The sequence below is a fragment of the Carassius auratus genome, chromosome 4, assembly GCF_003368295.1.
Source record: "Carassius auratus strain Wakin chromosome 4, ASM336829v1, whole genome shotgun sequence".
Lineage (NCBI taxonomy): Eukaryota > Metazoa > Chordata > Actinopteri > Cypriniformes > Cyprinidae > Carassius > Carassius auratus.
This window is the reverse complement of record NC_039246.1, coordinates 4840719-4912807: the sequence shown is the minus strand read 5'-3', so window position 1 is coordinate 4912807 and position 72089 is coordinate 4840719. Positions and strand designations below refer to the sequence as shown.

General features: G+C 37.2%; 3 protein-coding genes and 2 long non-coding RNA genes across 7 annotated transcripts in view; 2 read left to right on the top strand and 3 right to left on the bottom strand.

Annotated features, from left to right (window-relative positions):
* The first annotated feature begins 6508 nt into the window (after positions 1 to 6508).
* LOC113067283 (putative nuclease HARBI1) lies at positions 6509 to 8034 on the top strand. The gene is made up of 3 exons (XM_026239648.1): positions 6509 to 7365; positions 7431 to 7542; positions 7616 to 8034. The coding sequence occupies exons 1-3, from the start codon at positions 7204 to 7206 to the stop codon at positions 7990 to 7992; spliced, it is 651 nt and encodes a 216-aa protein (XP_026095433.1). The 5' UTR covers positions 6509 to 7203; the 3' UTR covers positions 7993 to 8034.
* LOC113067247 (uncharacterized) lies at positions 8007 to 9865 on the bottom strand. 2 transcript variants are annotated; one of them, XM_026239581.1, is made up of 7 exons: positions 9478 to 9865; positions 9232 to 9302; positions 8982 to 9161; positions 8749 to 8807; positions 8587 to 8661; positions 8451 to 8513; positions 8007 to 8035 (listed from the first exon to the last, which is right to left on the bottom strand). In XM_026239581.1, the coding sequence occupies exons 1-7, from the start codon at positions 9693 to 9695 to the stop codon at positions 8021 to 8023; spliced, it is 681 nt and encodes a 226-aa protein (XP_026095366.1). In that variant the 5' UTR covers positions 9696 to 9865; the 3' UTR covers positions 8007 to 8020. The 2 variants fall into 2 exon arrangements, with proteins under 2 accessions (XP_026095366.1, XP_026095376.1); XM_026239591.1 differs by lacking the exon at positions 8007 to 8035 and having other exon boundaries at positions 8454 to 8661; positions 8989 to 9161.
* Positions 9866 to 27951: 18086 nt separating this feature from the next.
* Positions 27952 to 43661, bottom strand: LOC113067046 (membrane-spanning 4-domains subfamily A member 5-like). 2 transcript variants are annotated; one of them, XM_026239265.1, is made up of 8 exons: positions 43579 to 43661; positions 41098 to 41308; positions 40635 to 40745; positions 40474 to 40542; positions 35285 to 35434; positions 32767 to 32883; positions 28255 to 28335; positions 27953 to 28150 (listed from the first exon to the last, which is right to left on the bottom strand). In XM_026239265.1, exons 2-8 carry the CDS (start codon positions 41281 to 41283, stop codon positions 28076 to 28078), a joined length of 789 nt encoding a protein of 262 aa, XP_026095050.1. In that variant the 5' UTR covers positions 41284 to 41308; positions 43579 to 43661; the 3' UTR covers positions 27953 to 28075. The 2 variants fall into 2 exon arrangements, with proteins under 2 accessions (XP_026095059.1, XP_026095050.1); XM_026239274.1 differs by lacking the exon at positions 35285 to 35434 and having other exon boundaries at positions 27952 to 28150.
* Positions 43662 to 61488: 17827 nt separating this feature from the next.
* LOC113067579 (uncharacterized) lies at positions 61489 to 63622 on the top strand. Its single transcript, XR_003279409.1, has 3 exons — positions 61489 to 61649; positions 62649 to 62769; positions 62994 to 63622. It is a non-coding gene; the product is annotated as an uncharacterized LOC113067579 (long non-coding RNA).
* Positions 63623 to 71004: 7382 nt separating this feature from the next.
* LOC113067474 (uncharacterized) overlaps positions 71005 to 72089 on the bottom strand; it is a 7141-nt gene continuing 6056 nt past the window's right edge. Inside the window, exon 3 of the long non-coding RNA XR_003279355.1 lies at positions 71005 to 72089. This exon is cut by the window's right edge and continues 144 nt beyond it. This is a non-coding gene — a long non-coding RNA (uncharacterized LOC113067474).

Sequence of the window (72089 nt, the reverse complement as noted above, 5' to 3'; positions counted from 1 at the left end):
GAATACAGCCCTCAGAAGGTTTCTAAAGCTGCTTACATCACAAAGACAATTTTGAGATAACATCTCGAAGATAAACAATCATCTAACGGTGACCCCATTGGATTCATCTGAATGTGACCCATTGGGGGTCAAACGGAGGAACTGTAAGGACGAAAGAACCTGAGATACTTTGATCTCCTGAGAAACAGACAATACAAACATACACAGGCATCTTCAAGACACCCCACAGAGTGGAGGAGCAGGAGACCTCCTTCCCTTCTGGCCATTTGTTTCATTTTAAATCCCTTCACCCATTCTTCCTTCTACTCAGTCTGCTCAAAATGATTACATGAAAATATCAATGCAAGTGATCTAACACTCATGTCTAGTATCATTGGAAATGTCTCAGTGCAACTGGTACAATGGTCTCACTCTCACAAAAGTAGATTAGAATATAATACAGATCTGAAGAGTCAAGAGAGATCTTGATTACTGTGCTGGGAGTGTCCTTTCCTTGGGACCTGAGTTAATGCAAATTCCAATCGTTAGTTTCTGTCTTCATCTCGGGGGATGTTTGTCTTGGTCTGAGGTATTTAAAGGATTGCAGCAAAAGGATCAGGGCGATTTCTGTAGCCAGAAAGCCCGTAGTGTGTTGTGTGTCTCTTCACTTCATACTATGTATTTTCTAAGGTCAGGTATACATATTTTACTTTTAGATTCATCTTTGAGAATTTGATGTTTTGTATTGATATGATTTGATGTGTTTCAATTGGATATGTAATTACATATAAAATACATATCTACCTGACTGTTAATAAATTGTTACATTTTGATTCTATTCTGTCTTACTCGGTAATTATTGACTAGTAGATTACGTTGTATCCTTGTTAGCAACCGAATGAATGAGTTGATATAAAAATAGAGTTAACTAGAATAATCAAATGTCAGAAGAATATTAATTAAAAAGGCATACAACCAATTTGCATTTCAACCTAAATTCGAGGTCATACTAAAATGGAGTCAGATTAAATAATAAAATGGAGTCAGATTTGAGTTTAACCTAAAATGAATAACTCTACGCGCTGAAAGACAGAACACGCAGGAAACACCGGATACCTTCCTTGGGCCGAGTGTCTGGACCTTACACAGCATTTCGCCTAATCATTCCTTTCTTTTTATGGCCCTAATTTGTTGGTAGTTTCAGTAGTTAAATATACAAAAATAGCAAAAATGTAGTTTAAGTATTTGAATTAATATACAAATAAGAATGCATTTGAACTACTAGGAAGCTACAGCAAACTCAGTCAAATTAATAATTTAATGGTTTGTAGTTCACGACTCCCCAACACTGGTTATTATTATTACCATCCATCCACTTTTCTTTATGATTCCTACATGTGTGTTGTACTGATTAATTTATTCTTACTATTACCAGCTGTGTCAACTTCAATAAAATGGTCAAATTTCTTGTTGCTCTTAAGGGTCATGTCAGTAATTTCTTCACATATCAGCCTATGAAACATACGTTATACAGGACATAAACGCACAATTATTTGTCAAATTTGAGACCTCTACCTGGTGTGTGTTGCCAGGAGGCGGAACCAAAGCGTGGGAAAATTACATTCCTAGGGGTGCTACAGAGTCTGAGAGTGTGTGAGCTGTAACTTCACATCTCTCCCTTACTTTACATCATAATGGGACATTATATAACAAATTTCATCACTCTATAAGGTCTTCATGTTAAATGTCATTCCTAGGTCTAAGCTTAATATCGAGCCTATGAACTGCATGGATCAAACAGGCCTCATATCAGCAATGGAAACGTGATATAAAGCATATAGACACACTTATTTGTTGAATTTAAAAGTTCCTTGTTATCTTAAATGACATATTTTAAAGATGGCAAAGGCAGTCCATATTATCTGGTGTGACCAATACAAAGGCCTGTTTGAACCATATGCATTTTATGGGTATTAAACTTATAGGTTTACCATTTCTAACAGAACAATGGAATGTTGCATTAAACAGTTACATATGATACAAAACAAGGATGTTTGAAGCATGAAGCATGTTGAAATCACACCTCACTCATTCATAGATCATTTTACACCTCATGTAAAAATTTTCAGATTTGTGGCTCTGCCTTCTGTGAACACAGAACCAGCTAGGGGTCTTAAATTTCACAAATCAAATTTGTCACCAACCCCTGTATCAATAAATGTCCCATGCCAACATTTCCTAATGTAACTTGCACCCCCCTCCCCCCACTATGCTGTCTCAAACCTCAATAATACAGTTTTTCATACAGATGAATTATTAAACAGTGACTTTATCCAAAATCTAACAGTCTGAATAATAAATGTGAAGGAACAATTCAAACTCAATGCAAAACTGTGTGTGTCTGTAGCAGATAATTAATTGCACACAGATTTTTTATTTTATTTTTGTAGCATGCGTGACTTATATGTTGCATTAATAAGAGGCACAAAATACTAGAAAATACTTTCACCTAATACTTCTGCAGGTGGATGAGCTTCAACAAAAACAGCATTATCATTATATATTAGACTAATGTACAAACCTGAGTCCAACAAAGTTCAGACACTGTAGAAATCGTGATTAAAAAAGGAATGGAATACTTTACAAATCTCATAAACTTATATTTTATTCAAAATATAACATAGATAACATGTCAAAGGTTGAAAGTGAGACATTTTTAAATGTCATGCCAAATATCGGCTCATTCTGGATTTCATGAGAGCTACACATTCCAAAAAGTTGAGACAAGGCCATGTTTACCACTGTGTGGCATCCCCTCTCCTTTTTATAACAGTCTGCAAACGTCTGGGGACTGAGGAGACAAGTTGCTCAAGTTTAGAAATTGAAGTGTTGTCCCATTTTTGTCTAATACAGGCTTCTAGTTGCTCTTCCTCTTTATGATGCACCAAATGTTTTCTATGGGTGAAAGATATGGACTGCAGGCTGGCCATTTCAGTACCTGGATCCTTGTTCTACACAGCCATGATGTTGTAATTGTTGCAGTATGTGGTCTGGCATTGTAATGTAGGTGACTGTGTTCACCAACAATATCTTCTGAGACACACTGCCACTCTGAGAGGCTCTTTTAATACCCAATCATGTTGCCAGTTGACCTAATAAATTGTAAATTAGTCCTCCAGCTGTTCCTTATATGTATATTTAACTTTTCCAGCCTCTTATTGTTACTGGTACCAACTTGAAATCCAATGAAATCCAAAATGGGTGGGGACACTTCATCTGACACTGAAATAATTTTGCTAGTTTACTCATCACAATAAAGGCAATGGTATTCATGTAAATTAAATGAGGGAGACTATCTATTGAAAAAGGGCATGTCCAAAACCACCCCTTCCAAAACAAAACAAAAAACAGGCAAGCGAATGCAAAAACATATGTCAATTCACAAATTAGACATCTTCCAAATCACTGTCCTCTGAGCTCTCATATTTAAGTCCTTTAGTCTCATCCGATATCTCCTCGGACCAGTCTTCAGGCATTAGAGGTCCTAAAGCCAAGCTGTATCTTGAGGAAACAACTTGAATCTTCTCCTCCACATCATTAAGCCTGTAGAAGACACTATAGCCCACAATGCCCCTCGTCAGTTAAACTGCCTAGGAGGAAATATAAAATGAAAAACGCACACATTAATGGAACACATTAATTCTTACCCATTTAGACCCTTAACTTGACCCAGTTAAGAGAGCAGCCATACATTTCCATCTCTGACCAGCATTGTAACATTCAATTCAATTAACTTTATTTATCCCTGTAGGGCAATTCAATTTTAGCCTACCAGTCATATCAACAAGAGAACACTTAGCATTCAGAAACACTGTCAATGACATCATATTGCATTTGGGCACCAAAATAACAAATACACAGGCCAAAATACATAGACTAAGCAGCAACTAAAGTTCAAGTAGATAAATAAATAAATAGATAATAAGACTAAGTAATAAATAAATAATAAAAACGGTACTTCAGTGTTAACCCCATGTTCTTACCACGGTTTCCTCATTTCTGCAATCAGCTTCCTAATGCCATCAGCCAGCCCTTCGAGGTAGGTGCAGTGCTGTCTCATCTCCCTAAGAATTAGGATCTTCTCTTCTTGCAGCTGTATCTTTGACATGTATGCATCGAAGATCTTCTTCTTAGTGAGAATGTTTGTGGATTCTAAAGTCATACAAATGAGCCGGTCAATAGTCAACACTGTCTGATGTCATGTACCCACTGCTGCACCATTTTCTCCCAAGTTCAAGGCTCAAGTTCTCCAGCCTCTGGGACTCAGCCTAGGCCTTTCGGACGGTCTTCAATAAAAATGCAAACAAACAATTGCCTTTGCCATCTTGGACCAGATTAATTCTGTGTAATATGGTCAATACCTTGACATATCTGTTGGACAATACAAGATGAAGGCCATCATGCTTGCGAGCTTTTTGAAAACATATTCAAATGTTACTGGATGGCCTATTCCAATTTAATTAAAATAAAGGTTTCTCTTCTATATTTTTATATAAAGAATGAAAGAATAACTGAAAGAACAAAACATTTTTATTAATGTAATAATGGAGGATCACATACCAGATTTGGTCATGTACTTCGTTTTGAGAGCACAACGAGAGAGGAAACTGTTCACCATTTCCACCTCTTCCTCTGCAGTTGTGCCAGCACCCTCCTGATTCCTACCATTCCAGACAATCTAACAAATGTGTGAAAAGGTTATTGGTTATGGATGCAGCAATCTCAGTTTTGCAAAGACATAAATATTGCATTCTCATTATCAATAATTAAATTAAATAGCAATAGTAAATGGCATAATAAAGACAATACCTCACACTTAGTTGAATGGGCCTTGGTGTTGATGACTGACAAAAACGGCCTCATTTGATGAAGAGGGATACAGACTGACATCTTCTGAAGATAGGGCCAGTACTTGCATAAAATGTCAACGCAGTAGAAATTAATGTTTGTGGCTGCCTGAAGCTCCTTCTGCAGGAATAGGGGATACGCAAAGATCTCCCCCCTTTACATGTTGAGACCCTTTAATATCACCCCATACCTGCAAACAGCTACCTCAAGACCCTCTTCATCAAGTTTGCTAGCTCTTCTGGCAGTCTCCTTGGCAGCAGACCACTGACTCGACAAGAGCCTTTTCCTGGAGTCTGCATGAAAAATATATATATATATTAGATGGCAAAAATACTGCAGTTACACAGCAGGGCTACAAACTCTGAATCATTACTAACACTTTTCGCTTTACTCCTGATTTATATTTTAAAATAGGCTACATTAAAATAGAAAACAATATTAGTAATTGTAATAGCCTAATAGTTCACAATATTACAGTTTTTTTTAATCCGATAAATACAACCTTGAAGTGACTTTTTCAATTATTTATTAGCTTTATAATAATAATATAGGCCTAACACATATAATATCAAAACAAACTTTAAACTGTATATATTGTTGTCAACACCACTTACCTGCTTGATGAAGTCCTAGAGGAGGAAGTCTTCTTCTTCTTTTTTTGGCGATTCGCATCAATTTTGTGCATTACTGCCACCTACTGTAAGGAGAATGTTGTGGTTGCAAGCGGATCATTAACGGACATTAACGGATATTTCCCCCATTTTCACAGCTGAAAAAAACATGCACATTTCACATTTGAGGGTATTACTCCTGTGAAGTAGTTATTCAGTGTTTTTTTTTCTCTTTAAATTAAACTTTAGCAAATTATGGTGACCTCACGTGATGCACTATTAATGTATTGTACCATACACAGCAAAAAAAAACAGGTTATGGTTAACATGGTTTAACGTCGATATAACACATTGTTTACCTTTCACCTAAACGAGGAGCTGGGGGAAGCAAGGAAAACAGACGTTTTACTCATTACTTCAATAAAAATGTGACGTTTAGATGTTTTTTTCAGCGTGGAACAAGGCAAATTAATGCTTTTCACCTTGAAAATATTAATTTTTTTACATTTTAAATAATTAAATAGAAAATTGCTCAGTGATCATCAATACAACAGAATGCCATTTTTCTTGGTTTAATGAAAACTAAAATAGATCGTTATGGCAGAGCTTACAGCGATAGCGCGTAGAATTGGTCAACATCCGGGTATTTCTCCACGGGAACATGTTAACGCAAATGTGTAAGATTCACGTTTGAGGGCGTTAAACTGTGACATCTAGGCAAGGCAAGGCAAGTTTATTTATATAGCACATTTCGTACACAATGGTAATTCAAAGTGCTTTACATAAAAGAAAGTAACGTAATCATGAAAAAAAATAACAAAAATAAAACAAGTAATTTTAAAACTTTTAAAACGATTAAAACATTTAAAAACAGTTAGAAAATGATTTTACATAAAAATAATAAAACAATAATAAAACATAAAACAGTAAAAATATAGTGCAATCAGTTCTACACGTTTTCCAGAGTGGACCAACGTGATTATTTCACGTCTTGTCGTGATACCCGGGGGGTATTCCAAAAAGCAGGTTATGTGACATACCTGGGTATGTATAAGGGTAAGTTCGTGGATAACCTCAACGTTCGGTTCCAAAAACAGAGGTCACTTTCTGGGTATGTATGTAACCATAGCAACTGACTCTATGAAGATAACCTGCTCGAGAGCAGGTTATGTTTCAGTGTAACTTCGTTTCAGAAGGTTGGTGAGCATGGCGTGCCCTTTTGACGAGGATCCTGTGGACGTTGAAGCACAAATTATACGAGGTTTTTTTCATCGGGAGAGGGTTATAAGACCGCGTATTGATGTGTTTGCTTACCCTAATGAATATTTAAAAGAGCGTTATCGTTTTTCAAAAGATTCATTAGTTTATTTAACACGTCTTTTAAAACCGCATATCGCAAATGTGACAAACCGCGGCTCTGCGCTTAGCACAGAAAACATTCTGTGCATAGCACTTAGGTTTTTTGCGTCTGGCCATTTTTTGTACAGTGTGGGCGATTCAGAGCATGTGGGAAAGGCAACTGTGTGTAGAGCCGTTCGTACAGTGTGTCTGGCACTTAAACAGTTGTTACCCACGTTTGTACAGTTCCCTGGCCATAAACCTCTGCTTGTTATTAAAGACGAATTCCACAGAGTGGCAGGTTTGTCCTTTGTAGTAAAATATATGACGCATATTTAATATTTAGTCATATTATTAATATCTATACATGTATTCCTTATGCACACACTTCATACTTCCAAAACTTTCTGTTTCAGGGTTTCCAAATGTAATTGGGTGCATTGATGGCACTCACATTCCTATTAAAGCTCCATCAATAAATGAGGGAGACTATGTTAATAGGAAATCTATTCATAGTATCAATGTGCAGGTAACAACTTAATTTTTTCCCCTTCTTAAAATCATCAAAGTCATTACTTTTTCCACTAACTATAGGTAATATGTGAGGCAACCCAAATCATCACCAATGTCGAGGCAAAATGGCCAGGATCTGTGCATGATGCCAGAATTTTCCGCGAGTCATCATTATGCCAGACATTTCAGCAGGGTATGATTTGCTTTATACAATTTTTGTATTTTCGTTTTTACTATATTTGTGTTGTACACTTCAATCATTACAGGACAGTACAATGGTTACTTGCTGGGGGACAGAGGATACCCTTGTCTGCCCTATTTAATGACACCCTACCCTGAACCTGAGCCTGGACCACAGACACGGTTTAACCTGGCTCACAGCCGAACACGGGCCAAGGTGGAGATGACTATAGGGATCCTCAAATCTCGGTTTCAGTGTCTGCGTGGGCTCCGGGTTAGTCCAGAGAGGGCATGCGACATTATTGTGGCTTGTGTTGTGCTTCACAATATTGCCACTATAAGAGGAGAGAGCCACCCTCCTTGTATTGAGGAAGATGGCCCAGAGGAACACCGACAGATTTTAGAGGCCAACAGAGACGGAAGACTTTTGAGAGACAGGATTTGTCAAAATTACTTTTATTAGTTTTTTTTGCACTGGTCTGCCAGGCAGTTTATTTCTTCATTTCCTGAAAAACAATAAAAGTAAAATTCATTAAAATGTTTTTTTTTTTATATTGCTTTACACATACATACATACATACATACATACAGATAGATAGATAGCTAGATAGATAGATAGATAGATAGATAGAGACAGACAGACCACTTTTAACATGCAACAGATTAATATTCAGACAAGTTCTCACCTTAAGGCGATTCTCAAGTAATTCTATTTCAAGTGCTGCTTTTTTAATGAGGAGCCTTTTCTCTTCCATTTGAAGCTGTATAAGGTCCATCTCCATGTCACTTTTTCTTATTTGTTTTTGAAGATGGACCTTATACAGCTCCTTTGCTGGCAAGTAAGGTGGAAAAATGTAATAAATGAGATTGTTTGGTCAGACAATAAAATTAAAATATGGACACATGGACACAAATTCTTACCCTGCTTAGATTGTGTGCTGAGGCTGAAGGACCCTCATCTGTGGGCAAATCCCTAGGTATGTACTATGAAAGGACAATGACAGTTTGTTACTCTAATGCAAAAAGGGGCCATACATCATAATGGTATGCATCATACCTCAGTGGATCTACCAGCATTGTCCACTTCTGTCACAGCAGATGTGGTCTCTTCATCGTCATCATCATCTTCATCCTACAAGACAAATATTCAAGTATACATTATTTGGCAAAAAAAAAAAAAAAAAAAAACCCTAAAAGTACCTGACAACAAATCACTTACAACTGTGACAGACTGTGTTCTTTCTGGAGAGTCCAATAATACAATCCGTCCATCAGTATCTATAAGAACACACAACCCGTTAAATTCTCAATATTATCAAAGAAAATAATACATCATATGCAGTTAAATAAAATAAGCCTACATAAATTAATCTTGTTCAAAAAGCCTTTAAGTGACAGAGATAGTAATTTATCAGGATAAAAAATGAAAACAAATCATAGAGGTAAACTTACATTTCACCCTTTTTTCACCATCACTTGTGGTGCATAGTATGTGTGATGAACTGCCCCCTGGAATGCCAGCAACCACTGGTCGCCCTTTATTAAGGGACAGAGCCAGCTCCTCAGATGGGGTGAGGGGAGGTGGTGGTGGCCCCCCGCCAGTTAGACGGGCTTCAGTCTTTTTTCTGTTAGCTGCATGACACAATGAATATACTAAATCCTGTTATAATAATAGTTCAGTAATTGTGTAATCAAATATTACCTTTTTGCAGAATGTTTTTGTGTTTCATTTTGACTTGGCTTAAAGTTCTTGTGGCTCCAGAAGGATTACACCTTATTAAATAAGAAATATACATTATTATTTCAAGCTAAAGAAATAAAATGGCAGGAAAAGTAAATGCTTTCATAGTGATTTAACATATTCAAAAGTATGTATAAGTCATACTTCATTATTTTGCATTTCAATAAAACGGGAGCCAATACCAAATTTGTAATTTAATACACTCACGCATTTACTCTGTCCGTTATTTTTTGCCAAGCCAACTCTCTTGCTTTAGCCGATGCAGCTGTATTGCTTCTTTTTAATATTATTGGCTTAAACTCCTCATAAGCATGCATTAAAACTTCCAACTCCGCCTCTGTGAAATACGCGGCTCTCTTTTTTTCGCTTTGAGTTTCCATGGTGACTCGTGAAATCGGCGATCCATTGAAAATGTCTTTATACATGCACCGTGCACGCGCATTAACTCTGGGTAACCAGTCAGAGGTTGATTAAGCTAACTCTTCTCAGGTGTTTTGGAACCGACATACTCATGGTATGCCTGTTTGGGGTAAATCAACCCAGAGGTTATAGTTTATCAAATGGTAAGTTAACCAAGCTTTCTGGAATACCCCCCAGGTTGGCTCAGGTGTTATGAAAGCCCAGGTTGCTCTGATAGTGGCCTTCAGATCTTCTGCATTCTTGGGTCTGGCGTATCGGATCTTCCTCTTCACAATACCCCATAAATTTTCTATGGGGTGAAGGTCAGACGAGTTTGCTGGCCAATTAAGAACAAGTATACCATGATCCTTAAACCAGGTGCTGGTGGCTTTGGCACTCAGGTCAAGTTAAGTCACCTTTATTTATGTATCGCTTTAAACAAAATACATTGCGTCAAATCAACTGAACAACATTCATTAGGAAAACAGTGTATCAATAATGCAAAATGACAGTTAAAGGCAGTTCATCATTGAATTCAGTTATGTCATCTCTGTTCAGTTAAATAGTGTCTGTGCATTTATTTGCAATCAAGTCAATGATATCGCTGTAGATGAAGTGACCCCAACTAAGCAAGCCAGAGGCGACAGCGGCAAGGAACCGAAACTCCATCGGTGACAGAATGGAGAAAAAAACCTTGGGAGAAACCAGGCTCAGTTGGGGGCCAGTTCTCCTCTGACCAGACGAAACCAGTAGTTCAATTCCAGGCTGCAGCAAAGTCAGATTGTGCAGAAGAATCATCTGTTTCCTGAGGTCTTGGTCATTGGCACAGTTGTTTGATGAACTTGTGAAAACTGGAACGAGAGAGAGGAGAGGAGAAAAGAAAACAGCGATAGGTTTGAATAAAAAATGCTAATGACAAGCTAACGAGTGCTAACGCAATGAAGGTGTACTTCACTCACGGATATAAAATAAAAGTGAACGATCAAAATTAATCTGATTAGATTGATCAATAATATCAGAAATATGGTGTGAATTAAGTCATATTTTATCACATTAAAAAACAGAGAGTGATAGTAAGATTAAGATTCAAAAAAAAAAAAATTTGAAATCTGAATCTCCATGAAGTTGGTCAGCAGCAGGAAGCATGAAGTGCTCTAAAACTTCCTGGTATACGACTGCGTTGACCTTGGACCTCAGAAAACACAGTGGACCAACACCAGCAGATGACATGGCACCAAACCATCACTGACTGTGGAAACTTTACACTGGACCTCAAGCAAATTGGATTGTGTGCCTCTCCTCTCTTCCTCCAGACTCTGGGACCCTGATTTCCAAAGGAAATGCTAAATTTACTTTCATCAGAGAACATAACTTTGGACCGCTCTGCAGCAGTCCAGTCCTTTTATCTTTACCCCAGGCGAGACGCTTCTGCCGCTGTCTGTTGGTCAAGAGTGGATTGACACAAGGAGTGCGACAGCTGAAACCCATGTCTTGCATACGTCTGTGTGTAGTGGTTCTTGAAGCACTGACTCCAGCCGCAGTCCACTCTTTGTGAATCTCCCCCACATGTTTGAATGGGTTTTGTTTCACAATCCTCTCCAGGGTGTGGTTATCCCTATTGCTTGTACACTTTTTTCTACCACATCTTTTCCTCCCCTTCACCTCTCTATTAATGTGCTTGGACATAGAACTCTGTGAACAGCCAGCTTCTTTTACAATGACCTTTTGATTCTTGCCCTCCTTGTGCAAGGTGTCAATGGTCATCTTTTGGACATCTGTCAAGTCAGCAGTCTTCCCCATGATTGTGTAGCCTACAAAACCATTATAGAATACAGAACTACTGAGAGACCATTTAAAGGCTTTGCAGGTGTTTGAGTTAATTAACTGATTAGAGTGTGGCACCAGGTGTCTTCAACATAAAACCTTTTTACAATATACAAATTTTCTGAGATACTGAATTTTGGATTTTCCTTAGTTGTCAGTTATAAACATCACAATTAAAAGAAATAAACATTTAAAATACATCAGTCTGTGTGTAATGAATGAATATAATATTTAAGTTTAACTTTTTGAATGGAATTAGTGAAATAAATCAACTTTTTGATAATGTTCTAATTATATGACCAGCACCTGTAAATGGCTAGTATAGCAAAACCATGTTAAAGTGAGGTTAAAGTGAGTGCTTTTTTGAAGCTTTGTGTTTACAGTGTGCAATATAACATGTGTTCATGTTTTGCATGTAAAAAAACAGCATTTTTCACACAATTCACCTATCTGTATACCGCTGTTTTCGCTGTCATAAAAACGGGCTGATGACTTCCTTGTTTCTATGAAGTCCCTCCTTCAGAAATACGTAACGAGTTCTGATTGTGCCAGCGGTTCCTGTGTTGTGATTAAACACCAGCTGAGCGCAGGCTGCTCTCCTGGAAACGCGATTGGACTAGTTTTGGAGTAGTTTTGAGAAGCAAGTGGGCAGGAGCATGTGCTGGAGATGTACTTATAATCACAGGAGCGTTTTTTTTATTGACGAGATGCGCATGAAAATCACATTCGATTTTTTTGCACAGCCCTAACATCTAGTTTACAAAGCTAAACAGCGTTGCCCTTTGTGTAAAAAGTTACAGAAACTGTTAAACGCAACAACTTAAATAATAAAGTACACTTACCGGTTGTGATCCATAAACAACACCTTCTCCAGACAAAGAGGGAACTGCTCCATCTTTCAAGAATAATCTTTGTGCGAATCCGGCATTAAACCGATTGAGATTGAGGAAGTGCTGCACATAGTTTTACATTTGGATTCAAATTTTCGGGAACCGAGTTAAACATGAATTGTAACCATAAATCTTAAAGTATAGTGTCCCTGGGAAGGCCAAACAAAGATGATTGGACTCCGAGATGAAAATAACAGCGTTTCGACCACATGGCGACAAACACAAACGCAACTCTTCCTCCTTTTCCAAGTAAGTGCAACAGGACCACGGCCCATTTTTTTGTGTATCCATGTGGGCGAAGGTTAGTCAAACAACTGTTTTAGTGACGTCATTACTACAGGAACTAGAGGGATGTAGTCCAAACGGGTCGTTCGTTGTAGGCGAATTCTGTTAAATAAAATATCTCGCTTGGCATTAAACTTTGAGCTTTAGAATTTTACAGATATTATTTATACTCTAACAACAACATTACACGCCAACTAAAGTTTAAAACATGGGATCAAGAAGAACGGGACCTTCAATTTTTATAAAGGTTCATATGTAATTAAAACATTTATGTAAATGAGTGCAGAAAGGAACGTGAGTAATCTTGCCTGACGCTGATATTACAATAGCCAGTCTTAACATTTTATGTGATCTGGCTCTTGATTTTATTATTTAATTTTATTTCTTTGACGGGAGGCAAATATATCAAACATGCACTTGGTAAGAGTGTTTATAGTAATTGATGTTGGGCAAAACACACAAAGAGATGCATTGTGAAATAACAATCAGACATTTGGACGGGATTAGTTTTCTCAGAAGATCAATGAGTTTGCTGAAAAACAGTAGGTAATTTTCTCTGGAATTATAACAGAGGTTGTGTGATAAGAACACAGATGTGGCAGATTCGTACAGGATTAAAATCAAGTACATCTGTGCAAACTTCTACAACGACCCCCTGTAAAACTAGTCCCGTCCGCATAGGGCTTTAGCCCATGTTTTACTCAACCTCAAAGCATCCTTAGGTGTATATGACTTTCTTCTTTCAGATTAATCCAATCTGTGTTATATTAAAAAGCATTCTGGTGCTTCCAAGTGTTAAATTGGCAATAGGTGGGTGTTTATATTAAACAATCCAAAAGTAGTGGGTTTAAACTTTATTGTCCAGCACTGTGGAAATTTTTCTTTGGCTTCTCATATGACACAATTACTCAAATAATACAAAAGAGCACACACATACACAAAAAAATGTATCATAAAGAATACCTGCCTACCTTTCACTTAAAATAACTTCCACTGGTACAAAGGAATATATCTCCTTCCAGATGGGAGCATTAAAATTCAGAGTGAAGTGGGTGTGTAAAATTTCTATATGTTGCCAAGTACAGTTACTCCAGCTGCATTTGCTGGCACCCTATTATTTTCTCTGCTCTTCTTACAATCTTTTTTTTTCATATACAATTTACTTTATGATTTTTGACAGCTTACAACACATAGCACAATGAAATTTCTCTCTGCTGTGCCTTTTTTCAAACAACTACCACTAAAACCCCAACATAGAAGATAACAAAATTTGACATTTAAGGTAAGAAAATTAAGCAGTTTAAATACCATTAAACCAAACCAACAAAAGACAAACAAGACAAAAAATAATAATAATAAAAAAAAAAAACTAAAAATAACATAATAATAACTAAAATAAAATAATGAGTTTAACAAATAAGATCAGATTTAAGCCAGTTAAGCCATCACATTTAAGACGTGGCTGATTTTCCATGACATGGTATAGTGCACATTTTAAAAGTTTCCATATATTTTAAGAATGGCTGCCATGCTTTATTAAATTTAGACAATGAACCAGTTAGAGTGCATCTCATCTTCTCCATGTTTAAAAACCTCATAATGTCAGCGATCCATTGGTCATGTGTTGGAGGATGTTCCTGTTTCCACCTTAAGAGTATGAGATGTCATGCAAGCGAAGAGGCAAAAGCTATAGCATTTGAATAGTGTTTAGTTAAAGAAATGCTAGAGGGTACCACCCCAAAAAGTGCAGTCAAAACAGAGGGAGTAAAATTAACTCTATACACCTCAGAAAAAGTGTTGAATATAGATGTCCAATATTTATCGAGATTAGGACATGTCCAGAAGGTATGCAAAAGTGAACCAATATCTGCTTTACAGCGATTACACATTGGATCACTTTCTGGATAAAACGTAGCCAACTTTTCCTTAGAAATATGCAAACGAGGAAGGACCTTATATTGAAGGAGTCCATGTCTGGCGCAAATAGAGGATGAATGCACCCTCTTCAGAGTCCCAAAGATCATCTGATAAATTTATCGCCAAATCTTTTTCCCAGTGAGCTTTAATAATGGAGAGAGAAGGGGTGTGTATTTCTAACAGTAAACAGTACATTTCTTTAATCACTCCCTTCTTACGAGCATTGATGTCATTAATATTATCCAGAGGAGTTATCTCTGGAAAGTTACGTAAGGTTGTGTATATACTAGCTATAAAATGGCATATCTGCAGATAACCGTAAAAGTGAGTACCAGGTATATTAAATTGGTCAGTCAACTGTGAGAATGAAGCAAAAATTCCATCTATAAAAAGGTATTTTATAGTCTGTAAACCTTTACTGCTCCAAGTCTCATTCAAGTTCACACAGACTTTCTTTCTAAATCGTTTAATACTGTTTATGCATCAGTGAATCAAGCCAGTGACTAAACGATCAACTTCACGTTGTTTCTCTTAGTAGCATGAAACAAATCTGTTATTTAAATTGTGATTTAACTACAGAGAGCGATCAAAGAACGCTCGCTTTTTTCCGGAGCTGTTAAACATCACGAGTATATCTGCACACTTGCCCAAACTGCCGTTACAATGAATGGTGCTGTTATGCTGCAAAACGGAGCTCTTACTGTATCCATGTGTTTGCTGTTAGCTGTGGTGAAAGCATTTTGTGAGAAAACGTGTTGCAATAACGACGAGATCACTGCATCCACGTGTGGCAGTTGTTACGTCACCTGCCGTGTTAGCCAATTGAGGGCGCTCACAGGCTATAAAAAGGTAAATGATGTGCTACCTGAGATACGTCACCTGTTGAATTATTGAGTCGGTAAAGCGTTTCCGTCACTTCCGCACTTCCGTCATTCCCTGGCGCTAGCAAACATCAAGGTAAGCAGAAAGCGCTTCTAGTGTGTTGGCTGTGGCTCCGTTATTTGGTTAATACAGTTTTCATGTGTGTTTATAGGTTGCAATTAATTTGGAGCATCGGTTTCGATTCAGGGATTGCTGCCGTGCGGCTATGTAAACAAGCCGTGCTTAGACTTTAACGACGGTAGGAAGAATGCTTTGTGTATTTATTCATGACGCACATATTATAGCAACTGAAAGTTGAGAACGATAACTTGCCCCTGTCGCAGCTGTGAGACCCAGTGCAGTCGCTGTAATTTTGTTGATTTCTACCCTGGCCTTGGTTGTAAGAGTCCTGTCGTGTGTGCTATTCAAATCTCCTTGACGATTGGTAAGAGATTTTTGATCTGTTCCCGTATTGGGATGGGAGAGAACCAATCTAACAGAGTCTCGTTTTTGTGTATAGGTTTGGAGAAGCCAGTAGCTGCTTTTCATTCGAGGCACTCGTGTCCTTTTACAGCTGCATTGCTGTCCTGTTTCCAGAAACTATTTTTTATTATTATTTTCCTTTTTTCCCCAAACAATCCTTCGGGTTTCTAATATTATCTTCTTGTTTTCAAATATTATTTTTTTCTCTTTCTTGTTTTTTTCAATATTGTTGCTCTGGTTGTTTTCATTGATTTTGTCTACCTGCATCAGTTGCATTCTTTGCTATTATTTTTGATATTTGAATTGTTTTACCACAAAGTCCTAATTGCTTGACCTCCTTTCTGCCTTCATATTCTTATATCTTGTTGAATTTGTTCCTGTTTCCATTTATTTGTTTATTTCTGTGGTAGGTTTATATTGTTGTTTTGTTTCTTCATATAAATATAAATATTTTTGTCTTGGCAGGGTCTGGGCACCAGGGCAGAGGACCAGCTTATTTTAGGTGGTGGCACCTCCGTCACAGTGTGCAGTGATTTCTCACAGTGTGTTGTGGTGCGTCTTCAAGTGTGTGTGTGTGTGTGTGTGTGTGTGTGTGTGTGCACACCGTGATTCACTTATAGGTGGTGTGGTCTGGTCAGCCGCTGTCCTGTGGTAAGCTCCAGCCCCTTGCCTTTTGGCGTTGTATCAAATTTCTCTTGGTGGCCCATTGGGCTGAATAACCAAATGCTCCATTGCCTATTTTAATATTGGTTTTAACTGTCAATAAAAAGATTATTTTTATATTGTTACCTCTGTCTCTGACTCGTATATAATTGGTGATACGAACCTGTGTTTGCCCTTTTTAAAAGATGGTTTGATTAAAATCTTTGGGTGAAATTCCCATCGTGGCGTAGTCTGGTTATATTTATTATTGTAAGTCGCTCCCCCGTGACGTAACATTTTCAGTCCCCACCGACTCCCCGCGCCACACACGCGATAAACAGACTCTGTCTACTCAATGCTCATCACTGCAGCCTTTCATGTGATGGGGAAAAGATCGAAAAAATAATTATATAATCAACAAATCCACGATTCGTTAATCTCGACAGCTGTAATAGTAAAAAAAAAAAAAATATATATATATTTGAGAGGGGTTCCACATGAACGCATTTCAAATGCAACGATGTCAGCCAATCACAACAGTTGTGGTTTACTTGGAGTCTCACTGCAGACACGCCCCTTCAAACAAAGCATTCAAGCCAGAGGACTAAAATCAGGATCTAAAAATGCTTTTTATTTCTAAATTTTAAATGTAAAAATCATACTAACAATATAAGTACACCTAAGGAAACGTTAAAAAGCGTTTAAAGAAAAGGAAATAATCCATGTCATGGGACCTTTAAGGTCAGCCACACTGCAGAGAATGTAGGCGAATGCATTCAAGAGATCTTGGACATTTTTGGCATAGAAAGAGGATCTGTGATTTCCATCACAACAGACAATGCCACTAATTACGTCAATGCAGTGGAGAGACATCTTCAAAAGGTAAATATACCATGTGTAGCGCACACAATAAACTTGGCTGTGCGTAAAGGGCTCGGGGTCAGAGCCATTGAAATCCCCATTAATAGGCTGAAAATGGCGGCCTCACATTTCAGCAAATCTTCCTCCAACAGCTACCTCCTTTCAGCAGAAACAACAACTTTTGGGATTGAAAACTGAGAAGCTGATTAACGACTGTCCGACGCGATGGAACAGTACATATGAAATGATCTGCCGTGCATCGGAGCAGCAAGCAGCTGTGTCTACTGTCATCTTTGAGAAAAAACTATCAAAAATGGAGCTGACCACAAGCGAATGGTCCCTTATGGAAAAGGTGAGCATAGTGTATGAAATATGTAATCAGTAATCAGTCAGTGGTGGAGGAGGTACTGAATCTCAGTAGCCTACTTAAGTAAAAGTAGAAATTACCAGAGACATATTTACTTTAGAAGCCTAAAAGTACCACAACGAAGACCCTAATTAAGTAAAAATACCCGATTTTAAATGTAGGCTACTTTAGGTATTACAATTAAGTACTTGCATAACAATTTATTCTCTTAATGTCTATATTTTAATAATTGGGCTGTAACAATATGAAACTGAAATCGCGACACACACCCTATTTGAAGTTATTATAAATTATAATTTTATCACTATAAAAGACTTTATTTAAAGTTAATTTCGTTTTGTATTAAATATATCTAAATTGAAATGTCTACTATTAAGCAGAAGCCATTCAATGTTCACGAAAAAAAAACAAGACTGCTCTCTGCTTATGAAATGTGCATTTCTCTCAGGCGCGTTCACTACTGCGAAGCGAGTCGGTAGCCAGCTTCATCTTTGCAGCCACTGACACAGAAAACACTTGTTTATTAATAAATAATTAACATGTCTCCTTGCTATATTTTACATATCCATAATCATTACTTTTTTTTGCCAGTTATTTTTGACAGCTTTTAGGTGCTTTTTTGGCAGCGGCAATGAAAATTAGCATCGTTACATTCCACCACTGTCGGTAATAAGCTGGACAAATGCAAACCTGTCCCAATATTATATTTATTATATATGCATTATATTTACTTAATTTATTGCAGGTGCAAGAGGTCCTTAAACCCTTTAAAGTGTCAACAGAAGCACTTTCAACTGACAAATATCCAACAGCGTCGGCTGTACTGCCTTTGATACATGTTCTACTCGCTTAATTGAACAAGCGAACGCCAGACGAACCAGAACCACCTGCATTGTCAGAGATGAAGACCAAGATCGTCACAGATCTTGAGAAGCGTTATAGTTTGGAAAAGGGCGCATTTATGCTGCTTAACAAAGCGAGTTACCTGGATCCACGCTTTCATCGCCTCGTTCATTTGAAAGAGGAGCAGAGACGGCAGGTGACTACACTAGAGGAGATGAAACAAGTGAATGTGGCAGGAGGCACAGGCAGTGAGGCCGCTGCCGGACAACCCCGTGATCAGCAACCCGCTGAGAAAACCGTGTTATCTGCTATGGGCTGTCTCTTCGGAGACACGTAAGGACATCACTCTGCTGCTTCAAAAAGAGATGTTGATGTATGAACAAGAGTCTCCAATACCTGCTCAACAAAATCCTCTCATGTGGTGGAAAACTTTGGGCTCTGGGAGATACCCTCACGTCGCCCAGATGGCAAAGAAATATCTTTCTATCCCCGGCTCCTCAGTGCGCTCTGAACGCGTCTTTTCCTCCGCTGGGAATATAGTAAATAAAAAGAGATCAGCATTGGCCTCTTCAAATGTGGACTATCTTGTGTTTTTGGCAAATAACCTGTAGGCCTTCAGGCCTACAATACCTGAGGGTGACAGTGCGCTAAAAAGACAATGGAATAAATTGCAGTCAGTCCCCCCCCCCAATATATATATTTTTACAAGCACAAAGAATGTAAGTAGCCTTTTTCGAGTTCAATAGCACTTTATTTTTTAGGAACCTCGGGTAAAAGTTTTTTGTTGTCACATTTCTCCGAATTGTGTGCCTCATTTTACTTATCGTTAAACAAATATTAACAAAGTGTAAGCTACTGTACTGACTGAATAGATATTGAATAAATAATTAAATACACTGCTTTGATTATTTATCGTTTCATGTTTACCACAGCACAGCTCGCTCGGAGTGTTTAATGTCAGTTCTATATGCTGTAAAACTTCAATTAATATTAATAAAACTGGTACAGCTAAACCAGTTGGGCTTGCCAGTGTGGGGACGTGTTCACCACAGATGTCCGGTCAGAGATATAAAATGCAGTTTTAAGTTCTTGATGCTTTTATTTTCTTCACAACAATTCCATAAATGTTGAGCACGTAAGTGCAGATATTACATTGGTGTTTCCATCTGTGTATCGTCTCTAACAAAGATATAAACAACAAATTAGAATAAACAAAGAGAAGGTAGCAAAACACACTTAAATTAACAATCTACATAAGAATGTGTGATAATCAGTAATTGCATTTAAAGTACCCTTAAACAATCCATTTGCTTTCTTCTTCTTCTTTGATTTTAATGGCGGGTTGCTTTCACTTTCTCTTTGCAGGCAATTTGTACCAAACACTAATCACTGCCACCTGCTGGAAATGGGCGGAGCATAGTGTCTGTTGACAGCACAATCAAACACTGGCTGATCGCCAGAACACTTCAAAATAAAAGCTCTTTTACAGCGGGCATTTTAACAACTAGGTCCTCTGCTATTTTGAATACACGTTGCCCCTAAGTAATATTATAAAAAATACGGGATTAGCTTCCACTGTTATGCTGATGATACTCCGCTATATATCTCAACGAGACCAGATGAAACTTCTAAAGTATCTTAACTTTCTAAACTAACAAATTGTGTTAATAAATTAAAAGATTGGGTGAGCAATAATTTTCTCCTATTAAATGCAGATAAGACAGAGACATTCTTTACTTGCTGGACCAACACTACACAGAATCTAGTAGAATACAGTTTGCAACTAGACTGATGTACTGTTACTTCCTCTACAGTCAGAAATCTGGGTGTTATATTAGACAGCAAGTTGTCTTTTGAAAATCATATTTCCCATGTTACAAAAACTGCATTCTTTCATCTTAGAAACATTGCCATGCTACAAAACGTTATCTGTTTCTGTTTTTCTGCAGAAAAGCTGGTTCATGCATGCATGACCTCTAGACTGGACTATTGTAATGCACTTCTAGGTGGTTGTCCTGCTTCGTCAATAAACAAGCTACAGGTAGTCCAAAATGCAGCAGCTAGAGTCCTTACGAGGTCAAGAAAATATGATCATATTATTCCTATTCTACATATTACCCTTAAGTCTCTTCGCTGGCTACCTCTTAAGTTTTGTATCAGTTACAAAATATTATTACTTTCCTATAAGGCCCTAAATGGTTTAGCTCCTGCGTACCTAGTTAACCTTATACCACGCTACAATCCTATTTGTTTCTCTGTTTTGCCACAAACTTCAGTCTGGATCCAGAAAACCTGAGAAGAGATGATGCAAACCCCTCAGAGGACCTCATATGATGCTAACCCTGAAACAACATACAGAACTAACAAATACATTTTGCTACAAGTGTAATTGCATAATATAATAATTGCAGTTAATAGTGTTCATAATATTGTAAAGTTGCTTTGCAATGATATGTATCATAAAAAGCAAATAAACTTGAATTTAATTGAATTGAAATTTGGCCCAAAGCCCGGCCTGAAGTGGATAAAAAAAGTCAGGTTTTGGAAATGCAGGGCTTTACAAATATTGAGCTGTGAGTATAATGTGTTGCCTATTAAAAGGTTAGTTCACCCAATAATCATAATTATGTAATTAATAACTCACCCTCATGTCGTTCCAAACCCATAAGACCTCCGTTTATCTTTGGAACACAGATATTTTAGATATTTTAGATTTAGTCCGAGAGCTCTCAGTCCCTCCATTGAAGCTGTGTGTATGGGTACGGAAAGTATTCAGACCCCCTTACATTTTTCACTCTTTGATATATTGCAGCCATTTGCTAAAATCATTTAAGTTAATTTTTTCCCTCATTAATATACACACAGCACCCCAAATTGACAGAAAAACACAGAATTGTGGACATTTTTGGCAAACTGATCACCTCCATGCCACCGAAATTGAGGAAGTAATTAAAGCAAAATGAGCCCCTACCGTAAATGAACATACTTTACAGGCCAGCAATTCGCTAAAAATATTGTTTTATGTCTTATGCAAGAGTTGTTCAAATGGATTCTGCAAATCTGATACCCGGTATCCTAAAAGTTTGGCTGGGGTGGTGGAATGTTTTCCCTTCCTGAAACCTAAAACCCAAGGGGAGAAATGCCAGGCATGGATCAAGCAGTGTGGGAGGACCCATTCACAACTATATGCCGAAAGGATTAACAAAATCTTTTTATTTGTATGTCATTTTGGACAAAGGCATCTGCTAATTCTCATAACTATAAACATATCCCTAATTTTAAACTGCTTTCTGATATGTAAGAAGTAGCCTAGTTGGCTAAAAATATAAGAATGTTATCATTGCAAAGTGGTCAGACTAATGTCTTGTGTTTATTCCATGAGATTTATGGATAAGATGTTTGAAGTATATCCCTCAAATGCACACTGCAGTTCCTTTTGTCGTGCCCTCTCAGATATTTCACCTTTTTTGCCAAAAATGACTAATTATCTCCTTGGGAATGACTGATATCGGTGCACACATACTGTAATAGACATTCCAGGTGTGAAAGCTTGACATTCGTAGCAACAGTAACTAAGGAGGGCGGGGCTTAGCGAAGGGTCAATTAAAAAGCCTTTGTAAAAAGATTGGTCAGTACATCTATTTGTGGGGTTACATCCTCAGCAGCTGTGCTGAATTAATGTTTAGTCATGTGCCAAACCTTTAGCATACTACTCTGAAACATTTGTTGCTTATTGCATACTGTTTCACAAACTATTCCTTAAAAAAATAGTAGGGCAGTATACACTGTGTACTGGGCAGTAAACAAGTATGCCATTTCGAACACAGCCATTGTGATTTCTTTGTTTGGTTTTTTGGTTTGACTGTTCTCCTCTGCCTGTTGAAATACAGTAAAGATGTTTTATTGAACTTGTTCTAACTTTTCTTAAGACACAGAATACCTCAAACAAAAACCGGTAGTCAAATAAACGGCGGGCCTCTTATAGTGGCCGGGGCATTGTCAACACGGACAAATAAAGGCCGGGGAAAAATTTGTGAAGCAGAGCCAGATAACGAACGTACACACCCACCGCCGGAGCATTTCTCGTTCTCGAGTCAAGAACCGGTTGCATCGTTTTCGTATAACCAGTACACTGAACTGAGAAGCGTTAAGTAAAGGTCCCAGAATTTATTTAAGGAAATAACGGTAGCCTACATTAATTTGGCCAAACAAGAACTTTGACAATAGCCCTGGTTTTTTGTTTTTCTTTTCTCTAATTCAACGTTGTCAGTTATAGGAGGGATGATAGTACAGTTATAGCTCGATTGAGAATTGAACACTCTGCTCTCAATAAATCACTCCAGATGAAAAGACATGAATATGGTCAATGTAACCCACCCAGCAAAAACTTGAAAGTTGAAAGGTGAAAAAACATTTTTCAAGTTGTCGAAAAGACGTGTATAAAAAGATGTCCAAATTACATCTAAGTGTGGTTGTAATTACAACTGTGAATTCGTTGATTATATTTATTTTTCATATTCATTATATGACAATTCACAAGAGTATATTGACACATTTATTGAAACAATAAATACATCTTTCATATAAAAAAACACTTTCCTGATCACATCTTAAGCCTGCATTTGATCAAATAGAACATAAAAACAGTAATACTGTCAAATAAAATTGTATGTAAATTTCTAATGTAAAAAGTTAAGGATGAAAGAACCTGAGATACTTTGATCTCCTGAGAAACAGACAATACAAACATACACGGACCTCCTTCCCTTCTGGCCATTTGTTTCATTTTAAATCCCTTCACCCATTCTTCCTTCTACTCAATCTGCTCAAAATGATTTCATGAAAATGTCAATGCAAGTGAACTAACACTCATGTCTAGTATCATTTGAAATGTCTCAGTGCAACTGGTATAATTGTCTCAATCTTACAAAATTAAATTAAAAGATAATACAAATCTTAAAGAGTTAAGAGATATTTCGCCTACTGTAATAGGAGTGCCCCTTCCCAGGGTCCTCCATGTAAATTACCTCCCGTTCCCATTGAGTTGTAAAACCACCCAGGCTTGGGACCTGAGTTAATGCAAATTCCAATTTTTAGTTTCTGTCTTCATCTTCTGGGGATGCTTGTCTTGGTCTGAGGTTTTTAAACGATTGCAGCAAAGTGATCAGGGCGATTCTGTGGCCAGATTGAGCCCATAGCATGAAGTGTGTCCACACTTTATACTGTGTATTTTTCTAAAAGTCAGGAATGTCTCTTTTACACTAAGATTCATCTTTGAGAATTTGATGTCTTGTATTGATTTGATATCTATAAATTGGCTATGTAATTGGCGTAATTCTTACACAACTGATAATAAATTGTTACATTTGATTTATTCTGACTTACTCTGAAATTATTTTCTCAAGTAGATTAAGTTAAGTGCACATCAGGTGAGGTTTTAGATATCTGAATAACTGCTTGACCTTAGTTAAGTTGTACTCAGTTGCATATATATATATGTGTGTGTGTTAGTGGTTGTACATTCGCATATATTAGTTTTTTTTTTTTTTTTTGGTGTTTGGCTTGGTGTTATGTTAAAATCATTATTATACTCATACCTTTTGTTCTTTTAATATTTTTAATTTGTTTTTGCTTTATTTTTAGTTTTTCATTTAAATGTTTTTTTTTTTAATTTGTTGTATGCATTGGTCATCTTTATTTAATTTATTTAGTTTGTAAATCTGTATAGGTGGTATTTATAAAGTTTTATGTTTTGTTTCAAGAGGCTCAGGATAAAAATGTCTGCTAAATGACTAACTTGAATAAATATTGAAACTTGGTCCACTTTGGACAACACGCTTCAAAAACATTAGTATTTTAAAAGATGTGTATGCAAGACACAATATTTAAAAATGTAGGCCAAATACTTGCCAGGAACCACCAGCTACTGCAAGCATACCCACAGGGTTCTTTTTTACTCCACTCCTTTCCACGGTGAACTCTGCTGTAGGATCAACCATAGCCAAAAAAAGAAAGCAAATATTGTATAATCTCCTGAGGTTCACTGGAAAGGGACTCTCTACAAAAAGGAGTTCTTTCTTTGAGAGAGCCAAGGTGAGTCCACTGAAGGAGAAAAATGTGTTCTTTATGGTTACACCAATGATGTGTCATATTGACCACAGTTCGGACTGTATGAGTTGAAAGGAGCAAGAGAGAGTATGAAGAATAGCAAACCAGAGCCCACACTGGATTATGACCACAGTTTCAGATTTTTAAAATTTATTTAAAATTTATTAAAAAAAGAAGAAAAAAAAGAAATGGGAGAGAATCAATAAATTATTGCAGCACTCTTGACATAACTCAAGGAAGAAATTCATGAAACAGTTTCAAGTTTTAAATAGATATCTTTGGTGCATATGTGAAAACTGCAATTATTATCTGAACAAGTGATTTCTTTATTTGCTTTCATGTTCTCTTTTCTAGTCAGGGTTTTGGTAAGGGAGGAACTCAGGTGCAGACAGGAATCGGGTACACACAGGATTTATTTGACAAAAAGGGAAAACAAAAACCCACGAGGGGGAAAACAGGACTAGGGCAGATACAACAAATACTAAACAGGACTGATCAGACAAGATAAACAAAGACTCAAAACTAGAGAACACTAACTACAAATAACACTCACGGTTATACAGGGACTTCAGAGGTACAATCACAAGTGTAGGACACATAAGTAGTACAATGAACCGACGCAAGACAGAGCACACTAGGAGATTTAAATAGGGGAACTAATCAAGACACGACAGGTGTTACAGATAGGACAATCACGACACGACTAGGTTAACAAGGGGGGCGGGGCAAGGGAACGAGACAACACAAGAACATGGCCCAAAGGCAAGGCCATGTGCTTGTACACAAAACAAGGGTCTGTCATGATCCTGCCTCAAGACTAGGAAAAAATCAAGGACACGAGGGCAGGATCATGACAGAACCCCTCCCTTAAGGAGCGGCTTCCAGACGCTCCTCAAGGGAACATCAAACACGGGACATGACTGACATGACAGACTGGGACACCGACACAAACCAACAAGACATGACAAATAACAACAAAGGCAAACATGAGTACACAACGGCAGGGTTGGGGTGACAAATCAAAAAAAACAAACAGGGAAGGGGAGGGGGCGGGAGTACAAAGTTCATGGGGGACAGACCAGGGTGGGTGGGAGGTGTAGGGATCTTAGAAGGACAGGACGAAGGCTGACGATGGGGGGTACGGGCAGGTCTGGGTGGTGAGGGGCGGGGAGGGTTCTCGGGATAACTGACAGGAGCAGACACAGGACACGGGGCAACACTTACGGGACGCGGGGCAACATCAACAGGACGAGGGGCGACTACATCTACAGGGCACGGGGAGACAACATCTACAGGGCACGGGGAGACTACAGGGCACGGGGAGACGACATCTACTGGACACGGGGCCACATCAACGGGACACGGGGCCACATCAACAGGACACGGGGAGACAACGGCTGGACACTTAGGACTTCTGGGGACAGGGTCAGGGGACAAAACAGGACTGACGGGGACTTCTAAAATTTGGACAAGACGGGACAAATAATCAGAAAAAGCTTTAGCAGCTAGGATAATAGGCAGCTCCTTATGGGATGAGACCGACTGTACAAGAGTCTTTGCTGCAGAGTCGGCCGAGGCTCTCTCCTCCGCTCTCACGACTGCAGCTCTCTTTTTTGCCGGCTCGGGCACGCCCACCGCTGCTGGCTCGGGCACGCCCACCGCTGCTGGCTCGGGCACGCCCACCGCTGCTGGCTCGGGCACGCCAGCTCTCTCCGCTGCTGGCACGGGCACGCCAGCGCTCACCGCTGCTGGCACGGGCACGCCAGCTCTCTCCGCTGCTGGCACGGGCACGCCAGCTCTCTCCGCTGCTGGCACGGGCACGCCAGCTCTCTCCGCTGCTGGCACGGGCACGCTCACCGCTGCTGACTCGGGAGGAGACAGGGTCACAGGACCGGCAGGCCCCTTCTTCTTCCTCTTCCTCCTCGGGCGCGGTGCAGAGGCTACAGCTGGGTCAGAGGCGGGTTGGGGGAGTTTGGTCTCGGACAGGGCAGACTCGGACGCCGAAGACTCTGAAGCCGACTCCCATGAAAACCGTCTCCCTCGTTTCATGGGGAGACTGCTGGCTGAGGAGGGCACCTCAGGACTCTGGGAGGGGCTTGCCTGACCCCCCAGGGTTGCCACGGCCAGGACACGACCCTCCGGGATCGCCGGCAGCTGGGTAGGTGGGGACCTCTGGGGCTCCTCCTCTCGCCCGCTCACTCCGGAACGACCTCCCCTGGTCCCCCGGAACACCACAAGGCGAGAGCCCTCAAAACAATCTCGCTGGCTGGCTGATGCCATCCAGCATTGCCTCCTGTCTGCTGAGTTCCTTGGTGGTCGGTTCATTCAGTCAGGTATTGGTAAGGGAGGAACTCAGGTGCAGACAGGGATTCTCAAACAAAGGGTTTATTACAAAAAGGGGAAAACAAAAACCCACGAGGGGGAAAACAGGACTAGGGCAGATACAACAAATACTAAACAGGACTGATCAGACAAGATAAACAAAGACTCAAAACTAGAGAACACTAACTACAAATAACACTCACGGTTATACAGGGACTTCAGAGGTACAATCACAAGTGTAGGACACATAAGTAGTACAATGAACCGACGCAAGACAGAGCACACTAGGAGATCTAAATAGGGGAACTAATCAAGACACGACAGGTGTTACAGATAGGACAATCACGACACGACTAGGTTAACAAGGGGGGCGGGGCAAGGGAACGAGACAACACAAGAACATGGCCCAAAGGCAAGGCCATGTGCTTGTACACAAAACAAGGGTCTGTCATGATCCTGCCTCAAGACTAGGAAAAATCAAGGACACGAGGGCAGGATCATGACATTTCTATTGAGAGGACATTAGAGATAATGGACAGAGATAAAACCCATTGCAAAGAAAATATATGGATATGGAAAATATAAGGAATGGCTGCATTCTATGTATGTATTCAATGATATTCTTCATAATGTGTAACATTTGAAAATGTTAATGTATACTGAGATAAAGTTATAAATATAAATTTTCATTTCCACCCATCATTATTTAAATACATCCAATAATATTTGTATCCAGTTCCCACTTTTCTTCAAATATATATATATATATATATATATATATATATATATATATATATAATAAATTTAGTGTTTCAGTAAAGCTGTTACAAATAAAAATAAAAATAAATATTTTTTTAATATGCATCAGTATATAATATGCATATTATATGTGTAGCCATACATATTCCATGAATATATTGCAGTATATTGAAAAATATAAGCACTAGTTTCCCCTATTTGGAGATTTAATGTATTGCATTATATCTTCATAAGGGGAACATTTTTATTTGAATTCACTGTATTGTGGAGGAGCTTCTGCAGGCTGGTGATGAATGGAAGTGCTGCTGGCCACAGGTATCTACAAGAAAAAAAAACACACTATATGATTACTGAATTAATGTATATATAAAATTTACTCTAATTGCAAATTGCAACTAAACTGGGTTTACAAGTTTCTCATACCTCTGAGCTGTTAAGAACATGGAATTGAATGGGCCTGAAATCAGAGGGCTGTGGTGGTAGAACCTGAGGGACAAACTGCACCTTTGGGGGGAAAAAATGTGCATGTAATGTTTTATAAATTCTTACTGTGAGATGGCAGAAATGCATCAGTATAGGTTTGCATTTGTGACCATACAGTAAAATCAGAAATTTTATCAAACCAATTTAATCCTTAAACTCATTTTGTGGTTCTAATATGCTGAGTATGAGGTGCGAGGTGGAATATTTTGAAATGAGCAGGTTTGTTGGATTATTATTTTTTTGTTCAATCAGGAGGAGAAAATGTGTATCTATCAGAAAACACACAGGTTGAACTCGGGCCTTAAGTTCAAGTATAACCTAAGGACCCTGACCAAATATTTCACATGTAGAAATTTATCCACCCTGTTAACCGACATTAGAAAATTTACAGTGAGTTAATTTCAAAACATGTGATAGTCTTAGGCTACAGTCTGCTCATCAAAAATTAAAAGAAGACCTTTAACACAGAGGATCTTATGCATGCTATTTACACACACACACACACACACACACACACACACACACACACACACACATATATATATATATATATATATATATATATATATATATGGTATATATACCTACTGAAGAAATACTATTAATTATCTACTAGTTAGGGTTCAAGAAAAATAACTATGAAGTAACTATTAATGTACAGTTATACGCAATTTCATTGAATTATGACCCGTTCATATAAAAGTTATTAGCAGTAGTAGCAGTATAAAAATGCAATATTAATAAATGCAATACATTTAACAGAGGTTTTGCCTGTATAGTGAATTGTTTTGTAAGAAATCAGCTTCTAGTAGGAACCCTACCATGACTCCAGTGCCTTGCAATAATTACCTTAGTTTTTATATTTTATATACAGTACTGTATGTGTGCCTCCTCAGCATATACCACATTATCATTGATAAAATTTCTGTATGTAAGGCAAAGCCTGAGGAAAAGTGAAAATAGAGGTATCCAATTTGTAATTAATAAAGAATTATAAAATAATTATGCAGGACTTATTTTGAACCTGAAACAGGTTTATTCTAAAGTGAAAATGTTGGGAACACATTAGTAATTAATAAATAATTATCAAATAATTCTGCAGGACTTATTTTGAACCTGAAACAGGCTTATTCTAAAGTGAAAATGTTGGGAACACATTAGTAATTAATAAATAATTATCAAATAATTCTGCAGGACTTATTTTGAACCTGAAACAGCAGGCCTATTCTAAAGTGAAATTATAGTAAACCCTTTAGTAATTAATAAAGAATTATCATTATACATTTTATTCAATTTTAACATTTTTTGGATACTGCTCGAATTTAAACTAATTTACCAAACATTTTATAATCAAAACTTAAACATTTAGAAGCAAACAAAATGCATATTTCATTTCCACTATAGGCTAATAAGTGGCTGTTACAATGTTGCTACTGTATAAGTACTTTGTACTTGTCCTTTTACTCAAGTAATTTTGAAAATGAACAGGCCTACTTGTAATTTTACTGGAGTAATATCCGTACTTTTACTCAAGTACTTGATATGTGTAATGAGTATTATAGTGATTATTTGCGTATAACTGTTCATTAGTAGTTACTTCATAGTTATTTTTCTTGAACCCTAATTAGTGGATAATTAATGGTAGTTTTTCAATAGGTATGACAGATTTCATTAGTTATTATCAAAATCCACTCAAAATAAAGGACAGGGAATGAATAATAAAGTAGTGTGTGACAAAAATGCATGTTGTTTTAAAATATAAATTCAAATATAGGCCTAATATGTGAGAATATTGAAATTTTACATATAAATCCATGTAGCCTAGCTCACTAACATAGGCTACCACTTTTAATGCTCCGATGCAAAATAAACCATAATATCTTTAGGATAATCTAACACAATTTATATTATATAAATAATACTGCACACCTTTTAAATGTTTCAAATCTAAAATATGGTGTAATATAGGTTTGACATTTATCCTGCTTGAATTCGTTCTAAGAAATGCACATAATTTCATAAGTACTAAACTGTGTATATTCAATATTTTAACTAGTGTTTTTCATTCATTTTCCCTGATTGCAGCCGTCAAATGTAACACATCAGCGAGGCAAAACTGACGTCTATTTGAGAAAATGTGCTTTGATGCATTAGTTTCATAGCTTGTGGTCCACGCGCCACTCAGCGGCCAAAAGCTGCAAATGCACTTTACAGACGCTGCAGCAGAAAGCTAACCTATTGTATATCTGACACGACCACTTCAGGTCCTGCAGTCTTACTAATGGGCTGATGAGTTGAATCAGGTGTGATAGATGAGGACTCCAGGACAGGTTTGAGAACCACGGGTTTTGAGCCCGTTTGAGATTGTTCTCGCTGTGTTGAACTGCTTTCACACTCAATAGTTGTATCAAACCCAGGTGGGTTTGCAGTCACCTTACGTCATCGCAAACGCACACGGAAAACACATGGAGGACACTACGCGATATAGCATAGTTGTAATTATTTTTGTTATTTTGGTGCTATTATGCACAGCATAATAATTAATTTTAATAAATTTAATTTAGACTTTTAGGAGTGTGTGGAATCAACCTCAGCTCTCTCGTGTGTTGAGGAAACAATGATATCGACAGTGTTACGCATGCAAGGGATACTTTAATTCCTGAACAAGTGAGCAACCGAGTCCGTGTTGCTTGCACATTCACACGAACTGCGCCACAGTTCGGAAGCAACCGAACTCAGACCACTTTCTCCAGGTAGTCTCGGGTTCGGTACCCCAGTGCGCACCAGGGTCTAATGACAGCGTTCACATTAACGATTTTTCATGTGAACCATGGCCCGTTCCACACTAAACTGCCAGTGTGAAAGCCCCCTTTGGCTATGAAATAATAACAACAGGAATGATGACGGAGTCCGCCAATAGAGGTTGCAGATGTTTTACTGGGAAGTCACTTTGGAGGACCCTTGGCCTGCTTGGGATTGACAGTCAAGCAAGGAGACTGCTGGAAGCAAATAACACCAAACGGACAGAGCTGGTTTCCCAGTGGATATGGATAAAATGGAACAAGCAATGGCAGAACCAAGAGATTTGAGTTTAGGGGGAGGAGAACAGGAGTGGAATTAGGATGTTGATTCTAACGTCGATATGATTAAGATGTAAAAAGGGCAAACATCACCAGTAAGTTTGAGGAACAAAAATAACTTAAAGGTTCCATAGAATGTAAAAATCACTTTTATAAGGCATTTGAACACAGTCGTGTGGCCACAGTGTGTGAACACAACCAGCCTATAATGGTACAAATCCATCCACTCATTGTTTTATAATCTCAATAAATCATAAACAGTCCCTCCACACAAGCAGTTCCAGATTTCTCACTACTATGACTCCATACTCATATTTGGTTCAAAAGAAAGAGACAACGTTTTAATGGTTTAGGAACTTTTCAAATGACAAAATATTTGTCATTCAATCAGAAAAGTACAACAATGCAGTTGTATTTTGAAATGTTTAAATTAAACTAGTGCTTAACTCATCAAGTTTTTTCTTAAAAACTGTATTTTTTTAGTAATACATATAGAACTTAATGGAAAAACGGGCTTTAATACGACTATATTTATATATAAAGTAATGATGATGCAATAATAATTAGCCTCAAATAATGTTTCCAAACCAATTGGATGGTTTAATTGAACAACACCGTTAAACCCATAATGTAATATGACTATAATATGTATTCTCAGGATCCTTTTGAACAGGACCTTTTAAAAAAATCCCAGTAAATTTGTTCTGGCAATCATATTATTCTTATGGAGATCACATTATTACTGTTTAAAAAGCTCTGCTTCTTTTTAATAGCTTTTCTATGTAAATATGATGCTAGATGGAAAACTATTGAGCTTCAGATCTTTTTCATTGTGTCGCGCTCAAGCCCCAGGCTTCTTTTCCTTTCATCAGCTAATGCGTGTCTCAAGCAGGGTTGCCAGGTTTTCACAACAAAACCCACCCAATTGCTACTCAAAACTTTCGCAATCGTGTTTCAAGGTGGGGGGTTACCCTTTAAAAATCACATTCGGGGGGGGTAAAATACAAGTTTTTTCAGTGGGGATCCTCCAGTAAAATTTTATATATCTTAATATCATGTTATTGGGGTCACTTCATCCCCGCAGACATGAAAAACAACCTGCGGCAACAGTCCTAACATAGCAACACTGATCTTGTGTTTATAAGAACAGAAACTTCTGATTGGTTGAGATTGAAAGTTTTGTAGTTCTCATACATTGGTAGGCAAACTTATGAACTTGAACATGTTTTTAAATGTAGATGTTTTAAATGTAAATGTTTTCCCCAGACGCCACACGCCGGAGATCCGGCACAGTGCCGGAGGACTTTAAGGCCTGACACACACACACACACACACAATGTTTGAGAACTCATGATTTTGCCTCATTACTCACCGGAGAAGGACAACAGCAGGTGCTAGCTTTACAGGCAAATCCTGACAGACAGATGGAGATGATAAACTCAAGCAAGGAGAATACCAACAATACACCACTGATTCCCCTGAAGAGAGTCTGAGGGAAAAAAAATCAACACAAGCACAAATAATTGTTACAAAACAAATGAAAATTACTACTCACACTGATACACTGAATGCTCAGCAGTCAAGCATCTACTATCCTTGAGGTTCATATAGTTATATAACAGATTTTTTAAACCGCAAATTAGTGTGAGAACACAATCCCATAAAAGTGTCGGTGAGAGTGAAATGTGCTGTGTGTGATCCACTGACAAAGACCACACTAAAGAAAACAGGCACAGCATCTCATTTCCATAATGACCAGGGCCCGGTTCCCCAAAACGTTCTTATCTCCAAGTAGTTCTTAACCTATTCCTTAACCTCTCTCTTAACGTTATGGCACGATTCCCGACATGTTCGTATGCTAAGTATATTTTCTGTAAGTCACACTTTCATAAGGTTGGTCTGGACCATTCGTAAGCTCCCTCTCAGCGTTGTTTGAGCTCAAGACGCTTGTCGCCTCCACTGTACAGCAGTCTTTAGAAATCAGCGCAGCACAAGTCAAACTGTGGTATGTTGACAATGTTGTGGCTCAACAATGATTTTATGTTATGGACATTTTAAGACTCATAATAAATTATGTTCGCAATGGATACAGGCCTATTTATGAAGTTTACTTTTTGTGGTATCAGAACTAATATGGTGGTAATTAGCCTAGGCTATTTCGTAATGTAATTAAAGCGAATTGGCAATCACTTTTGATAATTAAAATCTCGCAAACAATTTGGCTGTAAATGGCTAAGATCTATAAATGGGTAAGCATGGTGGTGTCCAGTAAGCGACCAACTATGGCAGCGATCCAACGTGTCATTGTATTGAATCAAAGACGGAGCCGGACGCGGAGCCGTTTAGCCCATGTCAATTTATTTATTCGGCAAAACTTAAGCCCTTTTGAAATTTTTCCTGATGTGGCTATATAAAAAAAAATTTGCCTCCCAAGACAACTCATTATGGAGCTGCTGGACCTTCTCAGACCTGCGCTTGCCAGGCAAATGCGGCGGAATTCTGCTTTAAGCCCTGAAGTCCAGCAAACCAGAGATCTTCATCGATGTCGTGGGAGAGGGCTACAGCCTAATCAAGACCTCGGTGTGGAGGTGCGTCCACACTGTCACCAACGCCCTTCTGCGCCATGCCGGGGATTACATCCTGGTGAATGGCACACTCATCCCTATCGCCAATCTGATCAGGCGTACATATCGCAAAAGGGATACGCAGCCATGAACGTGCAGGTTATAGTGGACCATAGGGGTGTGATCTCCGACCTGGTGGCAAGGTCCAGCAAAACTTCTAGTTCCTCTGACGGGAAGTTTGGGGCCCTTTTTTACGTTGCTTCCCCACCATTTTTTTTATCTAACTCTCTCTCTCTCTGTTCATTGTAGATAGGTTGCTTTTCATTGAAAACATAAACCAATTGCAATCAATACCGCATTAAACAGAAGTAACTACAGCTGCTTGCCAATCAATTCTGATTATAAAGTACCTTACCATTAATATAAAAGTGTATTATATAATTTTTTATAAGTCGTTAAACCCATGTCAAGAAGCGGCACAAGTGGCACAACGGGATAAGGAGGGTTGATGATTAGCGAGGGATACCCGGTTCGTCTAACCATCACAACATATGGTGTGAACATATTACTGACCATTTGATAATTAAATTTATAGTCTATATTCTACTGATAACTTAAACTATGTTAAAATAAATGTTACTGGAATAATTTGAGGAATGTTCATTTGCATAGATGTGTTGTCTTTCTTAACGCTGTATAACACCTTCGCGTGAAGTGGAAAATCGATTCATGAGCAATGGATGCCAACTAATTCAGCACCTTCACTCGGGACAGCGCTCTTGTAACGTCGGACGTAAGAGGCAGCATGTTAAGAACTTCCTAAGGGACAAATTTCAGGGAACACACTTAGGAACATAAACAACTTTGGTAAGATATATATTTCGAGGTCTTCTTAGCGCGCTAAGAGTGAGTGTTATCGGGGAACCGGGCCCTGTGCAATTTAATGCAAATAAAAAGTAAAACTGTACAATTGCAAATATAACAGAGGTCAGCCGAAAATATAACTGTGTCCCATTCGCTGATGTTTCGCTGCATGTCTTGACAGTAGTTTTTAACGGCTAAAGAGGGTTTGCACTGCCACAAGCTGCTAATAAATCTGGCTCTTATAGGTCAAACTGGACTGAGTTTACTATAAACATATACTGCGAATGTCTTCTTGCATTGTAAATGATCTATAAACTACTGAAATGCCAGATAAAAAGAGTGAACAGATGAGTGCAGATGAAGGCTTGTGTACTGAACTGATCTTACTGTACTAAATAAAAGTTTAATTTCCATTTAGACACAATATGAAATTAAATGTGTATATAAAATTTGATGACATACCTTATACCTTGTCTCTGAATTATTACAGTCATAACCGCTGCAGTAACTGTAACTGGCCATTGGTCCTAAAGCCAAATCCAGTGAAGTGAAAATAATGGCGATGACTGCGGATAAAGTACTGAAAATGTTCATTACAAGTGAAGCATTGACCTGTAGTCAGAAGAAAAGATTTAGGAATTAGCAAGAACTTTAAAACGTTGTTGACATGAATGAGTAAATAAAAATACAAGGTCCAGGCACGAATGACTGTCCAGTCTGTCTTCACTAAATTATTATTATTTTTTGTTAACAGCAAATATACTGTTAAATACACTGTTAAAGAGGACCACTTCAAATCCTTCCTCTTACTGTTATATATAGTTTAAGTTGAGCTTTGTTGTCATTCTGCTACATGTGTGGACATACTGTGGAACTAAATGCCGTGTCTCGCAGGACCACGGTGCTACATAAACATAATAGAAACATACAACACTAGACATCAGAACACGATTTAGACCTACATAGCTAACTATCTGAAGCGGTACATATCCTATAAATAATTGACTATACATTTGTCCTGCCCACTTAACTGTGTGTAGCACACTCAGAATTGCACAATGTTTTCCTAGAAACATGGAGTGTTTATAAGAAGTTGTCTGGTGCGTGTATATATAGAGGACACTTTCTTATAAACACTCCATGTTTCAAGGTAAACATTGTGTAATCCTAAGTGTGCTACACACTAGTGAGTGGACTGGACAAACCACCTGTAGAAAAAAAAACACTATTTCCTCTCTTTGTAATATATATATATATATATATATATATATACACACACACACACACACACACAAATACTGCATAATACTTCTGCTAAATGTTACTCTGTCAGACATGCAAAAGAAATCTAATGTATCTCTTGCTCTGGCTACTGTGTATAGACCACCAGGGCCTTATACAGAATTCCTAAAAGAATTTGCAGATTTCCTCTCAGACCTTCTAGTTACAGTTGATAAGGCGCTAATCATGGGAGATTTTAATATTCACGTTGATAATGCAAATGATACATTAGGACTTGCGTTTACTGACCTAATAAACTCCTTTGGAGTCAAGCAAAATGTCACCGGGCCCACTCATCGTTTTAATCATACACTAGATTTAATTATATCTCATGGAATCGATCTTACTGCTATAGATATTGTACCTCAAAGTGATGATATTACAGACCATTTCTTTGTATCGTGCATGCTGCGTATAACTGATATTAACTATATGTCGCAGCGTTACCGTCTGGGCAGAACTATTGTTCCAGCCACCAAAGAAAGATTCGCAAATAACCTGCCTGATCTATCTCAACTGCTATTTGTACCCAAAAATACACATGAATTAGACGAAATTACTGACAACATGGGCACTATTTTCTCTAATACATTAGAAACTGTTGCCCCGATCAAATTGAAAAAAGTTAGAGAAAAACGTACTGTACCATGGTATAACAGTAATACTCACTCTCTCAAGAAAGTAACTCGAAGTCTTGAACGCAAATGGAGAAAAACTAACTTAGAAGTTTTTAGGATTGCATGGAAAAACAGTATGTCCAGCTATAGACAGGCTCTAAAAACTGCTAGGGCAGAGCATATACACAAACTCATTGAAAATAACCAAAACAATCCAAGGTTTTTATTTAGCACAGTGGCTAAGTTAACAAATTACCAGACGCCATCTGATTCAAATATTCCACCAACGTTAAATAGTAATGACTTTATGAATTTCTTCACTGATAAAATAGATAACATTAGAAATACAATAGCGAATGTAGATTCTACAGCATCTAACACTTCAGTTTCATCCATCGCACCCAAAGATAAACTGCAGTGCTTTACAACCATAGGACAGGAAGAGCTAAATAAACTTATCACTGTATCTAAACCAACAACATGTTTATTAGATCCTGTACCCACTAAATTACTGAAAGAGCTGTAGCCGAAAAACCGCTTCTCAATATCATTAACTCGTCGTTATCTCTAGGACACGTCCCAAAACCATTCAAGCTGGCAGTTATCAAGCCTCTTATTAAGAAACCAAAACTAGATCCTAGTGTACTGGCAAATTATAGGCCTATCTCAAATCTTCCATTTATGTCTAAAATTTTAGAAAAAGTTGTGTCTGCTCAATTGAGCACCTTCCTACATAAAAATGATCTGTATGAAGAATTTCAGTCAGGTTTTAGGCCCCACCATAGCACAGAAACTGCACTTGTTAAAATTACAAATGACCTGCTCCTTGCGTCAGACCAAGGCTGCATCTCATTTCTAGTCTTACTTGATCTTAGTGCTGCGTTCGACACCATAGATCATGACATACTCATAGATCGATTACAAAACTATACAGGTATTCAAGGGCAGGCTCTAAGATGGTTTAGATCCTACCTGTCCGATCGCTACCATTTTGTTTACTTAAATGGGGAGTCATCTCATTTATCATCAGTAAAATATGGAGTGCCACAAGGATCCGTCCTAGGTCCCCTTCTATTTTCAATATATATGTTGCCCCTTGGTAATATTATTAGAAAATACGGAATTAGCTTCCACTGTTATGCTGATGATACTCAGCTATATATCTCAATGAGACCAGATGAAACTTCCCAATTATCTAAGCTAACAGAGTGTGTTAAAAATGTAAAAGACTGGATGACAAATAATTTTCTCCAATTAAATTCGGATAAGACAGAGATACTAATTATTGGACCAAAAAACACTACACAGAATCTTGTAGATTACAATCTGCAACTAGACGGATGTACTGTTACTTCCTCTACAGTCAGAAATCTGGGTGTTATATTAGACAGCAATTTGTCTTTTGAAAATCATATTTCCAATGTTACAAAAACTGCATTCTTCCATCTTAGAAACATTGCCAAGCTACGAAACATGTTATCTGTTTCTGATGCAGAAAAGCTAGTTCATGCATTCATGACCTCTAGACTGGACTATTGTAATGCTCTTCTAGGTGGTTGTCCTGCTTCATCAATAAACAAGCTACAGGTAGTCCAAAATGCAGCAGCTAGAGTCCTTACCAGGTCAAGAAAATATGATCATATTACCCCAATTTTACAGTCTCTGCACTGGCTACCTATTAAGTTCCATATCAGTTACAAATTATCATTACTTACCTATAAGGCCCTAAATGGTTTAGCTCCAGCGTACCTAACTAGCCTTATACCACGTTACAACCCATCACGCACCCTAAGGTCACAAAACGCTGGACTTTTGGTCGTTCCTAGGATAGCGAAGTCCTCTAAAGGAGGTAGAGCTTTCTCACATTTGGCTCCCAAACTCTGGAATAGCCTTCCTGATAATGTTCGGGGTTCAGACACACTCTCTCTGTTTAAATCTAGATTAAAAACACATCTCTTTCGCCAAGCATTCGAATAATGTATCTTATAAATTGTGAGTGTAGTTGCATCTGATCAAAGGTGCTTTTTTATTCATTAGCTTGGGTTAAACTAATTTTACTTTGTTGGATCAGCAGCTATGCTAATGATGTCTGTATTCTGTTTCTATGTTTCGCCACGGGATTTACATCCCGTGGTAACTAGGATTTACACAAGCTCCAGTCTGGATCCAGAACACCTGAGAAGAGATGATGCTGACCCTCAGAGGACCTCAGATGATGCTAACCCTGAATCAACAAACAGAACTAACAATTATTGCTAAATGTGTGACTGAATCATATAATAACTTAATTAATAATATTGATAGTTCATCGTCTAGCTGACTACGTCTTGTATTATTATTATTTTTTCTAAAATCCTGTCAAATGTGCACAAACTACTAGCTACTACTAAATATTGTAGAAACATAATTTTCTGTAAAGTTGCTTTGTAACGATTTGTTTTGTAAAAAGCGCTATACAAATAAACTTGAATTGAATTGAATATACTGTATAACTTTTTACTGTAAATAGTTGATTTATTTAATCAATCCATAGTTAGATCGTTAGATTTTCTGCATCCAACAACAGAATATGTAGATCCTGGGCCAAGCTCCCATTCAGAGTATGTGACACTGAAAAGATTCGGATGTTACGCTGCCAAAAAGGCCTATCTTCTGTAGTATTTTTGTCTTGTTTCTAGTCAAAATATCTAAACATTCTTAAATCGAGATGCATTTGCTAGTTAATTTACTATTTACTAGCAAAATTATGATATTTAGTCCTGATTCCTTGGTTGGGAAATTTCCTCTGATTATTATATATTATATGAGATAATTTGAATTTTGCCTACAACAATTAAAAGTATCTGGCAGCTGGGTAAGACACTTTTTTTTCTTAAAACAAGATTCTTTTTCATACCCCACTCACAGATAATTGTAATGTTTTAAGCAAAATTCTCAAAAAAAATAAATAAACAAAATTCCCGAACGTATCTGCTCATAGAAGGATCCTCTGATAGGAGGAACACAATGGCCAATCAGAGGTGTTTAAGAATACACTCAACAGATCTCAAAATCGCGGGAAATGCTGGGTATTATTACTGGTATTATTAATGTCTCGTTTTAATGAATATTGTGTGAAAAATCTGAGGAGCTACACAATATACATCTTACACCATCATCCACATTATAACTTCTTGAAATTCGATTGGCTAGTAGTCTTTTTATGTAGACAAGTCATATTATGTTATGACATCCACCTCAGAAGATTAATAATGGTGGTTTCTCAATTCCAGTCCTCGACGAGTCACCACCGCTCTGCACATCTCTTATCACTTCAGACGTTTGTTCTATTCGACTGTAATTGCCCTGCGAAATGGACATCATAGATCATACTACCATGATTCCAGTTCAAAGGGAATGTCTCCGTTCCATTTAAAGTACATTAATGTGTGCGAGGCGTCAATTTCAATGGTATTTATTTACAAAGGTATATTATTTCACACTTCTCTAGTAAGTTTTGTCTGTGTGTGAAGACGCTGCAGTGTAAATCTGTGAATAAATGTTCCAAAGTACAATTAACTTCAAAGGATTTCCCTTCTCAGGGACCCTGACAAGAGGAACATGTGGAGCTTTCTTCTAATGAGTTGGTTATCTGAATCAGGAGTGTTAAATAAGAGATGCGTGAAAAATATGCAGAGCGGTGGGTCACCGAGACTGGAATAGAGAACTGCTGGCTTAGACCCTTAAAAGTAATAATAACTGCTGGATACATACCAAACACAAACTGGAAGATGAATTAATTTTATTTTCTGCAGAAATGCAGAGTGCGCCTGATATAATGTACTGGGAAGAGAAAAAGACAAAAATGAATGCGCTTTGCAATATGTAGCTTGTATCACAAAAGACTTGAATTTGATTGTATAATAGTTTCTTACCAGGAGAGAACCCCAGTAAGGAAGACCAGTAATAGCAAAGATGGACTGTGCAAAAACTGTACACACAATGCCAAACAGGAAAGTCAGCACACCAATCATTATCTGAACCGTCTGTGAGGGACAAAAATAATGCAGAAAGTATGAGATTCTTTCATAAAGGGGAACAATTTAAATATACAATATCAATTTATGGCAGCTGTAGTTGTGTACTTATGATTGTACAATAAATGTTTCATATATATATATATATATATATATATATATATATATATATATATATATATATATATATATATATATATATATATATATTCTGCAAGTGTGGAACTAATTTGTATGAATGATGCATGTCACGTTCTTCAATAAAAAATATGCTTTGTTAGTGTGTGGTCTACTCATTTAAAATCTATTCAAAACATTCAAAATAAAAGACAATTATCTGGGTTCATGAGACTTTTCTCACCCCAAGGGCTTTCGGTTGGCCTTTCAGAAACGCCTGAAGTCCACGAAGAGGTGAAACTCCCGCCACCTGTTGTACATAAACAGGCGCAGGAGCATTTGTCCCCGTGGTAACAGGTGTTGTTTGTGTCGGTGGTTGAAACTGGATGATGAGCGTTGAAGAGTTCATGGGTATGACTGTGCTGGACATTCTGGTGCCTGAATCTCAAACTGACCTGTACCAAACCAGAGTTAATCAAAACATGTAAACCATTGTGATTATAGATTTCAATCGTATATAACACACAATACATGTTTACATTTATATACCTTAATTTAGATTTAATGTATTTAGCAGATGCTCTTTTCAGAAGACATCTAAGTGACCCGGCTACCATTATAGATACATTTATTAACAAAAAAATGTAATCCATTTATGTATACCTTTTTAGTTAACAACACACAAACATAATGCAAAGATACTTTATGAAGGTAGTCAAACGTAGTGTAATATCTTCCAAAATCTTCCATAAAAGTGGCTGGACGAGGAGCAAGACAAAATAAGTGAAGGAGACACTGAATAAAAATGTAAATTCACTTTCAGACAGTAGGTGGCGCTTATGAAACAGCAGAAGTCACACAGTATTTACATATTTTGTAGGAATTTAAAGATTCACTCAACTCATGATGCAATAAGATTCAGAATACTGACATGATACAAATTATAAATGAGAAGTTGTCTTAATTATTGCTTGGACAAAATGCTGGACATTTCAACAAATTATTTTGTTAATAAACAAAAACATGGGGGAAGTCGTGGCCTAATTGTTAGAGAGTCAGACTCGCAATCGAAGGGTTTCACATTACATTTACATACGTCTATTCATTTAGCAGACACTTATCCAAAGCGACTTACAGATGAAGACAGTGGAATCAAAAACAGCAAAAGAGCAATGATATATAAGTGCTATAACAAGTCTCAGTTAGGTTAACACAGTACACGTAGCATGGGCTTTTAAATATTAATAAAAAGAAAATTGATAGAATATAAAAAAGATTAGAAAGGTAGTAAGATTTTTTTTTAAGAATAGAATTAGAATAGTGAGTATTAAAGTTAGAGGGTCAAATAAAGATGAAAGAGATGTGTTTTAAGGCGATTCTTGAAGATGGCTAAGGACTCGGATTGCTAAACTGCTCGGATTGAGTTGGGGAGGTCATTCCACCAGGAGGGAACATTTAATTTAAAAGTGACTTTGTGCTTCTTTGGGATGGCACAATCAAGCGACGTTCACTTGCAGAACGCAAGCTTCTAGAGGGCACATAAGTCTGAAGTAACAAATTTAGGTAAATGGGTGCAGAGCCAGTGGTAGTTTTGTAAGCAAACATCAATGCCTTGAATTTTATGCGAGCAGCTATTGGAAGCCAGTGCAAATTGATAAACAGAGGTGTGACGTGTATTCTTCTTGGCTCATTAAAAATTAATCTTGCTGCTGCGTTCTGAATTAATTGTAAAGGTTTGATAGAATTGGCTGGAAAACCTGCCATGAGGACACTGAAATCAGCATACAGAGGTTTATCTAGGTTGATGTTGAAATCTACAAGCATAACTAGGGGAGTATCATGCAATTAAGAAGATTAAGACAACACTTAAGATCTTGAAAGGACATCCAATGACGTGATTATACCATAATAAAGCTTCGGCCAATTCAAGTTATATGAAACTTTAACTTTAAGTTGCATGCCTGCACCACTCTTATCTGTATATAAAAATCATAAAATCTTTTTATGAATTACAGAACCATCATGTGGTCCTTCATGTCAGAAAAGTAATTAAAAAGAATGCTAGAAGATTGTTGTCTAGTATATTTTCACTGCAAACCAACAGAAGAAATGCCACAAATATAATATTGTAGGACTGCCTAAATCGACCCTGTTCTTTTGAAAGAGGAAGTAAGCTGTTTGGTGAATCTTAGACATTCGTCGCTATTCGTCGAGAGTTAATGGGAAGAATAACAAAGTGCGTGCTAGGCCTAAACTGTCTGTGCTACAAGACTGTGTGTTTATAATTAAGATAATATATAATATCGTAAGAAACGACTGTTTGCATATCAAAGAGCAAAACGAGCTGTTTTGTATAGCTAAAAATAGATAAATAAATAAAATATAAATAGCCGCGTCCCATATAAAGAGCAAAATAATGTGGAAAATGTTTCGTTCAGCGTTAATGTCGTTTAATTGCGTCCCCACTCTTTCCCACTTCATTTACTGTTCTATATAATGTAAATATGAAACAAATAATAGGCCTTATTTGTGAACATATCCGAAAACATAACAGTGGATTTCGATATGACTCATAATAGATTCGAATTCGCTTCCATTTGTAATAAACGCATGCAATGATAAACTATTCATGAACTGACTCTTCTACTCGACTTACCAAACACATCTAATATTGTGACATTTATACGACGTGCATCATATCATGAGAAGAAAATGCTGGGCTTACCGATTATTGAGACAGAAGTTGTAAGCTTACAGCGATCTTAACTGATGAGGAACTGGTTCTTCTGGTTTCAATTTACCTGTGAACACCGTTTACCTGTGAACACGATCAAATGACAAACAGCATCACTGCTGTGATTGGTCCATTCTGACTCTAAAACGGCGGTGATTGGCTCATGTCAGGCTGCGCGCAGCTCTCGTCCTTGAAGTCACCTCATATATAATACATGTCATAAATACCGAGTGTTTCTCGGAAATAAGAGACTGGACTGTGGTCAAACAGGGCGATGTAAAGATGTGCAGGAGGAAATATAATGTTTACTAATGCACGTGACCTACAAACTCGGTTCTCTTACACAATCATTACTGGATGGTAAGATATATACATATATATATATATAATTTTATTTAATATATATATATAAGCTCTATTCTTTATTATTTACACACACTAAGATTCGTTTTGATAAAGAATGACACAGATATTTTCATTATTGTGACTGGACTCTCACAGTAATTATGAACATGCTCATTTGATGTTGCCTTAGGCAAGGCAAGTTTATTTATATAGCACATTTCATACACAATGGTAATTCAAAGTGCTTTACATAAAAGAAAGTAAAATAATCATGAAAAATAAGAAAAAAAATAAAACAAGCAATTTTAAAACTTTTAAAATGATTAAACCGTTTACTTAAAATCAATTTAAAAACAGTTAGAAAATGATTTTATATAAAATAAAACAGTGAAAATATAGTGCAATCAGTTCAGAGCACAGCTAAACAGATGGGTTTTGAATCTAGATTTAAAAGTGACTAGTGTTTTAGCATCTGATCTCTTCTGGAAGCTGATTCCAACTGCGGGCAGCATAGTGACTTAAACATTTATAAAAATGTAATACTTGCTCAAAAATGGCAGTCACATTTATTTTTGATGTTTAATAAGATTTCTTCTCCCCCAAAGTCCAAACTGATGACTGTTTGACTGATGATGACAATAAAAGTCTCATCTATCTCTGATTATGTCTTTTGAACTTATTTTTAAAATATACATTTTTTTAAATTCATATAAAAGGAAAAAGGGGCATATTTGTTTTTTTTTTAGCAATCGTGCAAACATTCTATCTACTGGTCCTTTTCTTAACCGCAGTCTCAGATTGGAGTTTAAAGTATAGTTTTATGTAGACATACCATGATTCAGTTTTGTCAATGTTAGAAAAGTGAACGGTTTAATTGTGTGATTTCTGATAAACATACAGACAAATAAAATAAAAAACTAGCAGTGCTTACATAATCATAGGAAGTAACACGTACATAAAACAAAGTAAACAAAAATCAACAAAAATATAATAAAATTACTAAAGTAAATAGTAAGATGTACTTAATATTTTGATAATACAAGGTTCCTGTCTATAAAATAATATATAAAATAACCAACATTTTATGTATTACTTTATAGACAGGAACCCTGTATTATCAAAATATTAAGCACGACTTCTACAACCCACATTCTGGAAATGTCAGGAGTTTATATATATATATATATATATATATATATATATATATATATATAAAAACATGAAAACTAAAATAATTTCAAATCACATGATCAAATATTTTATTCACAACTGAACAAAGAGAACATGAATGAAAACTAAAAGAATAAATGGAAACTAAAAGAATTTAAAACCTGTACTGTACTGGAATTAGTCTAATTGACCTGATTAGTTAATTTTATAATTTTTTTTATTATTATCATTAATGCCAAGATACCAAAGATAAAAGTACAGAGAATGTCAATATTGCATACAAAGAGGTGACATTACATGCAAAGCACCATTTACAGACGTATGTAAACATTAAAATAAATAATTCTAAATGAAAGCTTTAAACAAAATAAAACAGCCTTAAAAAGATTAAACAGTTTTAACAGCCTTAAGATTTTTGGAAGATTAAAAAAAAATATATAATTGTATTTCATAAATGCATTTGATAAATGCAAGTTAGTAATGTTCATTGACCTTTTTATATAAGAATCCTGAAAAATAAAATTTCCACCAAAAATATTAACGACCATAGGTGTTATTTACACTGGGGACAAGTCCCCACCACTTTTCGAAAGCATTTGGTTAAAATGTTCTAAAAAATCTAATGTTAAAGGTTTATTGCACAAAATAAAACATGCAATTCAGTTTAGATACAGAAAGAAACAATGTACATTGTCCAAAAAAAGTAACTTAAACAAAATAAACTATTACTGATTCTAAAACATGCATGCGCCGATCAGTCACCTGAACAAATTCTTGACACAGTTTCTTCTTGTCCAAGTTATACATTCTCTCTCTGTGAACATGACAAACAGGCACACTGCTGAGTCGGGTTTGTGACATTGAAGAGCGCAGCCAGGTCTTCAGGCGTCTCAAGGCACTGAAGCTTCTCTCTGCTTCAGCAGAGGAGACAGGAACAACAAACGCAGAAGTGCCTCAACTTGACTGAAGAGACCACGGACCTCTGGAACCATGTAGTTCATGATTTCTGTCACTTCTGAGCAGGTTTTGTAGGTGTAATTGGCAGTGAACATGGCCAGCTGCACCTTTAGGGACTGGAACTGCAGCTCTGGATACAGGTCAACCACGTCATCAACTTGACCTGAGAGTAGGACTTTCTCCAGCTTGACCAGGTGCTGTAGCCCTTCCTGTTTAGACCGCTTTTTTCAGCTGTGTTGTTACGATGTCAAGGACTTGGAAGAACTGTACACGGTAGAACTCCTGATCTGTGGATGGAACGTAGGGCTCAGCTGGGCCAGCATGTCTCCTCTGTGGCTTTCGTAAATGTGGCATCTTTATTGGTTTGATGTCCAAAGTAGGGGTGCTTCGATCACGATCAGCTGATCGTTAATGCGCATCTCGTCAGTAAAGCCGGTTCTCTGATCAGCGGTAAATCCCATCAGATGCGTGATTTCACATAGAGCAGCTGCTACTACACAGAGCCGTTGTTAATAGAGAAGATGCGCAAATAAACACTGAAAATGAACGTGGATTTGCAAAGCGAGTGTGGCTCACAACCCTCCAAAGCCCGTTTCCAGTTCATAAAGCCTGTCAAAACAAATGTTGGCTCTGTATTTTTGGCTAGTGAAGATGTTTGTTTTGAAAAGGCCTTGGTGCAATAAAAGCACAAAACTCCTTTCAGTCTAGGACAGTAGTGTAACCAAGGAAAATCAATGAAACAGCTCTTCTGAAATTGAAGCATCTTGTAGGCCAACTTCTGCACCTCAATAAACTTGGGATGAGGGTGATGTGGCTCAGTCAAAGGGTAAATTTGCTCTGCCTCAGATTCTACTTGTTCCTCATCTACAGCACCTCTAAACTCTCTGGCTCTTTCTCCTGCTCTCCATCAGCACTTACAGTGGAAACCGTCTGCTGCTGCAGCTGGTGTGAGATTTTGACATATTAACCCACAACCAAATAAGACACCATGAACTAAGCAACAGTCTACAATGTCTGCAACATCTTTTTTTTTTTTTTAAAGTAAAGTAAAATAACGTAGTTTCTAATTTCTCTTCCCTTCTTCCTCTTGGACATTGTGCAGTTTGGGTTGCTGTAAATTAGGCTACTGCAGTTGATCACACGGGTGTGATTGGAACGGTCAGTGCATGACGTGATCAACTGTGTGATTCAAATGTGCTTTCGCGCTGAGCCAGAGACAGGCGCGCTCAGAGCTGTCATATATCACAACTTTTCAGTGTTTTCAACCACATAACGTTTATTAGATTTTCAGACATATAAGTACAAAAAAAAACAATACATGTAGAGTTTGTAAAATACACACTGATGTCAAAGGAAGAGGCAATAATAATCCTTTCCATTATAATTAGACACGTTTTATTCATATCAGATACACATTGTGTAAGTAACTTTAAAGTTTACTCTATTCTTCTCCCAGTTCACCAGCCACTTACTTTTATGTATTTCGGGAGAAGTGGATGTATTCACGTGTTGTAAATCCAACAGATTCGATTCTCTGAACTGCGTCTGCGGCACAAACTAACACGGCGGCGCCCATCACGCATACAGCTCAACTAACGCGATCGTTATAAAGGTGTTTAAACAACAAAACCCTTCCACTTGCATGTATTTGACAATCAGAATATCAGCTATTTCATGCCATATCTAATGAAAATTTTGAATAAAAATGGAAAAATGACATAAAGGCAGATCATCATTCATTCAGCTCTGTTGTTGCTGCGGTGTGTCACGTGACAAGCAATGACGCGTCACCATGGAAACCATAAAGTGACACATCCTAAATAATGGTTGCCTTGAAAAACTCACGCTGGGGGGTCAGCCAGAATATTTTAAACTTACATGTGAAAGGGTTAAATGTTTAGCTAACTAAGTTACTTCATTTTTCTACAATTGATTATCCTGTGCAGTGTTGCCATATTGGTCAGGTTTCTTTTTTTTTTTGTCCCCACCACTTTTCAACACAAACTGACGCCCCTGTTAAAGGGTTAGTTCACCCAATAATCAAAATTACCCTCATGTCGTTCCAAACCAGTAAGACCTCCATTTTTCTTCGGAACACATTTTAGATTTAGTCCGAGAGCTCTCAGTCCCTCCATTGAAGCTGTGTGTACGGTATACTGTCCATGTCCAGAAAGGTAAGAAAAACATCATCAAAGTAGTCCATGTGACATCAGAGGGTCAGTTAGAATATTTTGAAGCATCGAAAATACATTTTGGTCCAAAAATAGCAAAAACTATGACTTTATTCAGCATTGTTTTCTCTTCTGTGTCTGTGGGGAAAGATATTTCAAAACTCTGCAGTTTGTGATATCCGGATCGCGAACGAATCATTCGATGTAACCAGTTCACGAAATCAAACTGAATCATTTAAAACAGTTCGCGTCTCCAATAAGCATTACTTAATGATGCATAATGACTTAAGCTGTTAACTTTTGTAATGTGGCTGACACTCCCTCTGAGTTAAAACAAACCAATATCTCAGAGTAATTCATTTACTCAAACAGTACACCGACTGAACTGCTGTGAAGAGAGAACTGAAGATGAACACAGAGCCGAGTCAGATAACGAACAAAAGACTGACTTGTTCTCGGGTCAAGAACCGTTTGATACTGATGATACTGTGCATGTGTGATTCAGCGTGAAGCAGAATGACACACAGAGCATCTGAACCGAACTGATTCTTTTGGTGATTGATTCTGAACTGATTCTGTGCTAGTTTTATGAACGCGGGTAAACCAAAGGCTTGAATGAAGGGCAATCATCACCAATGACGCCATTACGTCGAGCACAAAAGAACAGGTGAACCGTTTTCTTCAACTGGTTTATTGAATCGAACTGTCCAAAAGAACTACTGGTGATCCGAAAACCAATGAGTAAAATTATTTTTTTGAGTCAAAAAAAAAAAGGAAAGCTGACGATGCCTGTTTGTTATTTGAAGGTTTTATAAAGCAAAGAAAAATACCTTTATTTTGGTCTGGCTGTGTGACATTGGTGTGATTATTTGGTCACAAGGCTGTGCCGTGCTCGTGATTCGGCTGAAGAAAGGTGAGCGCTTTTATTCCAATGTTTAAAGTGTTTATAGAACTCGATTACGTTCTGTAGAAAGCGGGCCAGGACTACTTTATCCTTGCTACGTTTCTGAGCCTTGATCGTGGTAACATTCTAGTTTCTTGTTGTCTTTGAGGGTCAGAGAGCCTTCTGAATTGATAAAGTTATCTTAACTTGTGTTCTGAAGATGAATGGGTTTTAAACAACATGAGGGGATAGTAATAATAAAAAAAAATCATTTTCGTGTGTCTTAATCCCAGATAGCAAGCACACCCGGGCCAATTCCGTCTGAAATGTGGCAAGCAAAATAAAATTAAATAAAAACTAATAATGTAATTTACTGGAGTATTAGATGTACTTTTTATAGTAACAAATTATATATTTCCACTGAAAAGGATGGTACTTACCTATATGATGATATAGACTACTCCAAAATTTGAGATTTTCACATTGGAAAAATAAATGGATCCGTGTTTCATCATTATTCCGACAAAATGAGCATGAACAATTAATAATTTCGATAAGAGATGCCCAATAAAATTTGCCTTTTGGAACATTATACATTTTATTTTGAAAAATTTGTCTAATATGCTTATTATTACATTTTTTGTTAAATACATTTATTCCATCTAAGATCAAATCAGGTTCTTTTGTGTCACTCTTACTAAAAGTTAAATGTCATTTAACAAATTGTTCTAGACCGGAAGGAACCAGTTTAAGCAATGCATTATACAGACATAAACTCTCCATAAGATAAAAAATTACCTGATTTATCAAAAACTTTAAGAATTCCAATTATATTTCTGTTAAACCACGTAGGAAGAAAAATAGATTTATTCCTAATCATTATATCAGAGTTGTTCCATAGAAAGGTTTTATGTGGTAAAAAATTGTGGTTCTAGCATAACTTCCAAGCAAGAAGAGCTTGTTGATGAAATTTGGACGGCGCTACTGGCAATCTATTGGGTTAAGTAGTTACATTTTAATTAAAAGGGAAGGCCACCAATTTTTGTAAAAATATGATTTGGGATAAATCCATACAGATCAGGGATTTGTTAAACATCTTTTAATCCATTTTATCCTAAAATCAAACACTTCAAGTCCACCTTTTTTCCGACTATTTGAAAGGACTGTTTTTTTTTACATATATGAACAATATTATTATTATTTCTTTTATAGTGTATTGACAATAGTGTATTGACTCAGTGTGGTATGGGAACAGCTCCAGTCAAGACTGCAAAGCCCTGCAGAGAGTTGTGCGCTTAGCTGAGCGCATCTCCGGGTCTGCTCTCCCCTCTCTGCAGGACATCTACCTCAAACTCTGCAAAAGCAGAGCTGTTAAAATCATCAAGGACTCCACCCACTCTAGTAACCATCTTTTAACTTTGCTGCCATCAAAACAAGCCTCTTTACATCTTAATGTCTCCACTTAATATTCACTTGATCAGTAATATATTCATCATTCTCTACCTCACATTGACATAATGACAGCGTCAACCTGTTTGCACATTTACCTCTTGTACGTTCCAGTGTTTTCCACATATGCACATGCCTTTTTGTAACAACTGGGACACAGGAGACGAGCGATCCAGGAGCAGTGTGAGATTTTATTGGGTAATCCAAAATCAGAGTCAAAACAAGCAGGGGTCATAAACAAACATCAGTCCAAAACAAACAAACAGGAAACAAAAAACTAGAACGCAAGGAAACTGGGTGACGGAAAGTAAGGACTCTATGAAACAAACAGAAACATAACGGTTTAAATAGACAGTTTAATGACTATGAAGTGAAGACACCTGAGTGCAATTAACAGGAGTGCAATTACTGTGATGTACAGTCTAATGTTCGTTATCTGGCTCAGCTCGGTGTTCAAGTGAGCAGCTTAAGTCATTTGTGGATTAATGCGTATTAGAGATGCGAACCGTTTAAAACGATTCAGTTCGATTTGATGAACTGAATGATTCGTTCGCGAACCGGATATCACAAACTGCTTTGTTTTGAACTCTCTCTCACAACAGACACGGAAGAGAAGACAATGCTGAATAAAGTCGTCGTTTTTGCCATTTTTGGACCAAAATGTATTTTCGATGCTTCAAAATATTCTAACGGACCCTCTGATGTCACATGGACTACTTTGATGATGTTTTTCTTACCTTTCTGGACATGGACAGTGTACCGTACACACAGTTTCAATGGAGGGACTGAGAGCTCTCTGACTAAATCTAAAATATCTTAAACTGTGTTCTGAAGATAAAAGGAGGTCTTACATGTTTGGAACAGCATAAGGGTGAGTTATTAATAACATATTTTTCATTTTTGGGTGAACTAACCCTTTAAAGCCACAGCTTCACAGTTAATAGAGAAATGCAACAAAACTAAGGTAATTCTTACGTGCACAGCCTTTCTCCTCTCTCTCTCATGTAAATAAACACTTGATGAATTACAGTGTTCTGAGAATAGAATATTGAAGTGGAGATCGCTAAACTGTAAGCTAACAGGTGTTTTCAGAAAGCATGCGTGTTTATAGTGGAAAGAGGGTGCGTGCACAGGATTGCCAGGTTGAAAAAGATAAGTAACACGGTTAACAGATATTTCCGTATTGCACAATGTTTTGGGGATAACATCTCTTTATATCAGGCAACCATGGTTTTGTTCTTTTGCAGCCAGATGAAACCTTGTTGTAGCCTATATATTAAGTTCTATTCATTATTTTTTAGAAACCTTGCACTTTTCCACTCAATTTTAAACTGTGTTCTTGTGTTCAAATTACCCAGCGGGTACCTTGATGTCAATTTGACGTTAAATATTGGACAAGATTTGATCAAGATGCTGCAAAACATAATTTCAAAGTCAGATTAAACATCAAGTCCTTCCAGTGGTTAATTGGTGAAAATATTAGGTTAATCCCATACTAAATTTTTTTTATGTAATGTATGTATATGGGCCAACATATTTGACTTTGAGTTGACATCAAATCAACGTTGTGTTATAGGCGTTCAGTTGATGTCATATTGACATCACATTGATATCAATGTAAATAGCAGTTTTCTTTCTTTACTGGGGCCTCAAAACGCATCCATTTGGCATATGTTTTGAATCATATGTTGTTTGATTTCTGCATAAAATATTGTTGTTCAGCTTTTCAGCGTCTTGTGTTTGGATGCTTTAATGTTTAAATCGACAAGCGGTAAGGCTTAAAAACATGTGAAAAAGATAAGCTTTCGTGACGACGCGCAGCAGTGGCCCGTCAACTGTCCTGAGCATCTTTTTAGGCTGGCCTCAGCCAGTCGGTTATATAAAATATCAAGGTGAAAGTCATCATAGCTTGTTTAGTATAGAGCCAGGTCCCAACCCAACTTTGAGAATAGATGAATGGCGATATTTTTTCTATCGCCCGATAACGGCCCACCACTAGTTATAATTTACAAAAAACATTCTGATTTGCTTAATTACAAATAATAAAAAAATATGCAGCATTTAGTATGTGTATTATCCTTATTTTTTTTGGAGCTAATTTCAACTGCCAGTGTGAAGGCGGCGTAACACCAGTTATTTTCTGCAAACTATTTACAATTATATTCCATTGAAGCGTTTAATGCAAGATAGACATTGATAGTTCACAAATCTATTGCAATAAAATACAAAGTGATAAATCCATGGTGCAACATTCTTCTGTTCATGTTCAGTTGTTTCATTGTATAGGTACTGATAAGGTTATTAGTTATTAGTGAATAAAATAACTTTTTTCCAAAAATGTCACTTCAGTCAATTCAGTGATTTTTAACAAATTATATTTTCTTTTCCGTCAAATCCACTTGTGCGATTTTTTTTTGTGCAAAAACCTCTAAATCCAACTCTTTGGGACAAGACATAGTAAATATGTGAAAAAAAAAAAATGTAACTAGAAACTCTGAAAAAAAGATTAGAGCACAATCATTTCAAAACTAAACAGTAGACAAACCTCTTTACAGAGGGGTTGAATGAGATCTGCACACACACATACACACATACAAACACACACACAGTATAACCATATTGGCAAATAATAGCAGTACATTTATTTTAACAATTCAAAAAACAAATGTTGCACAAACATTAAAAATACATAAATCTGTCTAAGAAAGTGCATTCAGTCAGTAGCATTATATATATCATCATTTCTGATATTTGGGATTTAGAAGTTAAACAATGTAAACATTGCAAACATTGTTGTAAACACAGCATATTAGATTCAATATAATCAAGTATGTACGTAAGAACAGTGCAAAACATTCGGATACTTTTTTGAAGTGTAAAATAACAGTCTAAATAAAACTAATATTTCCAATGCCCACTAATATCATAATGTGCTATGTTCAACTAGTACAAAAAAGCTTATCCGATTCAAATAGTTTATTGTATAATCAAGTACAACAGAGCAACATTCTTAAACATCAATATCTGTGCATTTTGTATAAGAAGCTTATAAGACTTAAGTAGTGTAAAGTAATAATTTAATGTATTACTCAAGTATAAAAAAACATTCAGTGCACAAAACAGGCATTCTAAATTAACTAAAAATGTAAAAGGCCTAAACAATTCCAATATAATGTTCCAATATAAACTGCATATCAGATGCCAGTAGAATAAAATAATTAATAAATGTAAAGTGACATTAAGACACTAAGCAAATAAAACACAGACAGTACTGTGCAAAAAGAGGACATCTCTCAGACACTTTTAGATGCGGTCATTCATTCAACTTTCTCCCAGGTGCACCACGGCGGTCATAGTGGCTTGCTCTACAATTAAAAGACTATGTGCTTTCGAACTATGTCCTTCTTTGCAGTTTGCTCTTCAATTTCCCTGGGACCACCACGATTTTCAGGATGTGCTCTGCCGTTCTCAAACCTGTACTTTGCAATACTTTGAACTCTGTCTTTCTTGACACCTAAAATTAAAATAAACACGAAACCAATCATGCAGGCATATTACCTATATTACACACAATTTATAAACATGAATTGACATTTATACAGTTTATAATTTTTTTGCAAATGTCTACTCATATTAAATGCTCTCCTCATTGTGCAATAATACTATTTGCAATATCACTTATATTTCTTTGATACCACCCATCTTAGTCCATCCCTATATCTTGCCCTCCTTGTGCAATGTGTCAATTGTCGTCTTTTGGACAACTGTCAAGTCAGCAGTCTTCTCCATGATTGTGTAGCCTACAGAACTAGACTGAGAGACCATTTAAAGGCTTTGCAGGTGTTCTGAGTTAATTAACTGATTAGAGTGTGGCACCAGCTGTATTCAATATTGAACCTTTTCACAATATTCTAATTTTCTGAGAAACTGAATTTGGGATTATCCATAGTTGTCAGTTATAAACATCAAAATTAAAAGAAATAGACATTTGAAATATATCAGTCCGTGTGTAATGAATGAACATACAAGTTTCACTTTTTGAATGGAATTAGAGAAATAATTAAACTTTTTGATGATATTCTAATTATATGACCAGCTCTTCCAATAATGATATAACCTGGTGTGATGACGGGTGCTAGGGTGACCTCATCACTACTACGATAGCAGGAGCATGTAAAGTCTGTACAAACAACTGTTTCATGTATCTTTACATTTGCTATTAATGTTTGAGTAATTCTTGTGACTGTTGTAGTTTATCAGGTTTAAAATATAATTGTTTGATCTGGTTCATTATGCTTTAACATTTATTTACAGTTAGATATGTGATTGGTGTTGATCGCAGATAGGTGCACATATCAGTGGTCAGCGCATTGTGTTATGTTTACCATAGTTCCCCTATGATAAATTTTTTCCCATTTAACCACAGAGACAAGTTGTAGTTATGTGTTATTTATTTCAAGTCGGTATTTATCTTCACATTACAAACAGCCTCCTTACATGCGGTGTACTCACCATATCCTGGTTTAGTGACACCTAGTGATGTGTCGTTCGTGAACGAATAGTTCTTTTTGAACGAATCTTTTAGGTGAACGAATCGTTCTCGTTCACGAAATCCACTGACTCATATTTCTCGTTCAGTGAAGTTCCTCCCTCCACTGCAGCCCGGCGCTATAAGCAGCGCATGCGCAGCTCAGTGAACCGGGTAACAACCATTTCATCCTGTCAAAGAATTACTCAACCTCGAGCCAATGGCCTTCGTGTATGAGATGTGACAGAGCATGTGATTTGTTGAATGTAGTGAACGAATACGCCCTTCAATGAACGAGTTTCATATGAGTCTAAACTAGATCTAGAGATCTTATCGTTCGTGAACGAAATGACTGAACTGGTACCCATGTCGTTCGTGCACGAGTTGAATGATTTAGTACATCTCGTTCGTGAATGAAATAACTGATCTGATACACATGTCATTCATGAACGAGTTGAATGAACGGATACATGTCGTTCGTGAATGAAATGAACTGGTACATAGCTTATCTTGTTCGTGAACGAAATTAATGAGAGTAAACCGGGTTAGTCTGCCATTTAGCATGTCAATCTCGCAAAATGCAAAGCGCAGTCATAGGTACAGTACTGTCCACATACGCTTGTTTTGATATTTAGCAACTCCACATTTAATCCACGATTTATGAATGTGGATATATAATATACAAACTGGCTGACCAAACAATTAAAATGCTAAATAGGCAAGAAAACCTTGTGCTTTGTTCATCTGAACAACTTAATTAGACTTTATTAAAATGTGTGTATAATAGCATTCAATATATAAAGCCAGTATTGATAGGTATTGATGCCCGTGCAGTTGGTATGGTCTTCGATGTAATTAGCCGGTCTTAGGCTATATAAGCCAGTCTAAACTGAACCTTGGATAGAGAGGTGAGGGCATACTGCTTAAAGTGTCTATGTAGATTTTGTTGCCTGTATCAATTTGTTTTCTTTTGGCTGTTTATATACCAAAGTTGGCACTTTGTTAAGTGTCTATTTTTTATTTTTTTTTTGTATGATTTTGGTTATTTTTTAAATTTGTTAGTATTTTACACTTACTGTGAATATGTACAACCCTATTTCTCTTCTGGCATTTAATAAAAGTCCTCTTTGGAGAGACTTCGGTCTCTGCAGAGCAAAAGTGGGCGTTTATCACTATGTGGGTGTTTTGAAACTGCTGGGTGTTTCGGAATCATGCAATCTAAATGATCCCCCTTACCCAACCCCACCCCTAAACCTAACGTCACTATTACATCAACTAATCAGGTATCATGGTGTAAAAACACATTGATCTCGTAACTCCCATTACTTTCCTGCAGAGACCTATACTTGTCTTTGGATGACATCTGGGTTCTGAGCCTATCTACCACCTCCTCTTGATCACTCCGGGACGTTATGACACATGGATAGTGTAAAATATTGTGATATGAATTTTAGCTCATATTTACCACCCCTACGTTAGATGCATTTCGGTGTTGGGGTAGTTACTCAAAAAATGTAATTAGTTACTAGTTACTTCTGTAAATTGTAATGGAATTACTTTACTACTTACTGCATTTGAAAATTGACTTCACTACTTATTACTTTACTTTTTTAGGGCTCTATAAAATCCATTTAATTTTTTCTTCACCATATGTATTACTTTTTTAGCATGTGTAATTAAATGCATAAAACAACATTTATTAAATATTTCTTAAAACAGCCTTATGAAATGTTTTTTCCCCTCATAAATTCTGTTGTGTATTTACATTTTTCTGGATATCAAATGAAGGCATAAAACATTCATTTAGATTTTCTTTTAAAGATAAATTGCATTTCTTTTTCTTTCTTCTGAGAAATATATTTTCAATCTGAGTATGAACAATAAACACAAACTATGCAGCATTTAGTAAAAACAATTGCACAAATTGTCTTCAACAATACAGTGCAAAACAGTGCAAATGATTCACAAACTACACACAAAATGAGTGAGAAATGAGTGCAACAGAAAAAAAATAGTGCAACTATTTTTATGAACCGTATAATTAAATAATGATTTACTTAGTATACATAATATACATAATATAAATGATCGATCCGTTGGCTTTAATCTGTGTCAGGATCGATTTTACTGGGACATCACCTAGTCACCCAAGACATAAATTTCATTGCTTTATCGATATGTACCACTGTTTCATCCTTGTTTTTGGTTTATTTTATGTCAAAGTACTCTGTAGAGTGTTTTCTGTGCTTTTTCGAGGGTTTTCTCATGCAAATGTGTTATTGTGTGTTTGTATTCATGCACTCACGACAGACTTTACTTTCACTTTGTTTTCGTTCGTTTTCCAAAGCAATATGTTAAGTACCGTGTTTTCTGCACTATAAAGCGCACTTAAAAGCCTTTAATTTTCTCAAAAAATGTCAATGCGCCTTATATATGGATCAAGGCGTCTTTATCTGACTGTTTTGTTGTCTTTCCCTTTAGCACAGCTCCATCTAGTGGATGCATAACACAAACCCAGTCAAACGTTTGACTGCAGTATCTTCTATTCTATGCGCCTTATAATCCGTTGCGCCCTATATATGAAAACATTTCTAAAATAGGCCATTCACTGAAGGTGTGCCTTATAATACGGAAAATACGGTAGTAGTTCAAAAGACTACTTATTGGTTTAATACAATATTATTTTTACCAACGATGCCGGTAACAAGATGATTTTGTTGACGCACCTTTTTTTTATGACGATAACGCCATGATGACTAGCTAAAAATGGCTCTAATGTGACTAAAACATGACGAGATGTTTTCGAGTTTTTGTTGATGAGACGAGACGGAACGAAAATTATTATAAGTCTGACGTTCACAATGCATGTCACTTCTGCCTATTTTGGAGAAGCACCCGCCTGCAGCCTGCAGATCGAGGCAGGGCTGCACCTGGGGCGGGGTTGCACTTACTTTTAAATGCGCACTTGAGCAGCACAGCACACTGTGACTCCATGTTGCTTTGAGCACATCATTCTGCACCCGCGATGTGCATACGCGCTTTTTGCGCTGTGTTTTGAAGCGTTTCATATCATCATGGTTTTGCGCACTGAAAGATTATTAAAAACCTATATTTTTATACCTAGCCTACACAATACATTTAAAATGAGCATAATTTAATTGTATACTACTTGAGTGTAGTGTAGGCTATATAAATACATACACTTCTTAGCTCATGACATTCATATATAAATATAAAATTGTGATATTTGCTGCGGGGTGAGGGCTTCGATAACTCTCTCTTTTTTGACCATACATGTGTTTGCATCCCTGAATGTTTGTGTCACTTTTATTAGACAGGGTTGTATGATGTTTGTGTTTACAAATAATATGCATCTTGTTGTTGCACTGGCAGAGAAGTTGAAGCACAAGTTGTAGAGCATAAGTATGTGTTCCTCAATAGCTTATATTTGGGCACGTTGTTCATTGCACTTCAGCAATTTCTCAAATAAAGCCACAATTGCCAAAGTAAGAATGTTTTTATTCCTGGCTTTTTTGGAGTAAAACAGTGATTCCACTGTTACCACTTTATCTGTGTGTAATGTTGTAGTAGCTCAAAGTTTTTTGCTGTTTAAACTTTAAACCATTCCTTTATTACTGTGATTACTGGTGAAAATAGGCAATGTGCAGAAATTTTAGAAGAGCATCAATTCATGGAAAAAATATAACTTGAAACATGTGGATAAAAGTTTTCTGCCCAATGCGACCATGAAGTACAGCTTGGCAGCACTGCATCTCCATCAATGAGAAAGTCTAGTTTATTATGCAAAGCTTGTTACAACCTGTCAAACCTAAGTCCATTTCCAATACTTTTTAACCTAAATACTTTTTTGTTTTTTACTAAAATTGACTAAAACCTTTTTGCGTTTTAGTCTTTTTTTTGCGTTTAAGTTTATAAGTGACTAAAATGTGACTAAAACTAAAAAGCATTTTCGTCCAAAAGACTAAGACTAAAACTAAAAGGGCTGCCAAAAACAACACTGGTTTAATATGGGACAGTTTGAACCAATCTGGGAACGGGGTGGAACTAAGCGTCAACAATCATTTCTGTTTGGATCAGAGGAACGAAAGCATTGGTTTCTTCTGACGAATCAATGTTGTCAAAATGCGATGACATAATCACATCTCCAAAATTTGGAGAATCTCTGCTTTACATCACTTTTTAAAGCATTCAGATTGGATTAGCGGTTCAAACATTATTAAACATTAAAGAATAACAGTTATTTTTTTTAACCGCGGGCGGCTGTCTCAGTCTTTGAGGGTTAAGTGCTAAGATCAATTGTTTCAAATTGCCGATTTCAGGAAGCAAAATATGCGGGCGTAGCATGATTTCATAATCCCTGTATTTTCGTTGCAAAAAAGTCACATATATCTTAGCAGAAAGTTGAAAAATGTTGCGTTTACTTCACACAAGTAAATCGCCGTTATTTCCCAATGGGAACCTTATGAAGTGACGTAATTGCGCGACGTGAACATCATCTGCGAACCCCGCGGTGAAACCAGGGTGAAGCACGGAAATCATTCTCATAACAAAAATAAGCACAAAAGACCACACGAAGCAGTTACACGGTGTGTTACATGACAGTGGGGGCAAATTATTTTGAGGGATGAGGATGGCTAATGATAGGCCAGTGTTAGAGGCTATGAAGTTAGTTTTCATTTTCACAGTGGACTGTTGTAGTTTCATTCAGAAGTTGATGCACCTCTAGAGTTGTAAGACCGCACTTTTTTGTTACAGAATAGTACCAAAACCTTACAGTTGTAAGTATATTAGTAGTATGTAAAATAATTTACGTTGCAGTAAGATATTGCACTTTGAAATTCATGTAAAACAGCATTTTTTCCTGTAAAACAGAAAATATTTTATTTATTCATTTTTACAGAAGTTGTTGAATATTCCTTTTGTAAAGCTAGAGAACTTGTTTGACTCAATGTTTTTTAAGTTTGAGCCATGTGTTAATTAAGGTCTGAAATAAAACAGAATGAGAACTTAAATATTATGTGATTTAGTATGCTTGCTTTTCATACTAAGTCATAAGTAATTACTCTTTACAGTAAGGTAGTAGCCTAGTGAGAACAGGGTGTTTCATCGCATAAAATTGCAAAAATAACCCGCATATTCCATCGCACATTTAAAAAAAACCTGCCGCAAAATCAAGGATTTTTGCCCGCAACAATCACAACAAGTCAATCAACATTTTCGGGGGCCAGAGCAGAGTGTTTTTTTTCACTATATGTCCAGCTGTTGAGAAGACACGCTCCGTCTCCACTGATGTCCCAGGGACACTCAGGTACAGCTGCGCAAGGTGGAGGTATTACCGGTCGCTTTCAGCTTGCAATGGTCCTTTTCATAACTCAGAATCTCCTGTAACTAGATGCACGAATGAGGCGAATTCGTGTCTACCGCGCCGTGAGACCTCCAGACGCACTTAAACTTGTCTACATTGACTTAAACCTGCAGTAGGGAACTTTTGTAAAAATATATTTTTTACATATTTGTTAAACCTGTCATTATGTCCTGACAGTAGAATATGAGACAGATAATCTGTGAAAAAAATCAAGCTCCTCTTGCTCCTCCCAGTGTCCTATTGCCATTTGCAGAAAGTCATCTGCTCCCGGTAAGAAACAACCAATCAGAGCTGCGGTCCGTAACTTTGTTTGTGTTCAAAATGTAGAAAAATGAACATAATAAGCGAGTACACCATGAATCCATTTTCCAAACCGTGTTTTTAGCTTGTCCTGAATCACTAGGGTACACCTATAATAAGTGTTTATATTCTGACTATTTTAGATTGCTTCAGGGGTACCGCAGCGGAGTAACCCAGTACCTTTGTGATTCTTCATAGACATAAACAGAGAGAAGTAGCTCCGGCTACGATGTTCTTCCGTAAGACACAAGCAGTTCTGTTTATTAACCGCTAGAGCGTCAAAAGTTAGCGACTGCAGCTTTAACATTGAAATAATTCGCGCCAGACGCTCTATTCGCGTTTGGTGTGAACGCAGCATAAGAGGTCGCTTTCGACGTCTTTGGGTCTTATAGGAGCGTAAAATTGCTGGTATTTTCTGTCTAGCTTTCGCAACGCATACTGCACTTTCGGAATTCTTTATTTTCTTTTTCTGCTTGTGAGTTTTGTTACATATATATTTTGTAATTGTTTAATTCTTTTAAAATTAATAGTGTACATATTTGGTTAAAATAAATTCCCTATTTTCATTTTCAAAACTTTTTTTGGATGGTCAGATCGATTGTGCAATCGATTTTTTTAACTAAAAGTGACAGCCCTAATAGCAATTAACTTGTTGACTGTTTGCAGGCAAACGTGCCTATGAAATGTTGGAGTGTGATCCTGACTGGGCCCCTTCTCTGTACCTCAGCCATACTGAGGTCAAAGCTACAGACACAGACCGGTTCAAGCGGTTTAGGAGAAGAGCGATGAGGTCACAACAACAACACCCATCGCTAGACACCGACAACACTGGTCCTGAGGCTGAGCTGGATAATGCAGCACCCTTAAACCCAGGTAAATAGTAAAAAAAATACAATATACACTACCGTTCAAAAGTTTGGGGTCTTTTTGAGATTTTTTATGTTTTGAAAGAAGTATCTTCTGCTCACCAAGGCTGCATTTATTTGATTTAAAAATACAAACCAAAGCCGTAATATTGTGAAATATTATTCCAATTTTAAACAGCTCTTTCCTGTCAATATTCAGTTATTTATTCATGTGATCAAAGCTGAATTTCCAGCATCATTACTCCAGTCTTCAGTGTCACATGATCTTTCAGAAATCTAATATGATGCTTTGATGCTCAAGAAACATCTATGATTATTATCAATGTTGAAAATGGTTATTTACATTTTTATTTCATGATGCTATGATGCACAGAAAGTTCACAAGAAAAGCATTCATCTGAAAACTAAATCTTTTGTAACATTAAACACTACCGTCAAAAGTTTGGGGTAGGTAAGAACTGTAATTTTATTTTTGAGGGATAGAAATGAAATTAATCAATACTTTTATTCATCAAGGATGTTAATCTGATTAAACGTTACAGTACAGACATTTAAAATGTTAGAAAATATTCTATTTTAAATATATGCTGTTTTTTTAACTTTCTAGTCATCGAAGAATTTTGAAAAACTGTTTTCAACATTGATAATGAATGTTTCTTGAGCATCATATCAGAATGATTTCTGGATCATGTGACACTGAAGACCGGAGTATGCTGAGAATTCAGCTTTGATCACAGGAATAAATTAGTTTAAAATACATTAAAATAGAAAACAGTAATTTTAAATTGTGATAATATTTCACAATATTACTGTTTTTATTATTATTTTTTATCAAATAAATGCAGCTTTGGTGAGCAGAAGATGCTTCTTTTTAAAAACATTTAAAAACATCTTACTGACCCCAAACTTTTGAACGGTAGTGTATGTTGCCCCGTGTATAGCTAATCTGATTCCTCAGGAATAGAGGTTGTGATATGACAGGATTTCTTTATATTGTTACTGTCAGACACTACACCTGCACCTGAGACGGAAGATCCTGTGAATCCACCTCCATCGCCGGACACTGTCCACACCACTCATGAGACTGAGCTGAATGAAGCAGCACATTTGTTCCCAGGAAAATATTGGTAACAGATGCAAGTAGACTCAATATATTTTATGTCCAATGGTATTTCTTTATCTAGACAAAGGATTGAATCTAAGTGTAAGTACCTTTCACACAGAATGGTAGCTTTTCTGACACAAAGGCCAGTCGTTCTAGAAGGTCATTAGTCATTTGGCATATGGCTAATGTAACAGTCTTGAAATACATTTACAAATGTACAGTGTATTCTTCTTATTGTTATTACAGTTAGACTACTCTGTACTTGTGGCAGAGATGGAAGGACAAGAGACTCAGCCCCAGACAATGAAGGGAGAGAGGAAGATATGGAAACTGAAACATCAGGGGATGATGGTGCTCCAATGGGGAATGAACAGCAGAACTGCACCATGTGTGGCTCAGACTCAAAGAAATAGTGCCAGTGATAAGCAGATCACAGAGAACTGTGGCTTTCTTCAGAAGCTCTCGCCTGGAGACCTAGTGTTAGCGGATTTGATATTAAAGAAAGTGCTACACTGAAAATACCTGCCTTCACCAGGGGCCACAGCAAACTTAATGCAAAAGATGTGGAAGAGTCCAGGACGTTAGCTCATGTCAGGATCCACGTGGAGCGAGTGATAGGGTGTATGCGCTCTAAAATTAACATATTAAATGACACAATGCGTCTGAGATTTGTGGTGCCCTGTGAGGGGGGGGGTAAGACTTTGCTGGATAAAATTGTGGTTGTGTGCTGTGCTTTGACCAATATGTGTCCAAGTATTGTTGTGAAGCCATCGTGTTAGAATTATACACCATGCTCACATCTAATATGTAAACTTTTTTTTGTTTTCCAAAAGATTTTGTAATGTCTTTTCCCACATGTAATGATTTTTAGCCATGTCTGCAAATAAAATACACAAAGATTGAATTAAATTCTGCCTCCTTTATCTGTATTAAGGAAGAATCAGTGTTCTTTGGTTGCAAATGCAATTAAATAACTTAAACAGTAGTAACAACCAACTTAAACCAAAATGTTAACATTTACATTATAAAGAGTCCATAGAAAAGATGAGAAACTGAAAATATATGAGGTAGGTTGTGGGTGATAAGTCACAGACACATGACTCTTCTCTGGCTGGAGTCCCACGCAGTCTAAATGAAACCACTGTAGAGGACCGTTAACATGTCTTCAAGCTCTTCAGGCTGTCTGCAAAAGCACCACAACACAGCCTTTTCACATGTCCTTCTTTTGGGCTGGCGGTGTGACCTGGCTGCAGTGTGGTCCATGATATTTTGATTGTGTTTTTTCGTGCTCGTTTTTTGATTTTGGCTGTGAATCAAATAATGGCTCAAATAATTCAACTCCATCCTTCCTTCTGTGAACTGCAGACAAAACTCCTTGTCAGTACATGCCTGCAGAATGTTATGGTCCTGGTGCTTAAAAGGGCATTTAATCTCCACACATCCTTTCCGGCAACATGCACAATGCACAAGACAAGTGCATCAGGAGTCGTGCCTATTTTTGGGAAAGAAGGGTTGATTATGAATCCACAGTTGACTTTGCTGGTCTGGTTCTGGAGGTGGAGACAACAGCGTGTATGATGGAGGTGGTTATCCTTCCAGCTCGTGTGCTGTGCCATATGTCAGACTTCTGCCGCTGTCCTGTGTTCTTTTCCAGTGCAGCTGCCTCTGTGGCTGTCACAAGGTGTGCCAGGCCCTCACAGTGTGGAAGCAGGACAGACAAGTCACAGCCATCCATTCTTGGGTCACGAAGACGCAGCAGTGACTTCGGCACGACACATGGCTGAATGGGATCAGCATTGAGGTGGCAGAATTCCTCCATTACAGAGCACAGTCCGGACCTGTGTGCATGTGTGAATTCTGTGAGGGGTTTTAAATCGGCAAGTGTCTTCTGTGGTAAACATGTACCACCTGAGCGGGTCCGGATTTTGGGTGCTGTGCTTGTGTCTCCAAAGACTGATGGATCAAGTGCCTTTTTTCGGGCTGAGCTTGTTGTAAAGTCAATAGTATAATAGTAATAGTACTTTGGTTATATTGGAGGGCATCACCCAGTACGCTTCAGCATCTGTAGGAGTCACATATCCCCACAGACGCACAGCTGTATCGATCTTGTACAGGAGGATGTGCGCACTTCTCTGCCACACCAGCCATACATGTGCAGTGAGGGCTCTTCACTTCCCCACATGCTGTAAGTATGACCCAAGGCTGTAGGGGCTTCTGCCTGAGTCGCATGGAGTGATTCACCCAAGACAATGAAAGCATTATTAATAGCTATGTTTGGTAATTGTACCTGAATGAATTTAAAATTAATTTGGTATATTTCAGATCAATATATTTGATTTCCTTAAAATTTTAATTAACACTAACTTTATTCTCAACTTAATTATAAATAATTTATGTATAAAATAATACTACCATTAAAAAACATTAGATTTTATTTTTTTAATCTAAGTGTAACTTAAAAATAAACAGATTAGAGGTCTGTTTGCTTGCTTTTAAACTGTGTGTGTGTGTGATAGAGAGAGAAATTTTGGTTTGGTGACAGTTGTAGGTTACAGTTTGACAAAAGCACAATAATGTGTTATATTTGTGAACACTTGCAATAAAAGTAAACACTTTGCAGTTTGAATGATGTCCTGTATGAACAAAATGACGGAGTATGTTTTTATGTTTCCACTGTGCGATTGCGCCCGCGCCTCTCTCTTTCTTCCACACACACACACACACACACACACACACACACAAGCTGGTTTGTTTAATTCTTACCGCATGCACATAGATAAGAGAGAGCGAGGAGTGTGGTGCTTAAAACATTAGCATACCTATGTTCTCGTCGTATCTCGTCTTTGCATTAGGATTATATATAATTCTTACAAGTTTCCTAATTTCCTTCACATAATTCGCTATCAAAAAATAATGGCTGTGTCCGAAATTGCATACTTCTCTACTGTATAGTATGGATAAAGTAGTATGCGACAAATTAGTATGTTTGAATCTTTTGCGTTCATAAAAGAGTAGGCGAGAATTCAAATAACTCTTGCGAGATTGAGTTGCACGTATACTTAATTTGCATTCTAATATGCATACTCACCTACTATATAGTAGGGGAAAAGAGTATGTGTAGAAAGAAGTACGCCTGAAACCTCAATATAGAGATCGCTAAGACATGTGACCAACTGGGCGGCAACGTCATCAGAACGCAAAGAATTATGGGTATGTTTGCCCAGTTTACATGGGCTGCCATAGCTGGCTAGTGTTAGCGTGAAAAACAGATTATAATTCTACAAATTTTAATCCTACAAAATGCAGCGGGCAAAGAAAACATTGTCGGGCCATACCGCCTTAAACTAAATCCTAATGCAAAGATGAGATACAACGAGAAAATAAAGGAAATCAAAGGACTGGATCCTTACGAGCAGAGCGACTGGTCAAGGGATGTCAAACTGTTGCCCAACTTCCAGCACCCATATATATACAACTACATGATATTAAATGTTAGTGCATACACACACAAAGTTTTCAGTAACTTGAAGTCGCTGCAGCAGGCCCAGGTCTTTTTTACAGATGGATGGGTCCAGGACCTGGAGATTATAAAAGTGGGGCAGAAAACTGTTGTCCATTCAATGGTATGCTAATGTTTTAAGGTACAACACTCCTCGCTCTCTCTCATCTATGTGCATGCTGTCAGAATTAGGAAAGAGAGAGGCACAGTCATTTTGTTCATACAGGACATCATTCAAAGTGTAAAGTGGTTACTTATATTTGTGTACACTCCAGTCTTGGAAGATGGTCTTCAGAAGTGTACCAAAGCTATATCAGCACACATAAAGAAAGCCCACCAAACCTTTATCGTCCACCAAAATATATTAAATATTCAGTCAGCAACACGTACCTATCGAACACCAACGAGTACATTGCAGCTAAAATAATTTTCCCTCCGATGGCGAAACGTACCCATCCAATACTGCAAATTAAGCTTTCGCCGAACACCAACGGGTGCTTTGCAGATAAAAAAACTGGCTGGATAACCTTGACTTTTCTATCCTATGGTCGGCGAGGCTTCTCTCTTCGATGCCAGGAGCTCGAGCTCCCATCGGATGCTGACGAGAGCCTCCTGGCTAGACAACCTCACCTTTTCCATTCTGTGGCCAGCAAGGCTTACCCGTTCGTTACCAGGAGCTCGCACTCCCTTCGGACGTAGGTGCGAGCCCCCAGCTACCTTTCTTGCCGTTCCGTCTTACGTATGGAAAGGTTTACTGAATGTTTTCCTGCCTTGCTAAATGCTGAGAAGTGGGAGCAGCTGACGGAGGATTCCGCTTGGTCTTAAAGCCTTCCTCAAATGCTACGATCACAAATAACAATGATTTTTGTAAAATAATGATTAATTATCAATTTATTTATTTTTATTATTATGGTCTTGCGAAAATAATAATATGGGCTGCGAGAAAATAATGAATAAAAAGAGTAGGGCTGCTGTGAGTTGCAGGCATGTTTCAACTCAGTAATATGAAAACGCATCGTTCCTCACAGCCAAAAAACAGACTGAATTCAGTTCAGCTGGAGGAGGATGTGTGTTTTGAGGGTAGTTATATGTATAGCTTGTGGGGGTCGAGATAAATGTGTGAATATCTTGCTCTTTCATATGGACAGTGTCTTATGAGGGTTTCAAACTTGCTGAGTGGGTTTAGATAGGACTCGTTTTTTGGTTATACACTACAAATGGTCTGTCCCCATGTAAGATTTTTCTAGTTCTAGTCGTTCATTTATCATTATTCAACTAATCAGAGGTTTATATTAAATTTACATAATCAAGTCTCAATATATACCTACACTCAAGATCATGCATTAATTTTGCCACAAAGCACATGCAGAAAAAGCCTAATAATTGTGAAAAAGGAGACATTTTAATTATTTATTAATAAACAAATTTTACACAGTGCAGTCTCCGAGAGAGAAATGTAACCTTCACATATTACATAATGTTTTCGTTTTAGTTTAAAAGACATTCCAAACTTTCTGTAGATATATTTTTCATGTATGTGAGATACCACAATTTTAAGTAAACTCATTATCAGGAAAAAATTAAGGTGATGAGAGGGCGCCTCCCTGTCATTCATGCGCATGAATAATTTTCGCACAAACACTTGAATATTAATTTACATTTTGCATATGAATTACAATGTAATTTTTTTTTATATATAATTATTTAAAATAAAACCAAACAAGATTTGTAATGAAGATAAAATAAATACAAATGCTGCATATCTAGCATCACAAGCGCTGTGCAAATCTTGCACATATTTTACACACCTGCATTTAAATGCAGCTGCAATTTATTTATTTTTTCTTAAATTATATGAAAGCAAGTAGGGCTGGTTGATAAATTGATTTTATCGATTAACTCGAATGTGTATTTTACATCGGTTTGTTTGAAGGAAAATCGGTTTTCTTTTTAACATCCACCAACGCTCCACTCAGGGCTCCTGTAGTTTCGAGTGGGCTCAACCCAAAACGTTGTTTTCACTCGCTCCAAGAGCGCTCCATCATGAGAACAATTCATGCCAACAGCCCATAATATAACTGCATATTCAACAGTAATTCACGTTAAACATTTAGCTATAGCTTGATCAGAAGGTTATAGAAGGCAATAGTCAAGCGTGATGTCAGGCTAGTTCTCAAGGAGTTTGTCTGTTTCTTTTACTGATTATTTTCGGGTTAAAGCATGATTTAAACAGATAAAGCACTTTCACACGCAATTGCTTTCGAAATAATGCATTCAAACAAATGTAATCTTAGTGCTACCACATTATTAGTGTCTGATTTTGAATGATTTTGAAATCTGTAAGAAATGCATCGATCTGTTTAGAAAAAATAACGGACGAAAATGTACTGTTATTTTCATCACAAACAAAATGTGAACAGAAGAAAGGAGCAATTATAGATTTAATGCTTATAATGTTATTAGTTTGGTATGCGTTGGGGGAAAAAGTTTACACACAATAGCCTAAGCCACTTTGAAACTCTCCTGTTATTTTCTTTGTTTCTTTTTTATTTTTACAGGCTATGAACATAACATTTCAAACATACTGAAATCCACGCAGTGAGTGAGGAGCCGTGTTTCTGGTATCAGTGAGCGCGGAGCGAAGAGATTATTAAATGCTCTGAGCGTGGAGGGTAAGTTGTTGCTGCTCACAGACTCTGCTGCCGAGTGAGAGAGATGTTTCACCTGACATAATGAAGACGACTGAAGAAGCAGCACATCCGCCAAAAATCAACCTGCAGCAATGCTTGTTGCTCGACTCGCCAAGCTTTACTTTTGTAGGTCGCATGGTAGTAAATAATATGATGATATGACCTGCAGTCAATACTTAATAATAGTAATAAATAATACTTTTAATAAAAACATCAAAAACAAGCAGGGCTGTAACATAACCCATTTGGGATGTCTTGGTCTAGTGGTTAGAGAGTTTGACTCCTAACCCTGGGGTTGTGGGCTCGAATCTTGGGACGGCAATACCATGACTTAGGTGCCCTTGAGCAAGACATCGAACCCCCAACTGCTCCCCGGGCACCGCAGCATAAATGGCTGCCCACTGCTCCGGGTGTGTGTTCACTTCTCACTGCTGTGTGTGTCATACATTTGACTGGTAAAGGAATGATAAAGAACTATATTAAAACTTGTTTAGAAAAATGTCTTTGTCATTTGAATATTGATTTTAAGTAAGAAGGCAAAAAGTGGAGAAGGGAGGAGTTCCCATATACGTCTTAGCTGACGTAAAGTCTCATTCCCGCCTCTCAGGGAACCGAGGTTATGATAGTAATCGGAGATGTTTTCCACAACTGAATATGGTCTCAAATCCTGAAAAATAAAGTAGGCAATGGACTCATTTTCTGGGACCTTGGTGAAGCAGAAGGAAACTTGTGGGAACAACCGGCATCGATATCCAGCGTAGTTTGTTTTGGGTCACGTGGCCGCTGCTGCTTTGGGTCCTCTGTAATCATAAACTTGTCCAGGTGGTGACATTTAAGGTGTGTTCGTAAATTTGTGTTATTGCCTGAATATTTAACGTTAGTGCCACATAGCTTACAAACCACAACAGGAATTTCAGAGGGGAACAGAATCGACTGCAACACCGGCTGTGCGCTACTGCTCTGGTGTTTAAAATGCTCACAAACCATCACTGATGAACAGATGAGGGAAAAAAAAATAACTATTCAAGGCCAGATGATAACCCCAAGTCCCACTAAATTAGCAATTACTTGGTTTTGTTTACCTCTGAAACATGAAATGTGGAGTTTCTGCTTTTGCTTAAAAAAAATAACTTTTAATATATAAAAAACATTCTTTCAATTAACTATATTTTCTTGAGTTATTTTTACTTGACCAAAATAACCCAAATGGAGTTTGATATTACTTTGGAATGCACGATAAAAAACATGGGTAGCACTTTATTTTACAGTCCTGTTCCTCATGTACATACTATGTACTTATTATAGTAATTACAATAACTATGTAATAACTAGGTACTAACCCTGAACCTACCCCTACCCCTAAACCTAACCCTACCCCATGTAGTTACCTTGTATTACCAGAACTTTCTTAGATAAATACACTGTAAGTACACTATAAGTACATGTTAGTACACATGCTGTAAAATAAAGTGCAACCAAAACATGATTTATGAAAATCTGTTTTTGCAAATAAATTCTTAAAATGCAGCAACGTGTGCCGTAGCCTGTATCATTTAAAACATGAATGTGTGTCAGATCCGCGTCATGTTCAGCAGCGGCAGGACTTAAAGTGATAGCAGACAAATAACCCAGCTGCTGTGATATCTGTTAATCAAAGAAAAAAAAAAAAAGAGGGAAATCATTAACTACCGTAGCTGGATTAATCTATATTTAATTTAGAATGTAGTGTTTTGTAATTTTATCCAATTTCTATTTCCTACTTGATGAAGGGCACAGTTTATCTGCAGATTGGCTTGAGTTATATTAAAGTTTATATCACTTCATCTACAGCGATACCATTGACTTGATTGCAAATAAATGCACAGACACTATTTAAACTGAACAGAGATGACATCACTGAATTCAATGATGAACTGCCTTTATCATTTTGCATTATTCACACACTGTTTTCCTTATGAATGTTGTTCAGTTGCTTTGACGCAATGTATTTTATTTAAAGCGCTATATAAGTAAAGGTGACTTGACTTAAAGAAAGTTTTGATCAAGGCATTTTTGTATGATTAAGCTTTATTGTTTTATAAAATTGAGCATAACACAGTAATAAAATATAATACAATTTGATGAAGACAGATATTGGATGTGTAAATTATGCAGTTGGCAAAAATACAGACATGTTGCCACAGTTTGAAAGGGAAAACAGATGTTTGAGGTGTGGTGGCATTCATAAATATGGAATGTGTTAGAATAGAATAAAGACAAAGAGGGGACAAAGATGGGACCAACAGTACACCAATACAGGTGGAAATATTTTAGAAGTAATATGCATCTGACAACAAAACCTTGATGCACAGACTCATGATTGAAAGTGAGATAAACATACGACAAGGAAGATACATAGAGTAATTTAGATGATAATAAAATAATTGTAACAGAGACATTCCCTTATATGCAATTTACTTAAGATCCAGTTTGATGAAATCATCAGTGATGGAGGAGCTAGTATCTTCCACAGCAGTTTGTGGCTGGTCTCTTTCTTCAGCTCTTTCTTCTCCATCTCTACGCTGATTGTCAGATGGTGGGGGTGGAGGATTATTTGGGTTGTTCATTTGGGCCTGGTCTCTCTCTCTGTACACTTTGGCTTTCAGCTCCTCAAAGGAATCCTCAAATGATTTTAGGTTGTTCTCATAGCTTTGCACAAGCACAATGCCAGTTGTGTAAAAATGTATTGTGAGAATGGGATATTTTTTGTTATGTTTTTCATCATGAAATATGGTAAATTTTTCTCTAACTTTATCAACATGCTTATATTTATCACGAATGGCTGATTTCCATCCATCAATCAGTGTGGTGTAGAAGATTAAGTCGTATCTTTCCCCTGTCTCACCACTGGTCTGATCTTTGTTGTCAGCATAAAGAGTATCAGGATTTTCTCTCAAGGTCCTCTCTCTGTATTTTTTTTCCCTGCCCTTAGTAGTACAATCCCTTGGGTAAACAAACTTCCTGCTCTTTGCTTGCTCATTGGTCGCCATGGTGTTCTGGTAACTATGTGGCAGTGCTTCAGCTGCAGATTTCAGCTTTTAATTATGAAATATTTTATATGATACAATCTAATTTAGTTTCAAAGTTTTGATTCTTTTAATGCAAGTCAAAATC

Excerpts from the sequence above, each read along its gene's own strand:
- LOC113067046 (XM_026239265.1), bottom strand. The coding sequence starts at position 41,283 with ATGTCCAGCACAGTCATACCCATGAACTCTTCAACGCTCATCATCCAG. Across the intron at positions 28,336-32,766 it reads CCTGCTGTTGTCCTTCTCCG|GTGCAGTTTGTCCCTCAGGT; the intron begins GTGAGTAATGAG and ends TTCCCCCCAAAG. Across the intron at positions 28,151-28,254 it reads ATGTTCTTAACAGCTCAGAG|ATACCTGTGGCCAGCAGCAC; the intron begins GTATGAGAAACT and ends TTTTTCTTGTAG.
- LOC113067247 (XM_026239581.1), bottom strand. The coding sequence starts at position 9,695 with ATGTATAAAGACATTTTCAATGGATCGCCGATTTCACGAGTCACCATG. Across the intron at positions 9,303-9,477 it reads ATAACGGACAGAGTAAATGC|GTGTAATCCTTCTGGAGCCA; the intron begins GTGAGTGTATTA and ends TTATTTAATAAG. Across the intron at positions 8,514-8,586 it reads ATGCTGGTAGATCCACTGAG|TACATACCTAGGGATTTGCC; the intron begins GTATGATGCATA and ends GTCCTTTCATAG.
- LOC113067283 (XM_026239648.1), top strand. The coding sequence starts at position 7,204 with ATGTATTCCTTATGCACACACTTCATACTTCCAAAACTTTCTGTTTCA. Across the intron at positions 7,366-7,430 it reads TTCATAGTATCAATGTGCAG|GTAATATGTGAGGCAACCCA; the intron begins GTAACAACTTAA and ends CACTAACTATAG. Across the intron at positions 7,543-7,615 it reads ATGCCAGACATTTCAGCAGG|GACAGTACAATGGTTACTTG; the intron begins GTATGATTTGCT and ends CAATCATTACAG.